Source organism: Loxodonta africana, chromosome 15, assembly GCF_030014295.1.
Source record: "Loxodonta africana isolate mLoxAfr1 chromosome 15, mLoxAfr1.hap2, whole genome shotgun sequence".
In the NCBI taxonomy this organism is placed as follows: domain Eukaryota; kingdom Metazoa; phylum Chordata; class Mammalia; order Proboscidea; family Elephantidae; genus Loxodonta; species Loxodonta africana.
The window spans coordinates 11937627-12009715 of NC_087356.1; the positions used below are offsets into that span (position 1 = coordinate 11937627).

The 72089-nt window shown below is 41.9% G+C and overlaps 1 protein-coding gene and 1 long non-coding RNA gene across 2 annotated transcripts; one reads left to right on the plus strand and one right to left on the minus strand.

The window, feature by feature from the left end:
* Nucleotides 1–1818: 1818 nt before the first annotated feature.
* ST6GAL2 (ST6 beta-galactoside alpha-2,6-sialyltransferase 2) lies at nucleotides 1819–41594 on the minus strand. The gene is made up of 5 exons (XM_010593579.3): nucleotides 40517–41594; nucleotides 31426–31523; nucleotides 28517–28618; nucleotides 25700–25874; nucleotides 1819–8035 (listed from the first exon to the last, which is right to left on the minus strand). Exons 1-5 carry the CDS (start codon nucleotides 41565–41567, stop codon nucleotides 7767–7769), a joined length of 1695 nt encoding a protein of 564 aa, XP_010591881.1. The 5' UTR covers nucleotides 41568–41594; the 3' UTR covers nucleotides 1819–7766.
* Nucleotides 27781–39164, plus strand: LOC135227768 (uncharacterized). The gene is made up of 4 exons (XR_010317905.1): nucleotides 27781–28932; nucleotides 29484–29576; nucleotides 30057–30246; nucleotides 37679–39164. It is a non-coding gene; the product is annotated as an uncharacterized LOC135227768 (long non-coding RNA).
* Nucleotides 41595–72089: the final 30495 nt, after the last annotated feature.

Consider the following 72089-nt stretch of genomic DNA (forward strand, 5'->3'; position numbering starts at 1 on the left):
TTGCACTTGACAGACACATGTAGTTAAGATACATGGTAGTGCTCTTGGGGTTTAGAGAACTGGAAAAGCCTGGATTCTCTGTTAATTTCCATAAATCTCAAAGCTTGGTTTCTTAAAAGACTCAATATATAATTATCCTCCGATGGTGGGTCATTGGAGCATCTTAGGGTATGGGACATCTTAGTAGTAGGGCCCTGTCTCAGGGAGGGGCTGCTTTTAAAAGCCTAACATAACGGTTCTGATATTGGGCTCGAAGTCAGACAAGGATTGTAACCCGGTTCTATCATGAACTGGCTGTGTGGTCACAGGCTGCCAACCTCTCTGACCCCAACTATCTTGGCGCTAACAGAATACCTACTTACAAGCTTGTTTTGTGAGGATTACATACAGTTACACGCACTACCTTTAGCTTGTCGAAATAAGCTCTCGGGAAATTGTATTTCTATCAGGGCAACTCTTTAGACAAAGGGCCAGATAATGCATATTTTAGGCTTTGCAGGCAACTACTCGGCTTTGCCACTGTAGCCTAAAATCAGCCATAGGCAGGAAATACCAAATGACTAAGCATGGCTGTGTTCTAATACCACTTTATTTACAAAAATAGGTAGTCGGCAGTAGTTTGCTAACCTTTGCTACGGACAATCAGGAACTACTAGTGGTTTAAGTGCAGAAGGAGAGGGTCCTCCAGCCAAAGATTTTGAACACCAGGATTTCATAAACACAGCACTTCCCATGGGGATCAGTTGCGTCAATAGGGTGCACCTTTAGTCACATGGTAATTTTATTTCTGAATCAGTGATTTCGATAGGCAAATGGGGTTGAAGATCACTGGCACTTATTTTTTTCATTCCCTTTCTCTACCCTTTTGTTCCCTTTGCTCCTCCTTTGTCTCCCTGAGTGCTACCTAACATCATTTCTTTTCTTTCCCTCTAACCTTAGCAGTCAGTAGCATTCGGATCACAAAAGATGCCGAGTCTCTGGCTGTACACACCTCAGCCTTTCCAGAGTTGCGCACCCCCCGTTGCTATCTGACGAGGGGCAGCATCCTCTGAGCTTCCCTCTTTAGTCCTTCCTAAGCAGGGCCCATGGAGCCGAGCCTGCATTTTAACTATCTGGAAGAAAGCAGTCATCGTGTAGGGGAGGAAAAATGAAGATCATGCAAAGGCGGTAGGAGCCCTCTCCAACTCAGCGCAACTGTCAGAGGTGATTTATGTCTCCCGAAACACCCAGCTGCTCACATCAGTGCTTACACAGAAACCTCTTAAGGCTTCCCTTCAAGGATTCCGTCACAGTCTAACTAGAAATTACAAATGCCTGAGAATTTCTCTCCAGGAGTCTAATTAACTGATTTTCTTCTCACGTGGCTAGTATGAAACACCAAGGTTGATTTGACATTGGAGTGGGTTTTAGGTGATTTGAATGTAGACTTTTCTCTAATAACTTATTTATATTTCCTAAAACTTAAAAGCCCTGAACACTGGGAAGGGTCCCCCTAGGCGGTTCAATTAGCCAAAATGCCACACCGTTAAAGTCAACACCTGGATGTTTTAGCCCGAATGCTGCCATTTTGGCTGGATTTTGCCAGCCAGGCTCTTGCATGTGGCAATGAACCCCCAGAAGATGAAAACACACACACCTCCTCTTGTTTCAGGCCAGGGCCATTTTCATAACCATGGTCTGAAGGCTAGCTGGTGTTGCTTCTTTTCCCACTCAGTTTTCTAATTAGATTTTGGCTCTGAGTTATTTTATTTTTCCCTAGGGATGGCTCATTATTTTGCCACTTGCTCATTTGTATCTGTAACTATGAGAAATTAAAACAGAGAAACTTCTAGACAAATGAAAACATGTTTTATTTACAAGAAAAAGTCTGTACACTGCATATACACAAAAATATACAAAACCAAAATAGAAAATATCAAAGTGTTAAAATGTGTACAAACACTTTTAAAATGTGACTCCTGGAAAACCTCAAGCTTTAATTACTTTGAAGAGCACACATTTCATTTTAAAAATTATCATACAAAAAAATTTCCAAAGCTATTAAAAAATTTCACTGGTTTCTGTCAGACAAATTTAACAACTATTTTATCTAGAGCAAAACACAATGTGTGGTATAATAAATGTGAGGTTTTAACACTACCAAAGGAGTGAATTGGTTTGAAACCTACCTGGTAAGAAGACTATTTCCCATGGAACCAATAAATGTTTCTTCTTGTAATCTTATAAAAGCCTTCAACTATAGATCAACTTTTCTTCAAGTTCAGGGTTAAGTTAGGCATCTGACAAGGGCACAATATTCACGTAGTGATTCTATACTTTATAAACAAACAAACAAAAAAAACCTAACCCACTGCCGTCAAGTCAATTCCAACTCATAGAAACCCTAAAGGACAGAATAGAACTGCCCCCACAGGGTTTCCAAGGAGCACCTGGTAGATTTGAACTGCCAACATTTTGGTTAGCAGCCATAGCTCTTAACCATTAAGCCAACAGGGTTTCCTCTATATTTTATAGTCCCTTTTACATATCTCTCTATGCTTTTTTAGCATAGCAAAGATGTCAAGACTGTGAGTGTGTGGGAAGGGATGGAGATGGAAGAGTTTTTTTTTTTTTAAACAGAAGGACATATAACATTTGCTTCCTTTTTTTCAAAAAAAAAACTGGTGCTTGTATAATGAAAATAAAATTTATTACAAAGATTTCAGACACACAGATTGACGAAAAAAGACAACACAAAACCAACCCTGTATGTAGATATGTGTATATACAATTATATAACTATATCTACATGTACACTTTTTATACTAAAAGAACTACTGAATCAATGCCTTTAATTCTTTAAATTTCATTAGCCCAAGCTTATAGGGGAATATGCTAGATTTTTTTTTTCTTACTAAAATGCTTAATTCATTTCATAAAACAAGAATCAGAACTTACATTTCCTTAAATTGACAGAAAAATACCTTTCATTTACCAATAGCATAAATGATGCTCAAGTGACAAAAACATGCAGAATAATTTCACGATGGAAATATCCAGAGTATAAAAAACAAGTTTGAACTCAGGCGCATTTGACCTAAGCAATTGATTACTAAACGTAGCTGCCTTGATTAGTTGTATAACCACAGGGTAAGAGTTCTAAACTATCAGAAAATGAAAAACTGAAAAGACAATATGATAGACTATAATGAGAGTCTATTTGGCCTATATAATCATTTCTTAATATCTTTTCCTCTCCCCCCTTCCCCTTCTCTTTCCATTAAAAAAAAAAAAAGTTTCCATTGAGTCAATTTCACTCAGGGAGGCCCCATGTGTGCCGCAGTGGAACTGTGCTCTACAGGGTTTTCAATGGCTGATTTTTTGGAAGCCGATCGCCATGGCTTTCTTCTGAAGTGCCTATGGGTGGACTTGAACTGCCAACCTTTGGTTAGCAGATGAGCATGTTAACCATTTGCACCACCCAGGGACTCCTATCTAAGGAGAAACGGGGGCCAGGTGACTTTGACCTCCCGCCTGAAACATGCACTGTGCCTTGATTTATAAGAAAGGCTACAGAGAGAATTTTAATCATGTCATTTATGCATAAAAATGTCTTCCATCACATTCCATTACTCATCTGAGACTGTGTCAACAGGACCTAATTACTTCAGTGGCTATAAATGGCTCCTGCCTGGCAGGGTCAGCCAACGGCAGAAGGTATAATCTGTTTCACCAGAAAGCACTGGCTCATAAACTCATATTAGAGTGACCCTATAGCCGCTTTAAAGAGTTACTTTTATTTCCCAAATTTGGAAATGCTAACAATTGTTTTAGCATTGCTTTCGTCCATCTGATATGGCTATAATAACAGATGACTACTGAAGCGTCCAGGATTGATTGTCTGGGCTGACAGACAGAGGGCACGAGACACCTGGAAACAGGCCCCTTCCCGGGAGCGTTGTTTCTGAAGCAGGTGCTTTCAGCTCTGGGTGCAGACAGACAGCAGAAGACCCAGTAACTCAAAGCTGTGTAAAAGCCCTTCCTTTGGCCCATTTCAATGCATATCTCTGATGTTTATTATATGCAACTTCTAACTGAACACCTTATGGCCCTGTGCAAATGTTCTTAATAAAAGTAGATTTAAAAAAGTGGGGTAGGTCAGACACACAGGACTAGGATCAGTATACCATCGACAGCGAGAATACTACACCTGTTAAAACACACCTTTCTGCCCAGTGTGATAGACACGTTAGGTAGAATCTAGTCCCATGTGACTTGTCCTTCTTGGTCAATGTCTGTTTCTTCATGATAACAAAAAGTGAAATTGTCTTGAAATATAAAACAATGTGATATTAGTCCTGTGAGTGAAAAAAAACGACAACTAATAGCTTCGGTTTGCACCATAGGAATTTTATCAGCTTCCCTTCCCAGGAGAGGGTGGAGGGTTTTAGGAGGGACATAGCTTGTGAGAAATGCAATGGGGTGTTATTTACTGTTAACTACAGAAAGGCCATGTGTGCCCTGCAGATCAGAACATGTGGTATACAGGGATTTAACAATGTCTGGTAAAATATTGCCACTTAGGACCAATTTGGGTAATACTAGAAGTGGTCTTCATGTTAGCCTAACATTTTTGAGAGACTAAACAATTTAAACTTTTAAATAGAAGAATGCCAGCCGACAGTATATTAATATGTGTACTACATTTCCTGAATGTTTAACAGACCCTGGTTCCCATGAGTCTTTAAGGCCATAATAAATTCAATTTTCTAATTAAATTTTCTTTTATGCTCTTCGGTCTTTCTTGGAACCTCAGTGAGACGGAAAGTACTTTTTAAAATTACATGCGTTACAACAAAATGCTATTTAAACAGCTTTGAAGTGTTTTCTGGGGCTTTTGAACTTGCATGTTTACACTAAGCTCAATAAATTATCCTCTAGTCAAGTTCTCATGTCCCCAAGGGGGGTGATCCTAGATAATGATGCCCATCAGCAAATCACCTAGGATGACTATAAAAGGAACTCAAATAGACACGGGCATTTAAAGGCAAAGGCCTGGAAGACCTAGGCAGTTCCGAGGAGGCCTGTTCATCCCAATTTGGAGTTAGCTCATTAACATTCAGTAGTCACGGAACTTAACCCATTGCCATCGAGTTGATTCGGACTCATTGCAGCCCTACAGGACAGAGCAGAACTGCCCATAGAGTTTCCAAGGAGTGCCTGGTGGATTGGAACTGCTGACCTTTTGGTTAGCAGCCATAGCACTTACCCACTACGCCACCAGGGTTTCCAGTCACTGAACTTACTACATGCATAAACATGTGTACAAGATGAAGCTCTTTCAGGAAATTAGAAGGAAAAGGTGGCTTGATGATGTCTACTCAGACTTAAGTTGATGTATAGGACAAAATTATGTATTCCTTCTCGTAGTCTAGAAACAAAGTTCTCAGGATGGGCTCTTACTGGATGTTGTCATGAGTAACCCTCTTGAATTACCCCTACTTTACTATTATAATAAGTTGCAGGAGATCTCTGTTGGTCAACAAGATTTCTGATGGGTAGACTAGCCACACAGAAGCTGTCAGTTTCTGTAAACCACCTTGCTAAAAAAAAAAAAAAGTAGTCTTGATAGCACTCTGGGTCGGGGGGGGCGGGGCGGGAATCCTGAAACAAACCCTTTCACTTAAACTCTGCTAACATTCACACCCTTGCGAGGAAGAACGTACTCAGTTAAGCTGCTATTATTGTCAATGCCAAGAAGTCTTAACTGTACCACTGAGATATATTTTGGTTATATAAGGAAACGGCACGTTTAAATTAAGGTATTCTAAAATGTCACTATACCCACTGCCACTGAGTCAATTCCGACTCATAGCGACCCCATAGGACAGAGTAGAACTGCCCCATAGAGTTTCAAGGAGCACCTGGCGCATTCGAACTGCCAACCTCTTGGTTAGCAGCTGTAGCACTTAACTACTACACCACCAGGGATTCCAAAAAATGTCACTATGTTCTCTGCAAAACATTGTGTTTTTCACTCAAATTTCTATAAAATGCCAGACCTACTAGATCGGTAGACTAGAGGAACCCCCAAGACTATTGTTCTTAGATACCCTTTGAACTTGGAATTGAAGCTATTATTGCAGGTCACACTTCAGCCAAAGAACAGATCAGCTTATAAAAAAAACAACGTCACATGTGAATAATGTGCCCCCTTAAACGATTAACTATATGAGAACAAATAGTCAACAGTTACCCAAAAGCACAAATGAGATGGCAAGGAGGGGAAGAGAAGCTAGACCATGGGAAACAGAACAAAAACAGAATGGAAATAGCTAGAATGCTGACACATTGTAAAAACGGTAACCAATGGAACGGAAGAGTCTGTATAAAAACTGTTAAAGGGGAACCTAATTTGCTGCATAAACTTTCACCTAAAACACATTATTATTTAAAAAATTGTGTTTTTCAATGTAGCAGTGGCAGAAATGTTGAGATTTAAAAAAAGAAAAAGAAAAACAACAACAAAATACCCAACTTTGAGTATATCGAACATACTGGGATGAAAATTACCCCCCTCGCTGCCTTTCCCTCTGAAGCATGTATTTGCCTTGCTGTTAAAGAGCAATGCTTTCACACAATTTTATTTAATTATATGGCTTTGTCATGCTGTTGACATAAAACGTATCTGTGAAAGCAAGGGTTGGATGCCTAAATGTTTGCTGTAGGAAGAAAAATGTAGTTGAAAATCATTGTACATGGCTGTTCCCGATAGCTGACGTTAACCTACAAGACATCTGTAAAAGAGCTAGCTAGGTGGGCATCGCCAGCAGCACAGGGTGACGGCTCTGCAGTCCTTCCTTCAACATTGAAAGCAGCAAGGGGTGGCCCCTGCTCTCCCTCGTTGTGGCGGAATAACTGTCAGTGTGTGTATAACTGAGTGTGAAAGGGCTGTGAGGTGGGCTCGCAGGTGAGGAGGTACAAGGTGGAAAAGCCGGAGCCAAGAACAGTCCAGCTCTTCAGCCTTGAGACTCCCTATTTATGTGCCTCTCAGTCTGTGTGATACTAACTTTCCTTGTCATGGAATGAAGTGTTGCAGAGAAACGAAGTGTCTCCCTAGAGCTGTTCAGGGGCTGGGTTTTTCTTGGACACATTGATGTTTTATGGCATCAGAAACTTGTCCTGCTAAGCAAAGAGCAAAGCCCTCAGTAGGAAGGGGAAGCAGAGATGGTTAATGCAATGGTACAGAACCACGTGCACCCTGTTGGATACCTGGGGTATTTTCACTGTTAAAAACACATCTAAGAGAGAAATCAGACATTCCCCATAAAATCCAGGATATTTAATGACGGACGTATGTGCAAGTGGCGCTCTCGAGACTATAGATACTGGTCCTCAACTTGGATGTTTCGAGGTATAAGCCCTTTCTTAATTTCAGTATATCCCTAGGGCTGTAGTTGAAAACAAGCCTGATAATGTGTACCTGTGGCATAAGAAAAGGTTGGCATTTTTGGAGGTGTCATGCCCATGCTTATACATCTGTTTTCTTTCTGGGTACCCATTTTTTGCAGCTTTTTTGAGCTTTTTTTTTTTTAAATTCCATTTCTATATTCAGAACAGTCATAAATACTCAATGGCTTAGGAAGAGAAGAATTCTTATGGCCACCACTAAATTGCAGTTTAAAGACTCCAGACGACCTTGTCTAAAATACAACTTCAAGTATTCCTTTGTGACACAGAGTATACCAGTAGTACCTTATTGCACATTGCCTCCCCAAAGCCCCTTGTTAAGAGTGTGGAACGGGGTTGGGTACAGGGCAGCTTACGGCCCAGAGCCCGGGCAGGGTCACCTTCCCCTTCCGATGCAGGTCCTCCTGGACCCCCGTGTTCATGCGCTGCACCAGCAGCTTCTCGTACAGCAGCGGGTGGTACGCGCCGAGCGTGCAGGCCGCATCGTAGTACAGCTCATGATAGTGACAAAGTTCCGTCTGCCGGATGGACGGGATATATTCATAGACGTGTACTTCTCTGCACATGGACATCATGATGAGGATTCCTGAAATGAAATGAAAATTAGTCTTTTTGGGGGTGGGGGGAATGGTGGTGAGGAATGGCTGACTGTGGCAGGAGATACTTGTCTTGTATTCACTTTCTCTTTTTTCTTTGCACTTGCAATGTTACAACTTCCACTACGTAATGTGTATGCAGTTCATGGGCAACGGGGCAAATTAGGACGCGACACCATACACAGTCACCCACGAAACTGATTACAGTGGGCAGAGAACCAAAGATGAAGAGCAACATCATTGGCCTTAAAGAGGCCTGGAGGCTATGATCGTGACAGATTTGCCACCCACGTCACAACATATTACATTATACACACGTGTCCTGCCAGACTTGCTGTTCTATTATAAACCAAACCAAACTTGCTGCTGTGAGTCAATTCCGACTCACAGTGACTGTACAGGACAGAGCAGAATTGCCCTGTAGAGTTTCCAAGGAGCAGCTGGTGGATTCGAACTGCTGACCATTTGGTTAGTAGTCGACTTCTTAACCACTGTGCCAGTCGAGTCTGAATGCAAGTACAGTCTAATTTGCAATAGTGAGATTATGTTCCAAAGAGACAAATGTTACGAAAAATGGATGATAAAACAGTTGTTTATTATAAGTTGATTACAAAATAGATGTTTGAGGAGTTGTAAAATTGAACTGTATAATGGAAGAGCTGTAATAAAATGTTTGGTGAAATGGAAAGAAGTGGAGTTTGGTGATCCAGACTTTAAGATTCATATTCACAAAATTATTTTTCTCATTGGAGCTATCATTATTAAAGTTTTTTTTTTTTTTTTTTAAATATATCAGACAGATCATTGTGCTGATCTAATTTTTGATCCAGGCTAAAGGGCTTTGCTTTCCTAGCACTACCAGTCAAAATGTTTTTTTAAAAAATGTTTATCCCTTTTATGAAATCCTTGTTATAAAAAAAATAAAGCCACATAGTTAGATCCTGTTATTACCAATATTTGTCTGCAGAAAACAATCTCATTCCCCAATTAACCAACCATGTTTACATCATGAAAACTCCCACGACCAGAGAAATTCCTGTGTAAGAGGGGCTAGAAGAGAGGAGGTGGCTCATTGTGCCTGAGGGATCCAAAAAGGATTCCTGGAGAAGGAATTCAAAAAACTCATTGCCGTTGAGTCGATTCCGACCCACAGTGACCCTACAAGACAGAGAAGAATTGCCCCATAGAGTTTCCAAGGAGCGCCTGGTGGATTTGAACTGCTGATCTTATTGGTTAGCAGCAGCACCTCTTAACCACTAGGCCATCAGGGTTTTCAAGAGGAGGTACAGCTTATACTTCATGGAGCTGCCTGGTAGACAAGGAGTGGAAGGGAACAGGAGAAGGGATGCTGGCTGTTCCAGAAGATAACAGTAGTTAGTAGATTTTAAAGATGTGAATTTAGAGCCATGACACAGGATTGTGGCTGAGAGTAAAACCATCCCTAACAAAGGGAAATGGATAATTAAGTTCAAATTCTATGAAGTCAAGTTGTTTTTCAGAATTACGCCGAAACTACAAGTTACCTGTTATTTCCTCTCCTTTTCCTACCAGGTCTGCCAGTGCTTCCTTCTCTTCCACCGCTGACCTGCTATAGCCACCGTGGCTCCTCTCTTGGGTTGGTCTAAAGTGACTAGGACATAGGCGGAGCTGAGAAAGAGCAACGAAGGATCAGCACATGCTCCCAGAACCTGCCCCGGAGAAGCTGTGCTTCCTGGACTTTTGGCAGAGTGGGCGCCAGCATGAGATCAGGCAGCACAAATGATGAAGAAAGCTCCTTTTATTCTGATAAACAATTCCTTCCCTATGAAAATTTTCCTCCTCTGCCTAAAATCATCTGTAATCAATCAACATGGTGGCTGAGAAAACCATCTACCCACAGAGAGTTAAATTAAATTTTATTCACAGTTACTTTAAACCTGAAACAAGAAACCCTCCGGTATGTATGTTTTCTCTGCATGGAAGTTTTTGCAGGTGTTGTGGCCTGTGGCGTTGACGATGGCTTCTGTGATTTTTCATGGAAGCACTGAATGTGCTGCGGAGCACATTCCTGAATATCGCCCCTTTGCTGGCTGCTCTTCGTCACCCGGGCCTTGCATATGGCTGTGTGGGCTGGGCAAAGGGAACCACGTCTAAGGAGGCACCGTCAACATCATGGACATCATTGATTCATGTATTTCCATATAACTTCCCTGTAGATGGCAGTGAAGTGACTTCAAAGGTATCTTTTGGACAAAGGCGTCTTATGAACCAGCAGTGGAACTGTACCTGGAAACCACAGGTGTCCACACTTCCTCTAGAGACTATTGCCCGGGAGTTTCCATGACCCAGTAATACAACCTCATCCACAGGGACTGTAATCAATTGTGTCTGAGCTGTCATCTTCACAAGACTGTAGCTATTAAAGAGGATGGCTTGCAAAAGGTTGTTGCTGTTGTTAGGCATTGCTGAATTGATTTCTGACTCATAATGACCCTATGTGACAAAGTAGGATTGCCCCATAGGGCCTTCCTGGTAATTTTTGGGGGAGCAGATCACCAGGTCTTTCTCCCACAGAGTCACTGGATGGATTTGAACTGCCAGCCTTTCAGTTAGGAGCCAAGTGCTCAACTGTTGTGCCACCAAGCCTCCTTGCAAAAGGTTACCCAAGTTCTGTTTAGAGAACTATGTTAGTCATATAGTTGGCTCTTCCCCTAAAGTAGTAGTTCTCAAACTTCAGCATGAAAAAGAGTGACCTGGGTAACTTGTTAGAATGCAGATTCCTGGGACTTGTCCCTGTTCTCAGAGATTGGGATTCTTTTGGGTTTTGTTGGAGTCTAGAATCTGAATTTTTAACAAGCATTCCTAAACTATCTGTAGTGAGGGGCCATTAAAAAAAAAAAGCTAATCCATCACAGGCAAATACTTTTATAAAATATCATAATGACAAATTACTAGAAAAATGATCACATATTTGGATGCCCTAACAATGTCGAATTGCTATAAAAATTTCTAATTATTTTCAGTGTCTATACCACCCTAGTTGTAGACCAATAACAAACGTTCCTGGACCAGTGCTGGTCTGTTGACCATGCTTTGAGGAATGCTGGCCTAGCCCACGTACTCTCTGAAAAACTCTGCTGTACAGGACCCCCAAGGTGTCTCACCTGAGGCTGGCACTTTCCACATTAGGCAGCCAATTTAGAGTTGAACTGCTTCCCACATCCATTTCAAGTGAAACTTAAGTAGATTTCCTAAGTATCCTTGCTGTCACCCTGGTCTCAAAGAACTATTAAACTCTTGAATCTAAACAGTTTTTCTCAAATGTTTTTCAGAGAAAATTTTTACTGTGGGTGCTAGTTAATTTTTACTTTAAAATGAAAGCATGTACTTGCTAGATGCAAGCAGTCCCTAGTTACGAACGTCTGACTTAGGACAAACCGTAGTTATGAACCAACCCCATAAAGCCTATCATATTAAACATTCGAGGTACATAAAATGGTCTGTAATAACAAACAGGCACTACTTTGTTTACTACATGCATCGAAACATTATTATTTTTATTACTGTATTATGTTAAAGATGTTTTAGTGTATCTGGAAGTGTTTAATTTTTTTATGCATAAAAAGGTACACTATATATTATATGGGACGGATGGTGGCACAGTGGTTAAGAGGTACAGCTGCTAGCCAAAAGGTCGGCAGTTCCAATCCATCAGCCACTCCTTGGAAACCATATGGGGCAGTTCTACTCTGTCTTACAGGGTTGCTATGAGTTGGAATCTACTCAACAGCAACTGGCTTTTAACGTACTATATACTAAGGAAAACATTTGACTAACTGATGTTAGATACGAACTGTACCTAACTGTTCCAACTTAAGTACAAATTCGACTTAAAGACAGATTTAGGAATGGAACCCGCTCATAATCCAGGGGCTGCCCGTATACAGTAAGTTTTTTGTGTTAAAGCTAGGCAAAAAATTAAGGTTTCATGGTAATCAAACAAGGACATACTTAGTAGTTTTTTATGTAATGGTTTATTATTTTAATATACTTTCTGGAGCTTCAGAAATAATGGGATTTGTCCATTCAAAAGTGGGTTATGCGTAATTCCTCCTCATTTCTGCCAATCCAGGGGAGATTTAGCAACAACGGTTTCACATCGTTTTGTTCTCTCAATGGAAAGTATGGCTTCTTGTAGCTAAATTTCAAGTAACAGAGGAATGCGCCCTGAATGTTTAAATGGCAGCCAGCTGCAGTACAGGTGTCAGAATTGGTAGGGAGGCACCTTCAAAGTGAAGGGAAAATTTTAATTGTCAACCTGTTGGGTACACATGAAAGGTGGACAAGAGGATTTATAGACTAAATGGAGGAGAATATTTTTTAATATTTTAAGCTTTTTTCAGCCAGTATGGTCAATTTAGTTGGCATATGCATACTTTGATTTTTATTTTTTTAAGGCCATTATTACTCATAAGTTTGAGTTTAGATTCAGACTGTCACATATTGGATTTTGAAATCATTTTCTTAACGTGATCAAGTCTACATTTCAGTTTTCCTAAGAGTTATTAAACCAAAAATCAAACCTGTTGCCATCAACTCAATTCTGACTCATAGCAACCCTACAGGACAGAGTAGAACTGCCCCACAGAGTTTCCAAGGAGCAGGTAGTAGATTCCAACTGCTGACCTTTTGGTTAGCAGCCAAGTTATTAGAAATACATAAAACCTGAAAATGAAATTTCATGTGTCACAAAAAAAAAAAAAAAAATAGGTAGACATCCTTGTTGAGAGGTATGTAATGGTTCTAGCACAGCTCAGGGTATGTGTGTTAGGAAGCAGGGTTGTGTGGGGAGTAGCTACGAAGGAAGGCAAGATGAGGACAGGATTGGGAAGGCCAGAGCCTTAACGTACAACTGGAGCCCCCTCAAATTAAGTTCAACATGCATTAAGCTGGGTGCAATACTAACCAGGAATTTAGAGGAAGCTTCTTTTAAAAAAAAAAAAAAAAAACTAAATTAACTTAAAAAACTCCACCACTAGCCGAATGGTTCCAACTCACCCAGAGGCACCTCAGAAGACAAGCATAGAGATCTGCTTCCAAAAGGTCACAGCCTTGAAAACCCTATGGAGCACCTGTGGGGTTGCTGTGAATAAGAAACATTTCAACAGCAACTAACAACAACAAAGAACTTGATTTTAAATTTGAAAATAGGAGGAAAACGGACCCATAATTGAGCTTTGTGATGTGGAGCCTTGTCACCACAAATGAGGTAGTGACAACATATGGCTCCCAGATGTTACCTGAATTACCACCAATAAGGTACTGAATCAAAAGGGCCTGGTTCAAAGATTCCGAACTAGCAGGACTCACAGGACTCAGCATTATAATTGTACCGATGGCTGATTTAATATGGCAAAAGGATATGAAGCAAAACCAGCAAAGGGAAAAGGTGCATGGAGTGAAGTTCAGGGAAAACCAGGCACCAGCTTCAGAGTCCTCTCCCAGGGGACTTATACAAGATGAGCAACAAGTGTGACAACACGTGTGAAATGTTGACAATCAGGGACGCTCGCTAAAGAACAGGAACCCAGGGTTTTTAATGGAGGTTGGTCACACAGGCAGCCTTTGCCTGGCAGATACCAAAATTCAAGACTCCCAGGAGGAAAGCAGGTGTTCAGTATGACGCATGTTATTAAGTCAACACTGAGCCATGCTTATCAGTTAGAGGTGTAGGTGAAACAAACAAACAAAAAAACCCACTGCTGTGTAGTCAATTCCAACTCATGGCGACCCTATAGGACAGAGTGTAACTGCTCCATAGAGTTTCCAAGGAGCGCCTGGTGGATTCGAACTGCCAACCTTTTGGTTAGCAGCCAAACTCTTAACCACTACGCCACCAGGGTTTCCTAAAAGGGTAGGGACAGCCCAAAATCCAAGCTCCCAGACACCAGCCAAGGTGCAACCTTGCAATAGGCCGAAGCATAAGCAGGCAGGCTGCTATGCTACTTCTTTCCTGCACAGGTACCATATATATATACATTCAAAGTATCATGTTATCTTGTCATCATTTCCTCATGCCAGGCCAACATGGGGAATTCACATCTGTTTATGCTAAAAAAAAATTTATTTCTTTTTTTTCATTTTCTCTCTTATGTCTGCTCAGGGTTACCTAAAAGGCAAGAAGAATATAAATCTTCTAATACTCTGCTATTCAGTATGGAATTTTTAAAAAATCACTTCTGGGACTTTCATGTTAAGTTAGTTTGTTTATGGGCGATCAAAACTTAACTGCTTTCATCATGAAGAAAAGTTCTACTGTTTTCAACATGGAACATGACTTTTTGATAGGCAGATGAAAGTTCAGAAGTTTTTAAATGTATTTTTCCAAACCAGTCAAACGGGCATCCAGCCATCTGTTTAAAATCTTCAAACAGAATTCAATTAATGTTAAGTTTCTTACTTGGCCAGTTTTTACAAATGAGTTCATACTAGGGATTCATGTGAAGGAAAAAAAAAAAGTATTAATATTTTCCAGGCATTTTTAATGACTCTCCAGGGGCATTCCTTTGCCAAAATACATGTTTTTAAATACTGTGTAATGCAATAAAATTATCAAACCAATTAAAAAGCATGCTTACTGGTCTTAATTAAATGTCATTTTATGTAACTCAGCATAAAGCAGTATGGACACCTATTTGCTCCAAAACCTGGATAAAAGGCAGGCTTTAACTCATGTTAAGATTACTATAGATTCTCAATGAATTAGGTTTCCCCCATAAGCATTCATTCTAACAACTCTACTGAGAACGTTGGTCATTCTCAGAAATTCATAATTTATTTCGCATATAGTTTACGTGTGTGTGTTTATTAGAAATGATTTAAGATGGTATTTTTTCCTGTTACTTGCACTGTTCTGTTTTATATCTGGACCTTTTTTTTTTTTTCCATTTAATGAAAGAATATTTTCATCAAGGAGAATATTTTATTATTCCGAATGATCTGGGGTGTTACTTTAAATTTTATTATGACCAACACGTGACAATCTTGCAAATATTTTACTAAATGAGTGGTGAGGGGGGAAGGCTAAGTTTACTGAATGTTAACAGAAATCTAGCAAGTATATTCTGTTTTCTCTATAAAGTCAAACATAAAATGAAAAACTAAGATACCTGTACTTAAGATTTCTTAAAGAGCAAAACTGACTTTTTAAGTGACATTTCCAGAAAATATTTTTAACTAAAAGGTGGTTTTGGAAATTGGAGCTTGATGTGATAATATAAAAATTTAAGAGCCATTTACCAAATTAAATGCAATCATATAATACAAGAATAATATTAGAAGGACAGTGGTTAGTTTATATTGTATTATTTGATTATTGCACACATACAAGATACATCCTTTACAGGAAATATGGATATTAAGTAGCTTATTATTTTGTGTTAATGTTCTGAGTTTGGATGATATATTGGAACATTAAAATCCAAACTGCAACAGAAAATGGAAAGGAAAGGTATGATTTGTTTTAAAGCCTATTACACTGGTGCATGTATTAAAAAACATGAAATTAGTGTTTGCATCTACAAATTTCAGAAATATTACTTATAACATTATCATAAAGATGCCTGCCTTTAAAAAAAAAGGGGAAGTGGTGTGGTTTGTACGACAAAAAAAATTGTCAATTTTGCATTATAAACGAGTTCCATCTTTATACTGATGTTGGACTGAACCCATGGCTACAAGGATGTTTGCCTGATAGTCTTCAGGCGACGCAAATCTAGTGCCTCCTGGTTTTGTCTTAATACCCTACTGCATGTTAGTGGCACTGATTCAGCCATGCTCTAGGACCTCAGCTGAGTTTGTTCACCTTTTATAAAAATATTTGTCATGATGAGAGCAAACATAAGCCATGGATTCCAAGTAAATTATTCTTTATCTTCAGCCAGGCTATGGTACAATCAAAACGATTTCATAGCATCAAGCTCGGGATAATACCCAACGAGGGATGAAAGAGAGAAATGCTCTTCATCTGTGAACAGGAAGCTCCCCAATAGGCTAAGGCTTGTTGTTGTTAGGTGCTGTCATGTCGGTTCTGACTCATAGCACCCCTACCCACAACAGAACAAAACACTGCCCAGTCCTGTGCCATCCTTACAACTGCTGTTATGCTTGAGATCATTGTTATAGCCATGGTGTCAATCCAACTTGTTGAGGGTCTTCCTCTTTTCCACTGACCCTGTACTTTGCCAAGCATGATGTCCTTCTCCAGGGACTGATCCCTCCTGACAACATGTCCAAAGTATGTAAGATGCAGCCTTGCCATCCTTGCTTCTAAGGAACATTCTGGTTGTACTTCCTCCAAGACAGATTTGTTTGTTCTTTTGGTAGTCCATGATATATTGAATATTCTTTGCCAACACCATAATTCAAAGGGGTCAATTCTTCTTTGGTCTTCCTTATTCACTGTCCAGCTTTCACATGCATATATGTGATTAAAAATACCATGGCCTGGGTCAGGTGCACCTTAGTCTTCAAGGTGGTATCTTTGCTTTTCAACACTTTAAAGAGGTCCTTTGCAGCAGATTTACCCGATGCAATGCGTCATTTGATTTCTTGACTGCCGCTTCCAAAGCCTTCATTCAGTGCAGCCTGGACCTCTTCCTTCGGTACCGTCAGTTCTTGATCATATGCTACCTCCTGAAATGGTTGAATGTCCACCAATTCTTTTTGGTACCAAAAAAAACAAACCCAGTGCCATCGAGTCGATTCCGACTATAGTGACCCTATACGACAGAGTAGAACTGCCCCATAGAGTTTCCAAGGAGTGCCTGGCTGATTTGAACTGCCGACCCTTTGGTTAGCAGCCACAGCACTTAACCGCTACGCCACCAGGGTTTCCCTCTTTTTGGTACAGTGACTGCATATTCCTTCCATCATGCTTCCTGCGTCATTCAGTATTTTGCCCATGGAATCCTTCAACATTGCAAATCGAGGCTTGAATTTTTTCTTCAGTTCTTTCAGCTTAAGAAATACCGAACATGTTCTTCCCTTTTTGGTTTTCTAACTTCAGGTCTTTGCACATGTCATTAATACTTTGCTTTGTCTTCTCCAGCCACCCTTTGAAATCTTCTCTTCATCTCTTTTACTTCATCATTTCTTCCTTTTGCTTTAGCTACTCTATGTTTAAGTGCAACTTTCAGAGTCTCTTCTGACATCCATTTTGGTCTTTTCTTTCTTTCTTTCCTGTTTTTTTAATGACCTTTTGTTTTCTTCATATACGATGTCCTTGATATCATTTCACAACTTGTCTGGTCTTCGGTCATTAGTGTTAAATATGTCAAATCTATTCTTGACATGGTCTGTAAATTCAGATGGGATATGCTCAAGGTCATACTTTGGGTCTCGTAGACTTGTTCTAATTTCCTTCAACTTCAACTTGCATATGAGCAATTGATGGTCTGTTCCACAGTCAGCCCCTGGCCTTGTTCTGACTCATGATATTGAGCTTTTCCATCGTCTGTTTCCATAAAAAAATAGATGTAGTTAATTTCATTCCTGTGTATTCCACCTGGCAAGGTCCACGTGTATAGTCGCTGTTTATGTTGTTGAAAAAAGGTATTTGCAATGAAGAAGTCCGTGGTCTTGGAAAATTCTTTCGATCGCCAGCATCGTTTCTATCACCAAGGCCATATTTCCCAACTATGGATCATTCTTCTTCATTTTCAGTTTTCACATTCCAATCACCAGTAATTATCAATGCATCTTGATTGCATGTTTGATCAACTTCAGATTGCGGATGTTGGTAAGAATCTTGAATTTCTTCATCTTTGGCCTTAGTAGCACAGTTTAATTCATTTAATATTAAAATGCATTTAGCGTCAATTATTATAGCTGTTCACATATGCACTCTAATTCAGTTTTACTATAAAGAAAGCGTAGGAAATTATTAGCTTTGATAAATTATACATGTGAATTGCGAACTTCTGAAATAAGATGTTTTTCCAACAATAAAATGAGTTTTGGTGAAGAGGTTCTTAGATCTTGCTTTCTTCACTATACTAGGTCAATGTGTTCCCCACATTCTACAACTTAACACTCTTTCTCTTTAAGCAGAAAAAGAAGCCTTATTTTTTCCAAATTAAAAAAAAAATGTATTTAGTTACAAACTAATTATTTCTGTCCAAATATGATTTCATAAAGATAACTTGTCCAGGAGGGAAATTTCTCCATGGGAAGTGTGAATACATAGATACTATAGAACTGAAGAGAAAACACAGCCCTAGCTACAGGGGCATTTCTGAACAAAGACAATTATGACACAGAAATATCTCCAGGTCTTCTCTTACTAAGGAACTCTCAGGCTGATACACTTTACAGAACTTGCTTCTAGACTCTTCTTCCCTTCAACATTTATTGCTTCCCTTTCCCAGCTGAACACACATGCATGTGTACATGCACAAACTCACACACACGCAAGCCTACCATTGCTTCCAATCCAACAAGGTAAGATAACATTATTGGTGTGCCATCACGAGGACTACTCTTGCTAAGAGTGGCTAATAAAGGTGCAAAAAAGATGTTATGGTTCCTGAATGGAAGATGTTGGCTGAACCATCTAATGTTACTACTGAGAGGTACGTTTCCTGAAATCAGTAATAGCTGGGTGCGTATAGTTAGTTCCCAACCATTATCTTACGAAGCAGTACATCCAAGAATCTGATAGAACATGAAACAGAAAATCCATTTTTCATAAGGACATTTACAGTCAGCTTCACCTTAAATTTTAAGGACATGGAAATGAATCCATTAGTAATAATGGGAGTAAATTTTACAGCTATGTCTTTAAAATAAAAGGAATAATTTGTAGTTGAAAATCTAATAATGCTGGAATATAGGACTTAATACTACACAATTCTGAAAGACAAAAACAAATAAGTCATTTGTAATAAGTTATATTATTTTAACTAAACAGAAATAAAAATAATGACTCCACCTATATTTAAGTATTGCAAGAAATGAGAGATTGGGGGAAAGTGAGGTCTTAATAATGATTCTAAAATCCCCTTTTTCTCCCACTAAGCCAAATGCATGTCTATCCCCTTGATGGTAGACTAGATTCCTTAAGTGCCCTCCAACTTCAGGATTCTAAAAAGCTTGAAGAGTGCTTCTTAAGTGTGGTTTCAGGACCCGAAGCATTAACCTCACTTGGGAATTTGTTAGAAATGCAAATTCTCACCACTTCCTCTTACTCAGAAAATCTAGGAGTAGGCCTGGCAATCTGTGTCTTACGAAGTTGTTGTAGGCAGCCTTCGAGATGGCTGCCTGTAATCCCCGCCTGGTGTTCATGCCTTTCTGACACGGAATGGGACTGACACAACTGCAGGTACCAAATGTGATAGTATACGACATCACAAAATGCATCGTGGCTTCCTTCTTGCCCTCTCCATTAGATCGCTTGCTTTGGAGGGAGCCAGCTGTCACACAGTGAGGACGTGCAAAGAGCCCCTTAGAAAGGTCCGCACGGTGAAAAACTGAGGCCTCCTGCCAAAAGCCAGGTAAACAAGTCGTCTTGGAATCATGGAAGGAGGACCTCCAGCCCCAGTCTACACAGCTTGACTGCAACCTCATGAGCTAGAATCACCCAGCTGATCCGCTCCCAGAATACTGACTCACAGAAACTGTGTGAGATGCTAAATGTCCTTTTCAGTGTCTACGTTTGGGAGTCATTTGCTTTGCAGAAAAGGATAACTAATACAAAAGCCCTCTGGGATATCATTTCTGAGGCATGCTCAACTGTGAGAACCACTGAGCTAGAACACTCATTGATTCACCAAATAAGTATTTATTTGCATTTACTGTATTTCTGGCTAAGAGCAGGAACACAATGACGGGCAGAACAGACACTTCCTTGCCCTCAATGCATTTCATTCTTTAATTACACTTCATCTCTGCGAACACACAGTTGTAATGTCCGTCCTCCACTGCACTGGCTTCTTCACCATCACACTCTTGGGGCCCAGCCCTGTGCCTGGCACACAGGCAGTGCTCAACCAGTGTCCACTTGATGAATGACTTCCCTTTCATCTTCTCTGCTTCCCTCCTATACAATGAATTCAGTCCCAGTCACAAAACCTCTGGATAACACTAAATAACGCTACATTAAATGGGTTTAGGTGTGTTTCCCTGGGAATCTCACTGTCATTGGATACATTTTCATAAGAAGAAATGTCTCTTGTGTTCAAAATAGTTAACTTTTAGAACAACAGAGCAGAGTCCCTCTAATTTACACATGCAGATCCATAAAAGCATATGCAGAGGATTTAAAAATAGTAAGTAACTAAACGTGAAAGTTTTTTCACATACGGGTAAGAAGTCATCAATAAAGAGCCATTGCTTCACCTCCAGGGGGAGGTATACGCTAATGAGGAAAGCCTCACAGCAAGGAAACTCCCAGGATGCGCTTCTCTAAGGAGAAGCATCCTGTTTACCCAATGACTTGGAGCAGAAAGCTTTCCTGTACAAACTGAAACATTCTTTCTAATCCATCTCAACAACTCTACAATGGATTCTTTAGTTCACTAACGGGTGTTGGAGGTTAGAGTGTTTGGAAAAGAGGTGGTGAGACAAAAAGTCAATACCTTTGGAACATGACCTCAGAACCCAGAAGGGGCATTTGGAAAACTTTTTTTTTTTTCTATTACACGAAAAAAAAATACTCATTGATTTTTTTGAACATTTTTATGGCAGACAGATTGATATATGGGTGACATTATTTTACCGGTATTTAAGAACATCAGATAAATTATAAAATAGACACTGTCTGTCAGCATATTTCTGAGAAAGGTCAAAGAGGAAGTGTAAAGGATTGAAATAGCATCAGAAGGGGATTCAGGGGGTGGACTGTGCTCTGCTGGGCAGAGCTATCTCAGGCGCAATCTACCAGTGATCCTTAGTGAGAGGGTTCGTGCACTTAAATATGACAAGGGACAATAGCAGCAAAATCCATCTAACGAGGCCAGGCCATGTCTTTTACTGCATCTGTATCTGCACTCACAGAGCGCAGCCTACTGAGCAGGAACCTAATGCCTGCTTATTCACTTGCTCTTTTTCATTTTCTTTGGGCATTAGCAAAATTTACAGTGCTGTCCCATACAACTTTCTGTGATGAAGGAAATGTTCTATACCTGTCCTGTCCAATATGGTAGCCACTAGGCACATGTGGGGAAACCCCGCTGGCATAGTGATTAAGAGTTTGGCAGTCTGAATCCAACAGACGTTCCTTGGAAGCCCTATGGGGCAGGTCTACTCTTTCCTATAGGGTGGGGCAGTTCTACTCTTTCCTGTAGAGTGGCTATGCGTCAGAACTGACTTCACAGCAACAGGTTTGGTTTGGTTTAGGCATGTGTGGGAGCTGTGGTGGTGCACTGGTTAAGGACTCAGCTGCTAATCAAAAAGGTCAGCAGTTCGAATCCACCAGCCACTCCTTGAAAGCCTTATGTGGCAGTTCTACTCTGTCCTATAGGGTCACTATGAGTTGGAACCAATTCGACAGCAACAGGTAAGAAGTAGGCGCATACGACTCCTGAAAGCTTGATTTGGGATTAGCATGACAGAGGAACTGAAGTTTTACTGTGATTTAATTCCAATTCATTTAAGTAGCCATATGTGGCTAACAGCTACTATATGAGACAGCAGCGTGCTACAAAATAGTAACAAAAACTAGCAACTACCTCATCCTTAGGTTTTACTATTATTCCCATTTCTCATATGAAGATACTGAGGCTCAGAGGACTAAACTATTTGCCCAAGGTCAGAAAGGTGGTAAGTGACAACAGAATTCATCTTAAACCTATCTGGCCCCAACACACACCCCTGATGTCACATGAAGATACAATTCTCCTCTTTTATGTAAATGAAGAGTTAAAAGCAAGCATCAGGCTCTGAAAATTCCAAATTCTCAATAAACAGTTCTGAAAGGAAGCTGGCCATATGTAGTATGATTTCTTTCAGCAAAATCACATGGGAAATCCATTCAATGGGGGAAGAATTCATCTTCAGTAAATGGTGCTGGGACAACTGGATCTGCACATGCAGAAGAATAAACCTGGACCCAAATCTCACACCATATACGGAAATTAACTCAAAATGGATCAACAACATAAATGTAAGAACTAAAACTATAAAACTCTTAGTAGAAAACAGGGATAATTCTTCAGACCCAGTTTTGGCAATGGGTTTTTAGATATGACACCAAAAGCATGAGCAACAAAAAACAAAACAGATAAAGTGGACTTCATCAAAATTAGAAAACTTTTCTGTATCAAAGGACTTTACCAAGAAAGTGAAGAGGCAACCTGCAGAATGGGAGAAATTATTTAGGAACCATATGTCCGATAAGAATTTAGTGTCCACAATATATAAAGAGTTTTGACAACTCAACAACAAAAAGATAAACAGCCCAATGAAAAAACGGGCAAAGGACATGAATAGACATTTCACCAAAGATGATATATGAATGGCCAATAATCATGTGAAAGATGTTCACCATCATGAGTCTTTAGGGAAATGCAAATCAAAACCACAATGAGATACCACTTCACAACCATTAAATTGGTTGCTGTTGAGTCATCCCTGACTCATGGTGACCCCATGTGTATCAGAATAGAACTCTACTCCATAGGGTTTTCAATGCCAGATTGTTTCCGGAAGTAGATCTCTAAGACTTTCCTAAGAGGAATGTTTGGGTGGACTCAAACTTCCCGCCTTTCAGCTAGCAGTCAAGCACGTTAACCGTTTATACCACTCAGGCTCCTCATACTAGGATTGCTATTATTAAGAAAAATGGAAAACAACTATTGGTGAGGATGTGGAGAAACTGGAACCCTTTTCCATTGCTGGAGGGACTGTAAAATGGTGCAGCCACTGCGGAAAACGGTTTGGCACTTCCTTAAAAAGTTAAACACTGGATTACCATATGACCCAGCAATCCCAATCCAAGGTTTATAGCCAAAAGACTTGAAAGCGGAGATGCAAATGATACTTGCACACCAATGCTCATCGCAGCAGTACTCACGACAGCCGAAAGGCAGAAACAACACAAACGTCCATCAACAGATGAAGGGATAAACAAAATGTGGTATATACATACAGTAAATACAGTAGAATATATTATTCAGCCATTAAGAGAAATATAGTTCTGATACATGCTAAGACATGGATGAACCTAGAAAACATTATGCTGAGTGAAACAAGTCATACATAAAAGGATAAATATTATCATGCCACTTACATGAAATATCTAGCATCGGCAAATGGATAGAGACAAAAGTTTATTAGTGGTCACCAGGGGCAGGTGGGAGGGGAACGGGGGAGTCCTTGTTTCCAGGGCACTGAGTTTCTGTCAGGGGTGATGAAAAAAACTGGAAATGGAGAGTCGTTATGGTTTCGTAATATGGTGAATGCAATTGTGTACTGAACTGTGCGAGTGAAAATGTAAAACCGTACCCACAAAAATGGTTGAAATTGCAAATGTTTCGTTATATATATTTTACCACAATTACAAAAAAAAAGCATACACATGGGAAAGTATTTTTCATAGCTATGACTATATAAGTTGAATTTTTCAAACTATATGTAGATGATCAGTGTATTTGACAGCCCACCTCGTTTTATTTTAAAGCCTTTGTCCTAATCAAATATTAGCCACATGAACTCATGAGAAGGCAACAAAATGAAAAAGACTTTATTAAACTTCTGCCACAGTCTATTATGTTCTCTAAGCATTATCCTATCCTGTTTATCCTTTGCTGACAAACCAGATTACACTTTCTTTCCTAAATCAACAGGGTCCTTCTAAATTGCACAAAAGATAAAGAATTTAGGATTTCAAAAGAGTGATTTGGAAACAAAGAGCGTCAAAGGCATGACTTTAAAGGAGGTGGCGGGGAAAGAAGCTGTGCTCAGGAAAATAATAAGCAGATTCATATTCTAAATCCTCTCTTGGATTTTACCTAGAACATTTCACACTGTCACAATACTGAAAATTCACTCCCAAATCTGCAAGCCTCAATTCAGGCAACTTGCGGGCCCTGTACCCATAACCAAACCACTGTAATCTCTATCAATCTCTCGCTTATCCAGTGGGACCCACTATATGGCCCGGGTAAGTGCAGGGTTGTAAATCAACTGAAATCGGGGTAGAGAACATGACAACTTTTTACACACAAAATTAATATCCTCTGGTCTTTTTAAAGCCTTTCATATTGCCATGGACATCTAAGGTATACTGTCCTACATGGGGAAACCCTGGTGGTGTAGTGGTTAAGTGCTAGGGCTGCAAACCAAGAGGTCAGCAGTTCAAATCCGCCAGGCGCTAGTTGAAAACTATGGGGCAGTTCTACCTTGTCCTATAGAGTCGCTATGAGTCAGAACCGACTCGATGGCAGTGGGTTTGGTTTGGCTTGGTCCTACATGGGTAAAATCAAGGTAGGCATGGCTCGGGTAAAGTCAAAGTAAGTAGGAAATAATGAGGTAAGACAAAACATAAAGAAAATGGGGTAAAACCACAAACTTTGAGGATCAAAGCATGGTTGCAAAAAATTATAATAACCCATGTTTGATTATCTTGTCATATAAAAGTCATCTTTGGATTAGAGCCAGTGGGTTCTCTGGTTGAGAGAGCTGTACAAGTTTCTAGAACTGGTAGCATCAAAGCCCCAAACCACCAGTAATCTTAAATATTTACGGCACAATCCTGTGGTCACAAATTTCGCTCATCAGCCTGGCATCATACAACCAGTGTGATGGGGTATGTGAATTAAACAAGGCTGCAGTGAAAGGGACAGGAGCAGGGTGAACGAACATGGGAAACCCGGGGCGGAATGGAGGACTAGACGGTCACATCACAGAATAGCAACTAGGGTCACATAACAATGTGTGTATAAATTTGTGTATGAAAACTAGAGCTGTAAACTTGCACCTTTCACCTAAAAAAAAAGTGTGTATGTGTACACACAAAGGCTGCAATTTTCCCGACATTGCTCCCATGCTCATCATCCGAAGGTGGAATCTGCTTCCTCCCCTTGAATCTGCTGGGCTCGGGGACCGCTGTGGCCAACAGAATAAAGCACGAGTGAGGCTACTGGATGAGTTTCCAAGCTCAGGCCTTAAGAAATAGGGGACTTCCATTTCCAGTCATTTGGAATACTCCAGGAGCCTTGAGCTGGCATTTAAGAAGTTCAAGTACCTTTGAGACCACCACGCAGGAGAGACCACCTGCAGGCACATGGTCAACAGTCCCAGCTGCGCCTGGCCTTCCAGCCACTCCTGCCATCTTCACAGGAGAGTGAAGCCACCCCACGAACTAGCTGAACACCACTGAGTGGACTCCATTGAAGCCATGTGGAACAAGAGAATTGCCCACCAAGCCTGTGCTAACCCAGAAAATTATGAGAGAAATAAAACAGTTCCTCCCTTTACACGTCTAAAGTTTAGGGTAGTCTGTTCCCCAGCAATAGATAACTGGAACAGGGCGTTTCTCTTTTCTTACTCAATCAATTTGCCCTACAAAATCACCTATGAATTGTCCCTACTATGTAACATGACTGTATATATTTGTTAAATATCAAGCCTGGCCCTGCCCTCCTACACAATCATTCCAATTTTTAATATTTACCTACCAATGAAACCAGAAGATGGTGGGTTGGGCTGGATCTTCTCCTTAGTATTCTCCTGGATAATGTCCCAAAGCTGCCATATAAATTTAGGATGAAGAATGTAAAATGGCTGATTTGGGTTTCTTTGACGATGTTGAATATATGGCGTGAACAGGTTGTAGTCTGGCTTCTTATACCACTAAAAGGAAAAAAATCAACACCATCAAGTACAGAGGATACATAGCACAATGAAAGCAGGGCAGCAGCCAGGAGGGTGGATTCAGAGGCTGGGAGAAGAGGCTGGGGTGGGAGGGAGATGGGAAAGAAGATGATCCATTACTTCTATAGGCCCTTTCTCACTAGCATGAGGGAAAGAGTACAGAGACCAGGATTTGAGCCCCAGCAGGGGCTAACGCTTTATTCTTTAGTAAATTGAAGGAAATGGGCTGGATCAGCAGTCTGCAGACTATTTCCATCAAGGGCCAAATAGTCAACATTTTAGGTTTTGGCATCGTACAGTATCTCTCCTAACTATTCACTCCTGCCATTATAGCATGAGAGCAGCCTAGACAATACGCAATGGATGGACATGTCTCTGTTTCAATAAAACTTTATTTACCAAAACAGGTGGCAACCAGATTTGTCCCATGGCTATAGTTTTATTTTAAAAGTAAGTTTTCCAATTCTAATCTGTAGTAACAGAAAAATGTAGTTGCCAGGTGCAGAGTCGAGGATGGGGACACTGACGGGAGTGGGGCACAGAAGAACTTTCTGGGGTGATGGAAACATTCTATGTCTTGTATGTGGTGGTGGTTGCATGAGTGTACAGATTTGGTAATACTCACCAAAATGTACTCTTAGATTTATTGTATGTAAATTACAGCACAATAAGATTGATTTAAAAAAAAAAAAGTCTTCAGTAGTATCTCAGGCGCCACCATGAAATAGGATTTGGAGAAGGTATGTGTGGGAGAGGCTCAACTCATGCTCCCTTCAAAGAGGTACCATGGGTTGCACATACTGTATTAAGATCCCAAGTAATATTCCATTGATCTGTGGCCTTACTATTTTTGAACATGACTAGACCAGATTACTTTGTGGCCCCCAAGCTACATGCCCCTTGGAAGGAAGCAGTGGAAGTGTGGGACCAGAGAAGGAATTGTTCCTTTCACTCTTCTCACCCAGATCCTCACATAGCATTATCACAGCACAGGCCCCCACAGCAATAGGCCATGACACTTGGATTTCAGCTCAGTTGCTGCCCATATCCTTTAAGTTGAATGGCACTGTGCCCTGGGCTTGGATGCTTCCAACAGAGGGAGAAACAAGCTCAAACAGCTAGAAGCTCTCTGTCTGTTCCCAAAAAGCAAGAAAGTTGTCAGAGCTTAAAATCTGAAAACCTCAGGCTGGGAAGGAAGGTGAAAAGTACATACACTCATTTGATGCATGATTCTCAATAGAGGTGTTCTCAAAAAACACACAGAAAGCCTGTGTCCCACATTTCTGCAAACAGGGCCATGACAGACGTGGTTTGGAAAATACCCTCCAGGGGATTCGCATCCCTGGTTAAGAACCAGTTAGCAATCATTCTAGGTAAATATCTAGCCTCAGCCTCAAGACGCATAGTGCCCAAACCTCTTTCTCCCAAGGGACCCATTCTACTGTGGGCAGCTTTCTTAGAAAGTTCCTTCTTATCTACAGCCAATGTGAGGCATCTCACATTTATCTTAAGAAAGTTGCATTTGCTTGAGGCCAACACAAAAGACATTCATTTACACAGCTGATGGCATCTTTCGCTGGGTTAACTTTCATCCATCATTCCTACCCTTCATCAAAAAACAAGTACACCAGCTTTCCTCGCAAGGTTTCCCCAAAAGTAGCTAGCTGCATGTTCTCCTACAGACAGGTTTCTGTTCACTGCAATTTCACTAATATAACTTGCTTGTATTTTGGTGGCTGGTAATGATCTTGTTTGAGCTGTATCACATAAGGTTAAAAAGGCTTAGAGGTGGACACCAAAGAGAGGCACACTCAACAAATGCCTGTAACAGGTTTCATTGGAATAATAATGAGCTCTTGATTCACAAAGTTTAGATTCTCTTGCCAAGTACTTCCAATTTATTCCAAAAGGTCTCGTAACTGCTTGGAAGGTGATGTAACCCTACTGCAATTTAAAAACTCTGAGTTTAATTAGCCCAACTTCCAGTGTACCTAGGAAGTTCTAAACGTTTAGACATTCTACATTTTTTTTCTCAAATCCTCCAGAACAAATGCACTTGAACATGAGATGGATAATGGCCCACCAAATACGCTCCTGTAACCAGGGAGGGAAAATGGCGTTAACACGTATGTGTGTAATTGGTATCCATGATCAGTTTCAGTGTGTCTGTCGAGGCTTAATCCTTTACTTGCTCTGCTGCTGGGGAAGGACTCAGTTGCATTCCCTCAAAATATGTGTTGGAATCCTAACCCTTACACCTGTAGATGTGATCCCATTTGGGAACAGGGTTGTCTCTGTTATGGTAATGAGGCCTTATGGGTGTAGGGTGTGTCCTAAACCCAATCATTTCTGAGTTATAAGGAGCAGCACAGGCACAGAGACAAGGAAGCCCAAACGGGGGACGACAGATGCCCCATGAAGATGGACAAGAAACCAAAGAGCTCCAGGGTTACAGAGCTGGCAGAGAGCGAGCCTTCCCTTACAGCCGGTGCCCTAAATTTGGACTTCTAGCCTCCTAAACTTTGAGAAAATAAATTTCTGTTTTGTAAAGGCACCCACTTGTGGTATTTCTGTGACAGCAGCCCTTGGAAACTAGGACAGCCACTAAAGGAAACACTTACGAGGTTGAGATTTGCGGAGTAAGGAGCAGGGTCCCAGGCCACCAAAACGACGTCTTTATACAACGAACTGTCGATGAAGTGGTGGTTGGGGTTGGTCAGAATCTGCAAATGTACAGAAAAGTATTTCAAAACAAGTGTTTGCTTCTTCAAAGATTATATTTTTAACACGCATTAAAAAAAAGTTAAAAAGAGGAATCGAAGCAAGCGAAAATGCTCCTCAGACTTCCTATTTTCCAGTGGGGTCTGAAGAAGGGCAGGCATAGCATGCTGAAGCACTTCGAGAATGTTCGGGGAAATGGGCTTAAATGTTCCCCAGCACTTTACCCAGCTCTAGCAGCATCCAGTCAGCTCTGTAGAGATGCAATTCTTGGGCTAATTCAGGCCCCCAACCTCTTCTTCTACGATTGCTTTGACAGGTAATTTGGAGAGAGAGGTGGGCATGGGTAAATGGGGCTTTTAAGGCACCTCCAGAGTGCCAGCCACAGGACAAACACAGAAAGAGTCAATATGCTTGAATCAGCCGCAGGGTGTGACAGTCCTCCCTCTGCGGCTGTATCTGGTTCTGGATGAGTTCTTCAATCTCATCTGCCAATCATCTTTGTTTACTACACTTTTGGAAAAAAGTAGTGTTTCTCCTCAGTTTCAAGAGGCATTTTTTTCCCCCTGCACATTTTATTGTTTCCAAAGGTAGGCTGTATCTTACAGGTGACACGTATTGTAATTTGGTGGGGTTTATCTCCCCTTCTCTCAGAAAAGCTGGTGGATCTTACCATCCACGACATCTGTGAATTAAGAAAATACGGTAATTGTTTCTTTACTTGCTGCACGACATCTGTGAATTAAGAAAATACGGTAATTGTTTCTCAGCTTGCTGCAGGCTGCCTGGCTTCGTGAACTACGCAGAAAGCTAATCTTCTGTTCTGCAAACTCCTAATAAATCACTCATCACCTCATTTCTTTTCCACAGAGTTTTGAAACTTTAGAAATTGTCGTGGTTTGTTCTGAGAATAACTTGGCTATAAATTTGGAGCACTTTCATAAAAGAACATGAAGAAAAGAGGTACTTCACTTTCAACAGTACAATCAATTTTCATTTTTTTTTTCATTTTCAAATTATGGACTTAAGTTCAAAGCTACCGTCCCAAAACCAAAAAAACCCGCTGCCGTTGAGTCAATTCTGACTCATAGTAACCCTACAGGACAGAGTAGAACTGCCTCATAGGGTTTCCAAGGAGCACCTGGGGGATTCGAACTGCTAACCTTTTGGTTAGCAGCCATAGTACTTAAGCACTAGGCCACCAGGGTGTCCAGCTACCCTGCAGGCCCTCAGATTTCACTTAGTAAATTCCTGACAGGGCATCTACTAGGTCAGAACATATCCAGTGACTAAAATGCACCTGCAAACTTTAATAGTCTGAAAAACACTACACACATCTGTGGGTTCTCAATAAACTGTGATAAAGCTGGAAAACGTTCAGAAATCTATCACATATTTTATACCAAACGGGTGTCTAAAAGGATTGCTTGTATCTTCATAAAGGCCCAGTGACTGCGGAAGCGTATGCTGCAACTCAAAATCCAGGGAATGTGCAAGGAGACCTTTCTGTTGTTTGTTCTTAAGGAGTTGGGGGCTTTTTCCAGAATTTCTCTTTGGATGCCACCAAGTAGCAGTCGTGTGTGAACAGCCTGGGCTTGGATCTCGCTTCTCCACTTTTGCTGGATGACCATGGGTAAGTACTTGATCTCTCTCGCTCGGCTTCCTCTTCATAAAATGGGAGTCATTCAGGATTACTACGTAAGTGAGGAATTGCACAGAAGGCCTAGCAGGACCCCAGCACAAAGGAATCATTTCACACCTGCTGGACACCTCACTTTTGTACCTTTGCTGGTCTTCTCACTGCAATTGTTTTTTTCTGAGTTGAACTGGCTGTTTCTCAGTTCACAGAATGCACTATCTTAAGTCTATGACTATTGAATATATATAATGTATATCTACTCCAATTTTTCCTTTGGGTCTCATTTTTTTCGTTCACGTCACGCTTAAATCCCTATTTCTCTGCACCCCCCCACGCCCTTTAATTCTTTGTAATTATAAGACCCCTAGATAGAACCAGGAGCCCTGTCGGCACCGTGGTTAAGAGCTCAGGCTGCTAACCAAAAGGTTGGCAGTTCGAATCCGCCAGCTGCTCCTTGGAAACCCTATGGGGCAGTTCTACTCTCTTCTACATGGTCGCTATGAGGTGGAATCAACTCGATGGCAATGGGTTTGATTTTTTGGTTTAGTTTAGAAATAACCAAATGTCATGGTTATGGATGACCAGTTAATTTCTCTTCACTCATCCAGTTAAACTATTTACATACAAAATGTATGTCTTAGTTATCTAGTGCTGCTATAACAGAAATACCACAAGTGGATGGCTTTAACAAAGAGAAATTTATTTTCTCACAGTCTGGTAGGCTAGAAGTCCAAACTCAGGGCGTCAGCTCCAGGGAAAGGCTTTCTCTCTCTGTCGGTTCTAGAGAAAGGTCCTTCTCATCAATCTTCCCCTGGACTATGAGCTTCTCTGCGCAGTAACCCCTGGTCTAAACTACACACTTAGCTTCCGGTGCTTCTTTCTTGTTGGTATGAGGTCCTCCCTCTCTGCTGGCTTTGTTTTCATCTCTTCAGAGATAAAAGTGGTGCAGGCCACACCCCAAGGAAACTCCCTTTACATTGGATCAGGGAGGTGACCTGACTAAGGGTGGTGTTTCAGTCCCACCCTAATCCTCTCAACATAAAATTACAATTGCAAAATGGAGGACAGCCACACAGTACTGGGAATCGTGGCCTAACAAGCTGATACATTTTGTGGGGGACATAATTCAATCCATGACAATGTACATCTGCCAAAACACCACACCCATCTTACCTGGGAATTAATGATGCGCATGGTGGTTTTATTTCCAACATCTTTCTCATAACCACGCGTGGGAGCTGAGTTAAATCTCAGAACTGCGTCATGAGAATCTAAGGGCACACAAGTGACAAGCTTACTTTTTTTCCCTGTAGAATCACATAATCTAGGAAAAAATGTTAAAGTAAATCTTTCAATGCCTGAAGCTAATTAGACAGCAGCAATAAAGTTAAGATATCCACACATATTTTTCAGATACTTTATTATTTAGAACAAGATCCCGGGTGGATAGTTTGTATATAGTTCCCAGCATGGAACTATATACAAATCCATGCAATTATAAGCAATCTTATATCATTTAAGTTCTGCTTAGATGTTTGTTATACTTCCACATTCTTTACATGTGACGTGCTTTATGCAGCCATTCTTCCAAAGACTCCAAAATGTTGGAGGATGGAATCTGGGGGACCATGTAAAGAGGCCAGAAAACAGGGGCAGCTACTTTGAGGATTCTTGTTGCTTCTAGACCACAGGAGCTGGTCACGAGAAATACGAATCGTGTCTACTGCTCCTGCCTTCACAAAGGTCAAGTGGCTCCCTCACAGAGAAGACCCACAGCCTTGAATTTCACCTTACTGCTATTTGGTGCAAGAACCCTGGTGGCACAGTGGTTAAGAGCTTGGCTGCTAGCCAAAAGGTTGGCAGTTCAAATCCACCAGCCTCGGAAACCCTATGGGGCAGTTCTACTCTGTCCTATAGGGTCACTGAGTCGGAACCAACCCAATGGCACCCAACAACAACAAAGACTATTTGGTGCTAATTTGTACTGAAAAACAACCCTGATTTCTGTGCAGCCTTACAGGGTGGTGATGATGCCAGTAAGACATGAGCGAGAGCAATATTAAAGCACGCTGTATTCCTAGGAGAAGGAGCCCTGTTGGCACAGTGGTTAAGTGCTTAAGTACTTGGCTGCTAAACAAAAGGCTGGCAGTTTGAACCCACCAGCCGATCCAAGGGAGAAAGATGTGGCAGTCTGCTTCCGTAAAGATTTCCAGCCTTGGAAACCCTATGGGGCAGTTCTACTCTGTCCTACAGGGTCACTATGGGTTGAAAAGGACTCAACGGCAGTGAGTTTGGTTTGGGTGGGTATTCCCAAGGAAGGCCTGTTTACCATGGCAGCACTGGAGGGTGCGAGAGACCACCAATATCACTGACTACCAAGCCTCTCTATACTCCGAAGTGGTACACCTGGTTCACCAAGCTTGAACTACAACATAAATTTACACCTTGCTTCATTCTACTCGACATCAAGACTTCCCCATAGTCTCTGAATGTTGGGCTGAGAGGTCTCGGGTGAAAATCAGGCCTGAATGTCAGCTCGCATGTAACAGAGGCTGACAAGGAGACGAAGTAGAACTGCCGACCTTTTGGTCAGCAGCTGGAGCTCTTAACCACTATGTCATCAGGGTCTCCAAAGAAGAGGTAGAGGGGGAAAAAAAAACCCAACCCATTGCTGTCAAGTTGATGCCAGTTCCTAGCGGCCCTATAAAACAGAGCAGAGCTGCCCCATAGGGTATCCAAGGTTGTAATCTTTAAGGAAATGGATTGCCGCATCTTTTTCCCTGGGAGCGTCTGGTGGGTTCAAACCAGTGACCTTTCAGTTAGCAGCTGAGTGCTTAAACTGTGCTACCAGGGCTCCTTCTTGAGGAAAGTAGGCTCACCTAATTAAGGGATGGGGGCCCTATAGTGCAAATGGTCAAAGCACTCGATAGCCAAAATTAATGAACTTTTGGAACACAATGAACATATAAAGGATACCTGGCTATATCACCAAAAAAAATCTTGTAATGTTGTTTTAGAGGAAATTTGGTAGGAGTCAGCAAACTATGGCCTACTGGCCAAATCTGGCCTGCCACCTGCTTTAGTAAAGAAGGTGTTATTGCAACACAGACAGGCTCCTTCATTTACATTTTTGTCTACATGGCAGCGCTGAGTTGCTGCACACAGTCCACAAAGCCTAAAATACTTACTATCTGGCACTTTGAAGAAAATGTTTCTGGATCTCTCGATTTTAGGGGACCTAGGGTTTTTTAAGGCTTTGTATAAATGATGTCCAATAACCTAAAACTTCCATTAGAGAACGAGCTCTTTACTTCAATTTAACAACCCGTTTTGTTTTGGTAATGAACTGCCTGGTGGTTTATTTGTATTGACTCATGTTTTGCCATAAAAATTCAAGTTATATTAAAAATTCAAGCTAGGAATTAAATTATTGGAGGGAGCAGTTCTCCCTCTTTGGTCTCAGGACAACCCCCTTTACACTCTTCAAAAGTACTAACAACCCAAAGAACTTCTGCGTATGTGGATTATACTTAACTGATATTTACCACATTAGAAAGTAAAACAGAAACATTTAAATTATTTACTGATTAGTTTAACAGAACGGTGGGCTCTATTTTCTAAAACGACAACAAAACACTAGTGAGAGGAGTGTCACTAGTTTTACATGTTTGCAAATCTCTAACGTCTGGCCTCCTGACAGACATATCTGCTTCTGCATTCAATCTGTTGCAACATGCTGTTTTAGATGAATATATGAAAGCACAGACATGTCGCTGAAAAGTCCTGAATATTTTAAGAATCTTCCCAGATAACTGTGGATATTCTCCTTTGATATTTCATCAAAACTCGACAAGTGGTACTGTCTTGAAGTTCAGTCGCAACGTGGTGTCTGAAGCCACATCAATGACCATTTACGCTCTGTTATATTAAAATCCACTAGTCTATCTTGCTCTTAAAAGGTCCCCGGGTGGTGCAAACAATTAAGCCCTGGACAACTAACCCAAAGGTTGGCAGTTCGAACCCACCCAGCAACACCATGGAAGAAAGGCCTAGCGATCGGCTTCCATAAGGATTACAGCCAAAAAAACCCTGTGGAGCAGTTCTGCAGTTCTACTCTGTAGCACAAGGGGTCGCCATGAGTCAGAATCAACTTGACACCAATGGGATTCGTTTCAGGGGGTTATCTTGTTCTTAAAACAGATCTTTTATCCATGGATAATTTTGTAACATCACACACTGATCATCTGGGAATATCGGTTCAATGAGTTATATTTAGATCTTCTAAATATTAGTGCATTTATTATAAAGTACAACAAAAAAATCACATTCACTAATATCACCGTGAATCTTATCAGTTTTTAAGTATGGGAAGCTTTGAGGCTCCTGGTTGAAAGCTTGAATTTTATCATTGGCAACAAATATTATCAGGTGCCCTTCTAAAAAGTGACAGTCTCAATTCATTTTGGCGAAAATGCTTGCCAAATCCCTCAGCTGGAATAATCAAAGTATGATTGTCAGTCTTGTTTTTAAGTAAACATGATCTTTTACAAAAAACTAAAAAGTGGCTGGTTCAACTCCCCCCTCCGTAGTACCAGTCCTTCTCGCTGTGTGCTGGTACGCAGGTGTGTTTTTTGCGTATTTCCAATTTTGTCACAGTGCCTTAAAAGCATGTGTACTCAAGAGTCGATATTTAATAAAAACTAACAACTTTCACTGCTTCATCAAGTACATCCGCAAATAAAACGGGCATTTTTTTTCTTTTACTGAGGATGCTTGGCGGTGAGCTTGGTGCCATTGCTTGACTGTCACTGAGAAGGTGGCAGTCCGACCCACCGCTGCATCTGCACCATCACTTGATAAGGAAAACAACTTCTTGGTATTATTACAAAAGTAGTTTTCACCTTGTGGACCCCCGAAAAGGTCTTAGGGACCCCCCTCAAGGGCATGTGGACCACGCTATGTGAACTGCTGACCTAGGGGAGCCCTCTCACAGGCAGAGAGTAAGATGGGACTCAAAACAGGTGATTGCCAGGTAGTCGGAGGCAATAGCGACAACACTGGGCAAGAAGTGTGATGCCATCAATCCTAAACCACATTACCCTTGTCCTCAAGTTGATGCTAACTGATGGCAACCCCACAAAACCATGCTGCCACCTTAGTCACAGCTTCTGGCTCAAGGTAATAGGAACGAGCCAAGGGTCCCAAGCAGTGGGTGCATTTCAAATGAATTAAACAGTAATTCCAAATTCATAACAGCCCTGAAAATTGCCCAGCATTTAAATCTATAAGCACTCGGCCGCTAATGGAAAGGTTGGCCCCCCACCCAGTAGTGCCTCAGAAGAAAGGGCTGGCGATTTGCTTCTGAAAGGTCACAGCCATGAAAACCCTATGGAGCACAGTTTTACTCTGAAACACATGGGGCCGCCATGAGTCAGAAGGGACTCGACAACAATGCATGTTTGTTTGACGCTGAGCTCAGTTTTAAGCCTTCCGACAACTTCACAAGGCACAGGGTGTAGGAATGCAGTTTAGCTAAACTCCTCTGGAAGTGGTATTAGTATGAAGAGTTAAAACGCCAAACTCCTGTAGGAGGAACAAAGGTAAAGAGAAAAAGCTGTTCTGGAGGGGACTTGTGTTGTATGCAGTTAGAGCTGTCAGCGAGGAGAATCGGCTCAAGATGGGGAAGGAGAGGGAGTCCGTGTGGGAGGAAGAGCTAAAAGAGTGTATCTATCACGTAGGCATGTTTTGTAAATGTATCCCTGGCTGCGAATCTCCTTGATAACGTGCCTTACAAATCTTGAGCTGTCCACTCATATTTAGAAAATAAAGAACATTCAGACAGCAAGCACAAGGAGGAATAAAGCGTCATTTCTGGAGAAGGCATTTCCAGGCTAGAGCCATTATGTGTTGACCTTGAGGGCAGAGCTGGGGCTAAGCGTGTCCACTGAAGGAAGACACAAACCCTCCAAGGAGCTGCCAGCCAGGAGGCACACTGGCAGCGCTAAGCCACTGCCCTGCCTGTGGACTGCTCCAGCTCACACCCTCCTCCTGGATGCACAGAACCAAAACTGAAGTGGCACAAGAGAGAAAGCTTCAATGTCCTTAGCGAAAGACCTGCACAGGATTTAGACAAAGCAATGATTCCTCTCTCTCCCACTCCTGGTCTCTGGCTCGGGTCTGTCTTACTTCTCACAGGGGGTCCAGCAGCAACCTCCTCACTGACTCCCCTCACACCCTCAAGTCCAGACTCTGGAGTGATCTCTCTACGATGAAAATCTGACCAGTCACTCCCCTGCTTAAAAGACTTTAGTGTCTCGGCATTACGTGCACTGTGGTTAGAACCAGAGTTCCCAAGATCCAGGACCAGAGTTTGAACCCAGGCTCAGCCCACTGTAACTCTAAACCAAACCAAAAAAACCCACTGCCATCGAGTCAATTCTGACTCATAGCGACCCTATAGGACAGAGCAGTACTGCTCCATAGAGTTTCCAAGGAGTGCCTCGTAGATTTGAACTGCCAACCTTTTGATTAGCAGCCATAGCTCTTAACCACTACACCACCAGGGTTTCCACTGTAACTCTAGGTGCCTCTATTTCCTCGTCAATATAATGGGAATAATCATATTTACCACTGTAATGGGAATAATCATATTTATCACTTAGGGTTGCAAGGCTTACAATAGTTAACACATATGAATTATTTGGAACAGTACCCTGGCTGCAGAAAACATAAACAGTACCTAGCAAATGGTTAATAAGCTCAGCTGCTAATCAAAAACTGGAGGTGCCTCAACCCCAGAGGTGCCTGGGAAGAAAGGCCTGGCAATCTACTTCTGAAAAACCAACCAGTGAAAAGCACAGTTCTACTGTGACACACATGGGGTCACCATGAGTCAGAACTGACTCCACAGCTACCGGTTATTGTTACAATTATTAAATTAAGTCTAATTTTTTTTTTTTTTAATTTCTGTAGAATGGCGTGCGAGACCACCACGAGCTGACCGGCCTCTCTCTGCTCTCCGCACCAGGCATCCTTGCGCTTTCTGCAGCTCTTATCACCCACCCACCACGCCGTTTCTTACCACCTGTTTATGCTGGGTCTTCAGCCTGGATTCCACTCTCTTTCCCCGGTCTCTTCCTACCTTCCTCTCTCTGCCCAGCCTTCAGCTTTCAGGGTGGGCTTTGTCATTTTCTACCATGTCTGTCTGTAAACATCCCCATCACTGCCCTAACCACACGACATGGAATTGTGTGTTTGACAGTCCATCCTCCCCCCTGGACTGTGGGCTGTCTGAAGTGTGGATCAGTGCCTTATTCTTCTCTGTGTCACCAGTGGCCCACACAGTGTCTGGAAGAGTTGGTGATAATGTTTGTTGAATGACTATATAATCTACTTTGTCTTTTTTTTCTTTTTCTTTTGTTTTAAGGTAACTGGACATTTCAAATCCTAAACTTTCAGATGGAAACCAATGTCTCAGAGAAGAAACTAGTCTACAGAGCTGACAGTCTACACAAGCCACGGCCTCATCTACCCTCAGACCAGAAGAACTAGATGGTGCCAGTCTACCACTACCGACCATGATGGAACCTAACAGAATGGGAGAAGAATGCAGAACATAACCCAAATTTTTCAAATTCTTAAAAAGTCCAGACTTACTGGACCAGTTGAGACTAGAGGATGCCCTGAGATTATTGCCCCGGGATACTCTTTAAACCTTGAACTGAAACTATCCTGAGGCCACCTTTTAGCGAAATAACGGATCGGCACACAAAATAATGGATGTTATCCATGAGTAAGGTGCTCCATGAAAAGACCATCTATATGAGACCAAAAGGTCAACAATTAAAACAAAGCTGAGACAATAAGGGGATAGGGAAACTAGAGTATTAGAAATGGAATAACCAGATTGCAATTAAGAGAATGTTGACACATTATGAAAAATGTAACTAATGTCACTGAACAGTTTGTGTAGAAATTGTCAAATGGGAGCCTAATTGGCTGTGTAAACTTTCACTGAAAACAAAGTAAAATATTATTTTAAAAAAATCCCAAGTTCTCTAACAGCAAATACTATATGCCCTCATATACACACCTTTCTCCTACCTCCCATTTCCCAACCTTTCTCCTACCTCGCATTTCCCATACACTTCCCAGAATTTAAGTTTCATTTAAGTGAAGTACACAGACTCTTATTTTCCATTTCAAGGCTATTACTGTTAGCTAAGAGCAGACATTTTCCTTCTCGGTAGCGTGTTTGCACAGGACTGCTAGTAGACACTCTGATGACCTAATTATTATTGTTCATCTGTATGGGTGAAAAACATTATCTCGTGATTCTAGAAAAGAACTTTCCATGTTTCCAAAATAACTCAATTTGCTTTTCAATAACATATTCAAAGTGGAGGTGTTTACAACTGCTACACTCTTCTCAAAAACAATTACAAGGTCTGACTCAGTCTAACAGCAGAGGAGGTGAGGGGATTGTATCACCAATGGAGGAAAAGCAGAAGAGGGAGCTAGAGGGCAGCCGACAATCACGCCTGAGTAACTGGTCTCTCTTTCAGAGTCCGGGGAGTCACTGAGTACTCAGGGATGTTCAGCCTGGAGGAGGCCTCCAGGCAGAGCTGAGGTGGTGCGAATAAGCACAAAGCCTTCTGGTATTTTCTAGCTCTGTCCCCAATTTTAAGATCAAGATCTTTGGTGGAGTCTTTTGGTCCTTACTTAGCCAATTTCACACGTAGATATTTTGGACCAAGATGAGTTTATCTAAGATAGTACAGCATGCCCCAGAAATCCATGTTTCCAGAATTCCAAGTTTCCTGAGGAAATACGCCACATAAACTTGTTTTTAGGAAATGAGCTGTTACTAACTTGGTGAGCATGCACACATATGTGTAGAAGACGGGGGGAGGGGGGAGACTTCAGCTCTTGGCACGCACAACACTGGTGCTCAGAGACGCCAGCTTGTAAAAATGGAAGACGTGTACTGTGTTCAACAACCTGAATTACGCTACCATTAGATATTCTTAAAAGGTAGGTACCTGATTTAAAGACACCCAGACAAAACATTAAAGGGAATTTAAAAACAAAAAGACTTCTGGACATGTTCTTCAGTGACAATTCTACAATTCTCATCATGAAGCCTGAAATAAACGCATATAATGTAAATTAAATGTGGATGCTGGAAACCAACAAAGATATAATCTGAAGCTCACATTCCAGGAAACATGCAAGCCCCACTGTCACACTCTCTTCCAAATTCTGAACAGAGTAGACTTTACAAGACTCTGGCCAACGATATTCACGCATGAATAAAGAGCAAGGGAATTCTCCCTGAAATGCAAGAGCCATCCAAATATGCAACTAGAATACAGAGGTATTTAAAACAAAACCAGAAGCAAGTCACTGCCTGCTTCAAAGCAGAATACTCACATTTCTCCTCTACATTATTAATATTGGTCCTCGGCAATGAGGAAGACCCGTGGTGTTATTTCACCCCAGGGGCCTCTAAACCACTGCTATTTCTTAATAAATCGAGGGCTGCTCTGCTCTGGATTTGCTACAAGTTTATCTGAGACATGAGCTGTTATTATGAGTCCCCTGTAATGTCAGTACAGGGACACGGGAACTCCAGACCTCAAGCCCAGGTTTCTGTCATGTTTTAACTTTAAAAAAAAAGAAAAAGAAAAATTACATTCAGTCTCATTCCCAAAAAGTGTCTCAGGTGAGACCTGGGTTGTGGAGCCAGCCTACCATGGCACCACCTCCGTTCCAAGACTGCTCTGGGTACATGAGCCACCCTTCAAGGACACACAACAACTAACGGATCCACTGAAGGAGAAGCCATGAAGCAATGGTTTCTCCTTTGTAACAAGTGAGCAATGCCCACTGAATGTCAGTTCCAGGTTCATTACGACCTAATACTGCTGCTAACGAGAATCTACTATTTGTGATTGTTTTTACAACTAGACTGGAGGGTGAGGCTGTGTCTGACTCACGTGCATATTCTCAGCATCTAGTACAGAACCTGGCACCTACAGAGTAAAACTGTGCTCCACGGTGTTCTCAATGGCTGGTTTTTTGGAACCATTGCCAGGCCTTTCTTCCAAGGGGCCTCTGGGTGAACTTGAACCTCCAACCTTTCAGTTAACATTCGAGCTCATTAGCCTTTTGCACCACTCAGGACTCCAATCATGGAAAGCACCAGCCCCTCTTTGCTACCTACCCCCACGGGGTATCCAGAGTCCAAATGACCAGAACCCACCTATTTCTTTACCCAAGGAGGAGTTCAGGATTGCGCCGGCAGACATGACGACCGCACAGCTCCGGAGGCCGCGGGGGTACAGCCGGCTCAGGGGCACAGCGGGGACGTGCTTGTCCCACCCCAGCGCGGAGAAGGGCGCCTCCTTCCCGTCCAGCGTCTGCACGCGCACCCGCCTCCGCAGCTCGCACAGCAGCTCCTGCCGGCTCAGCCGGGCCTCCCGCTTGCCCGGGAAGCGCACCCCGTGCTTGTTGGTGTTGAGGTAATCTTTCATCGCCTTCTGGAGGCGCGGGTTCAGCATTTTGGAGGAGACGTTTCCTTTCCAGAGCCGGTAGAGAAAGGCCCTGGACATGGTGGAATACAGTCTGTCCCAGCCATCGGTGTCCTCGAACACGTGGCTCGTCTTCTGGTTCACGTGGCTCGTCTTCTGGTTCACGTGGCTCGTCTTCTGGTTCACGTGGCTCGTCTTCTGGTTCACGTGCATCGTCTTCTCGTTCACGTGCATCGTCTTCTCGTTCACGTGCCTCGCCTTCGTCCGCCTTCTCTGCACCTGATGGGCCGGCGAAAGGCCCTCCCTCTGGTCTCGCTCCCCGCGGGAAACCAATGGCAACATCTCCTGAGTGTGGCTGGGGGGCCCTGGCTGACCAGGAGCAAGAAAGTAGTTGTCGTTCCCCTGGTAGAAAGCACTTTGGGATTTTCTCCGAATCTGGGATGAAAAAAGCTCATCTTCGTTTTCAAACCCATCTTTCACTTGGGCCCATCTCTGCAGGTGACTGGGCCCCGAGTTCAAAGGGTCTGACAGGGCTCGGTCAGGCGGCACCTTGTTCCCGTCCAGGCCTTCAGCAAAGGAGGGCTCCTGCATGGCTCCCATGATGGCCCTCTGCCTCCCCTGCATGGGCAGCAGCCTTCTGGTCTCCAGAAAGGAGAAGGAACTCGGGGCCGGTTCAGAAGGGTTGCTGTCGGTGAAGCAGATGAAAATCACCAAAAAGAGGAGCCCCCATGCAAATATTCCAAAGAGCATGAGTTGTTTCCATTGTTTCAAGTTCGGTTTCATGGCAGGTCACCAGGCAGCACGGTTGTGTCCTGAAGCAGTGGAAGGTGAAACAAACCTGAAAAATACCCAGGAGCTGCAATTAGCAAACATGTAACAACGGCTCAGAGACATTGTTTGGGGACCATATATCTGAAGCAAGGTCTCTTTGGTGGTGGTGGGGGGGGGGGTGGGAGAGGGTACTACAAGGGACTCAGCAACCAGAAAACCAGAATCGTCTGTGGAGCTGTGGCTGGATTCAGATGTCATATCCTGCCCCTGCCCCCCACCTCTGCAAGACAAAAGTGGTCTCGCCATCTCACCCAAGAGTCTGCAGAGGCAGCAGGTGTGGATGGGCATGTTTTTGGATAAAACTTGCCCAGCTGATTCAGTTAGGTGTCTCCCTCCCCATCTGGACACCCATGTAGTCAGGGCCCAGCCCACCCATCTCTCCCGGCATCTGCGTTTACAGAGCAGCAATGGGCAAAGCAAAGCCGGGGAGGTAAGCATCATTTGCTCTCTCCTACATGCCTATCAGGCCAGCAAAGGCCCAGTGTTCGTATATGGTGTATCAGCACTGCTGTGTGCTGAGATGGGCAGCAACCACCTCTGATTCTTCATGGTCTCCTCCAAGCCCAGCAGACTGCCTGGAACACACCAGAAGCTCACACAGAGTGTCGGCTGAAGCAACACTTCAGTGGCTCTGGCTGCTGGAGGAAAGTTATGCCAGGGTGCTTGCTAACTTCAATGCCCCCACAGAATGCCCCAACGTCACCCTTACCATGAATCACAGGGACTATGAGGGAAGTGTGCTAAATTTTTAAATAAGAGGGAGATGAGGAGAGAGACTAAATGAGACTACAACAAAGAAAGGCTGACAAAGGAGGAAGAGATGAAAAGTGTGAGATGCAGTAAAAGAACAAACCTCTTCTCTGTGGAGCACTGCACCGGATGGATGTTTATTGGTGCGTAGGCAGCACAGTGCTTGGTACTAAGGAAACACAAAACATTAACAAAAAAGGCTCCTAACCTTCAAGGGTAGGCAACGCCCCAGGAAGGGAAAAACAGAAGGTATGTTTATAGAATAATAATTGAGCTGCTGGAACTCAAAGCTGACAGTAAATATCTGTTGAATAAATGTGTGTGTGTGTGTGTGTGTTGGGGGCTGGGTTGTGTGTCTGAGGCATGCGTGGGTGTGTGTTTGGGTAGTGGTGTTGGAGATGGGAGGACATTTGGGGAAAACTTAACTGGAAAGGCGTTCCCTTCCAACCGGGAAGGCCTTGACCATGTGGGTGCGTTGGCCCCAGACTGTATGAGGATCGGGGAGGGAGTGAAGTTACTTGCTGGGCTTTTGAGAGATGACTTTGCAGCAGGTAAGGCGGGGGCAGGGAGGAGTGTAGAGAGGCAAGGAGGAGGATTAGGAGCCATGGACAGAATTCAGACACTCAGGAAGCTGAGGCAGTCTAAGCAGGAGGAGGAGCTCACGGGGAAACCGTCACTCACTCATCCCAGTCCTTCCCTAGCGCAGGTTGACTACAGCGCACACCCAGAGGCACCATGTCTATGCCGTGGAATATTACTCAGCCAGGAAGAGCACTGAGTCCTGATGCACGCTCTGACCTGGGTGAACCATAACAACATGAGGCTGAGTGACGTCAGGCAGACACAGAAGGACAAACGTTGTGTGATCCCGCTTACACGAAACATGGAGAATAGGCAAATTCATAGAGACCAAAATTTATTAGCGGTGACCAGATGAGACGGAGGGGGAGAAAGGGGATAACTGATGAGGGGGCACTGAGTTTCTGTTAAGGGTGGCAAAAAAAATTGCAAACAGACAGTGGTGAGGGTTGCAGGACGTGGTGAACTTAACTAATGGAGCTTAATTGTAAAAAGCTGAAGTGGCACCTGTTTTGTGTGTCTGTATATATGTACATATACACACGTATATATCCATTTAAGAAAAAACTCCACAAAGGGATGTCACTTATAACCCAAAATTCAGATTCTATGGGATCTTACCAATAAGGGTAAATTAAAAAATTTTTTTAAATTAAAAAAAAAAAAATCTCCATCGAGTTGATTCTGACTCAGCAGCCCTACAGGACAAAGTAGAACTGCCCCATGTGGTTTCTAAGGAGTGGCTGGTGGATTCAAACTGTGCACCTTTTGGTTAACAGCTATAGCATTTAACCAGTGCGCCACCAGGGCTCCATTTTCTAAATTAGGCTTCTTAAACTATCTATATGGTGGAGGATCATTTTTTTCCCCAGAATTTTCACAGATACTTTTACATTTTGTCCTGTTTGAATGTCTTGACAATGTCCCATTGCTGTAACAGCTTCTAAATGCATCTTCTCAAATTCTGTACGTATCTCATTGGGAATTGGAACTAAACAGTCTGAGGACATGCACAGGCTGGAGACCACATTTTGAGTTGTTGTTTTTAGCTGCCATGCAGTCTGCCCTCAACTCTTTGCGAGACACTGCCCAGCCCTGCACCTTCCCCTTGATTGGTTACAGACGGCACCATTGTGATCCATCAGGTTTTCATTTGCTGATTTTCAGAAGTCTGTCACCAGGCTTTTCTTCCTAGGCCGTCTCAGCTGAAACCTGCTTAGCATCACAGCAACACACAAGCCTCCAATGATAAGACAGGTGGTAGCTGCATGTAAGATGTATTGGCTGGGGATCGAACCCAGGTCTCCCATATGCAAGACAAGAATTTTACCCCTGAGCCCCCAGTGTTCCCATACACTTTGAACAGCACCTTTTAAATGATTTGTCTAAGTCTGCCCACTCATGAGATAGTGCTTTGAGTTGCAATCTCCAACCAGAATGTCTAAAATTGATTGCAGTTATCATTTCAAACTGAAAGCAGAGAATTACCAGTAATTATGCTGCAGTAGCTAATTTAAAAGGCAGCCTTTCTGCCTCTGGCTGGAAGTCAACAGAACCTGGCTCCCTGCACTAAGGAAACCTTGGTGGGCTTACTCTTGTGGGTTACCAAAGAATGCAAAACAGAGCATTCCTTATTTGCAGGCATTTGTTTGAAAGAATTTTTTCAAAACAGAATCAAAGGGCGGGGTGTGTGCAGAGAGGGGCAGTGGGTGAAACGAGGACAAGGAAGCCTTGATCTGGTGGGCAGAACTAGACCCCGACTGGCCTCGGAGCTCAGAGCCCAGGGCCAGATCCCACCATGCCAGATGAACTAACATTCCTTTACAGCAGTGAAGTCAAGAAGCCACAGGCACTCAAGCTGAGAAGGTGAACCTGGCTTCATTTCAAGCCCTACTAAATTTCACGGCAGGATTCGGAATACCAGACATAAAGACCTCGTCATACAAAAACACCTAGTTCCACACTGAAGAAGACAGGAAGACTTTTTTTTCACGGAGAGTTGATAGACATCAAAGGGAGGAGGAATAATGAGAGAAGCTCTGGGGACACAAAGAAAGGGAAGGAAAAGCCTGGCAGGATAGAGGTGGCTGCCTGGGGCCAGGACCCCAGTGACAGATTTTGTTCTCTCTGCCTGGTGTGCTGGGAGGTAGAAAGAGGTGGTATTTGTGAAGCCCTCTGAGCACCGCGGAAGGAACACGTATCACAATGCAAAGAATTATGATATTTCATGAGGTGAGAATTATGTGGTTTCTCACACACGGTAATAATAGAAAGAAGTGGGATCGCTGCCTCAGCTCATGATGAGGCTTCAACTTTTCAATAATCCAAAAGCCCTCACTGCAAACCTTCTGTTGCCAATTAAGGGAGCAGTCTCCCAAATGAGGACATCTCACGGCAATGGCAGATCCTCTGCTAGCTAAACGCTACAGAATTTACTGTAAATATCCTGGGTCTCGGTCATCAGCCTATTTCTAAAAATGTAGGTTAGAGAGAGGTAGAGACATCAGAAACAGGCATGGATCATCCTTTTTCTTGAAAGGACCATATCGCCTAATAGAAAGAAATGTTTGGCTAAGCAATAGAGAAAACCTATTTTTCCCCTAATGTTGTACATGTGAGATATTTGAGTGATATAGCTTAAACGAAGTAGTCTGTAATACTCACTGCTATATCCCGTCATTAGCTGCTGGGATATAAATGACAACAGGGAGATATAAGGGCCTCACCAGGCAGATCATCTGTCCCCAGGTACCAATGACAAAGTGTCCCCTAATCATACATTCAAGGAGCCCTGGTGGCATAGTGATTATTAAGCACTTGGCTGCTAACAGAAAGGTTGGTGGTTCGAACCCACCAGCTGCTGGGCAGGAGAAAGATGTGGCAGTCTCCTTCCGTAAAAGATTTACAGCTTTGGGGCAGTTCTAGTCTGTCCTTCGGGGTCACTATCAGTTGGAATCAAATTGACTGGATGGCAGTGGGTTTCGGTGAGTGGAATCATACGTTCACGTGTTCACGTTCACATGTGCTTTGTGGAGCAGGGTTTAAGTGACTGGAGCCGTTGAGTTCTTGCTGGTTTCCCCCTGGGAACAGCGCTGTGAGATCATATGCAGTCAATGCGCTGTGGCTTTCTCTTCTTTTCCACAGCAATTCTGACATTGTTACCTAGCAGTGCTAAGCCTTACATTCCTGAGTGGATGGTCTCCACCGGTTTACACGACTTCTTCCATTCCCACCTTTCTTCCACCTTTTCTGTTTCTCTCCTAGCTAAGCCTTTATCTAGGAGGACACCTACAGTAACACACAGGTTCCAACTGCACTCAAAATCAAAAGCACCCCATTGCTACAAAGTATTTTGACTGTTCTACTCCCTCCGGAAGTTCAGTGCCCATATCTTAGATACTAATTCCTAAACAAAGAAATGAGTCACATTGTCCTGGCAGATTTTCAAAACAGTACAAAAGTGTGTTTCAATTTGCCAAATTGTTCTGAAAGAAATCATATTTTCCAGAAGGGCCAATTTATTACAAGTTGTCAGATGAAATTATGAAATGCAAACACCAGCACAGATGAACACGACAATGCAGCCCTGGGACTAACGCAGCTAGTTTCTTATTTTCTTCAAGTTTCAAGTTAATTCTGGGATTTGCTTTTTTAATGATGTCCCTCTTATTATACCCTGTGGTTAACAAACTTGACTGTCAGTTTTCTTGAATAGAGAGTATTTCTTAAAAAACATATTTGATTGATATCTCTGCCCCAGTTGCCATCTGCCCAGGTTTTCTGTGGATTTGAAAAACACTCACCTCCTGTCAGGGATTGAATTATGTGCCCGCCCCCCGCCAGCCAAAAAATGTATCAACTTGGTTAGGCCATGATTCCCAGTATTCTGTGGTTGTCCTCCATTTTGTGATTGTAATTTTATGTTAAGAGGATTAGGGTGGGATTGTAACACCACCCTTACTCAAGTCACCTCCCTGATCCAATGTAAAGGGAGTTTCCCTGGGGTGTGGCCTGCACCACCTTTTATGTCTTAAGAGATGAAAGGGAAGCATGCAGAGAGCTGGGGACCTCACACCACCAAGAAAGCAGCACCAGGAGCTGAGCGTCTTTGGACCTGAGGTTCCTGTGCTGAGATGCTCCCAGACCAGGGGAAGACTGATGCATCACGAGGACCTTCCTCAAGAGCCGACAGAGAGAGAAAGCCTCCCCCTGGAGCTGATGCCCTGAATTTGGACTTCTAGCCTACGGGACTGTGAGAAAAAAAACTTCTCTTTGTTAAAGCCATCCACTTGTGGTGTTTCTGTTATAGAAGCACTAGATGACTAAGACACCTCCTTTTTGTGTGTGTGTAGAAGAGTTGTCTGAACTGATCTGAAGTCTACGCATTTATTTTAATGCTGAAATAATAAAGATTTAGTATGTGGGCTATGTCTTAACAGCCTGCAGAAGTCATTTTCTTTCAAGAATCATTTTTCTAAAATTAACTCTTGTCATTTATCCAAGAAAAATCTCACTTGGCAGGAAAGAGGAAGGGTCCCTCCCCCATTAGGAATTCTTATCTCTCTTCACAACCTCATCTTCTCCTTTTATAAATGACCCCTTTTCTTCTTTTCTTTTATAAATGTAGTAAAGCCTCCAGACTGTCAAATGCAGACTGCTAAGGGACTACTCCCAAATTCATTCTCTCTCTAGTCCCAGCCCATTCTTAAGCTAATTTCCAGGAGAGCATAAAGTAAAAAGGTCAGCTAGGTCAAGCTGTGAGCTGTGTCAGCTTTGTTGGGCTGGCTTTGTGGTGGAAGCAAAGGCAGCCCCTCTTTCTAACGGGGAATGAATGGTCTTGACTGAGGGCAGGATTGTCAATTCATCCTGGGAAGGGCAGTCCCACCACAGGGGACCAGCTCAGCAACTCCTGCCTCGGTCAAGGTCTCCTCCTTGGGGCCTCTAAGATCGTTGATTCCGGAATGGATGTGGCAATCCTGTATGTTAGGACCAAAACTACCAAACCATGCTGGCTGACTAGACTCTGGCTGATGGTGACCCCGTGTGTGTCAGAAAACTGCGCTCCACAGGGTTTTCTATGAGCTGATTCTTTGGAAGTCGATCACCCAGGCTTTTTTCTGAGGTGCCCTCTGGGTAGACTCAACCTCCAATCTTTGGTTAGCAGCCGAGCCTTTAACCATTTGTGCTATGTGTGTTAGCAAGAACCTTGCTAAGGCTGGCAAACTCAAATGATCTTGCTTGGCAAAGGCATAAGATTAAAAGTTTTTAAATTAATATTAAAATATGGCCTGTCTGAAAACTGTACGAGAAAGACTGCATTACTTGAAGGCAGAGACCACATCTTATTCAGTCTTGTACTGCCAGCAGACAAAGGGGGTTGGTATGTAGAGAGTACTCAATAAATATTTCTGAAATAAACGAAATGAGTGTCTGGAATTAATAAAAGACCTGGGAGAATCTGCAGTGGGGGCTCTCGGTTGGTTTAGGAAGGAGAGTTTTCCAGGCCTACAGGAGTGCTGGGTGGCTCCCAGAACACACCTGTTGCTGTGAAGTCAATCCCTACTCATGGCCACCTCCTGTGTTACAGAGTAGAACTGCTCCACAGGATTTTCTTGGCTATAACTTTTACAGAAGAAGGTTGCCAGGCCTTTCTTCCACGGTGCCACTGTGTGGCTTCTAGCAATGTAATTCATTTGTTGTATAGTTAATATAATTAACAGTAGTGATAGCTGTAGTCATGGTGCTAACAGAGCGGACCCAGCAGCAATGGTAACTGACGCTGCCATTTATCAAACGCCTACCATGTGCCAGGCACTGTACCCCATGCCTGCCATATATTGTCACGTTTTAATTCCTCATCTCTGTTTAATCTTAACAATAAACTCCTTAGAAAATGTTATTGCTCTCCTTTTGCATATAAAGAAACCAAAGCTCCCAGAGATTAAAACCAGTTGCCAAAGGCGACCCCATGTGTGTTGAGTAAAACTGTGCTCCATGGGGTTTTCAATGGCTGATTTTTTATTTTGGAAGTAGATCGCCAGGCCTTTCTTCCCAGGCACCTCCGGGTGGACTCAAACTGGCAACCTTTGGGTTTGCGGCCTAGCACGTCAACCATTTTCACCACCCAGGGAATCCTTCTGAGAGGTTAAAAAAAAAAAAATTCTGAGAGGTTACCTTCTGGTAAATCGTCCCAAAGCCCCTGCCTTTTTCACTCTATCATGAAGCCAGAAAAAGTTCCTGAGTGGTCTCAAGTACCATATTTCTAATATTAAGGAGACTTTTTTTTTAGTTCTGCCACCAAGTATTATGCTCAATTTCCAGTCAGTTCCCTAAGTTAGCTAGATCAGGTGACCCCCTATGATCCCTGGTTTTGTTCGCTGTAGTAACTGATCACCCTAGTTAGGCTCAGAAACCACAACTCTACATGCTCAGCATTCCCTGGGAGACAGCTCAGCTCCGGGACACCAACCGAGTGAATGTTGCTTAGTCGGCCTGGGATGCCAGTGACTAATAGTTCCAGAGAGGCTAAAGATGTTCACCATCCTAAAGGCAGTCCATGCCCTCAAGGAGCTTGCTGCCCAGTGAAGAAGACAGAACAATTCAGACTGCTTCGTTCTCAGTCACAGGACCGGTGCATGTGCAGGAGTTTAGGAGCCATACGGATTAAAGAGACCCGGAACAAGTCCCTGGGTGGTGCAAACGGTGAAGCTGCTCAGTTGCTAACCAAGAGGTTGGAGGCTCGAATCTACCCAGAGGTGCCTCAGAAGAAAGGCCTGCTGATCTCCTTCCCCCAAATCAGCCACTGAAAACCCCATGGAGCACAATTCTACTCTGACACACACGGGGTTGCCATGAGTCAGAGTCAATTCCACTGCAACTGGTTTGGGTTTGGAATGCTTCACAGCGGAGGGGGGACTAGAGTTGAACACTGAAGGATGCGTTGATGTAAGAGAGAGCTAGTCATTTTAAGCCAGGTGGAGTGCCTGAGCCAAGCCTGGGATGAGAATATGTACGGTGGACAGAGTGGCGACCAGGCTGACCAGAGTAGCAGGCTTAGGTTGGACAAGACGATAAAATGATGGAATTATCATTCTGTGTCAAATAACACCAGCAGTACAGGGATTCTGCTCAAGAGACAGGCAGATGGCAACTAGTTTAAAAGGCAGAGACTCGCATATGTGAGCCACTCTGGGTGGCTTTTAGCTTTGCAGAACTTTCACAACGAGGTGGCAGGTGCTTTTGGGGCAGGGGGAGGTGGACATCATTCCAGGCATCTGGTTGTGCAGAGACAATATAAGCTGCCTACCAGCCAGGGTCTGCTGGTTTCCTAAAGAAGCATTCATCCGCTTTGGACACCGTGGCCTGTTTGTTTTGCAATAACTGGTATTCAAATATTTACACTTTCTACCAATAATGTGCCAAGGCTCATCACTGGAGCTGCAAATTAGGTTCAGCACTGATGTTTTATAGTCAAGAAAATTGAAGGTTTCATACTTGCCACGGAAACCTCAAAGTCTTACGTGAATTCCTAAAATATAAGTGGGCTGCTGATTTTAAAAGTGTAGGTGGTCAACAGTTGGCCACTTCAAAGGAGACCTCCTAACCTTTTTTAGGAGAAACACACCTCCCTGTTCCTAGACTAAGAAGGACCCACAGCATCATTATGGGCTGGCACTGGCTGGGGGCAGAGGAGGGAAGAGATGGCAGGGAGGTGCTGGTACTACTTGGGTTGGAAGTCAGGGCTACCATCCCTGGTCTAGGCACCTGGTGTAAAACGAGACAGGTGATATTACCTATATAAGCAGTAAAGGCAATGAATGCTGGACAACAAAGGCGCTGTGGTCAGACTGTTCTAATCCTTACTCAAAACAAAACCCGTTGCCATCAAGTCGATTCCGACTCACAGCGACCCTGTGTACAAAAGAATGGAACATTGATCAGTCCTGCACCATCCTCACAATCATTGTTATGTTTGAGCCCATTGTTGCAGCCACTGTGTCAGTCCATCTCAACGAGGGTCTTCCTCTTTTTCACTGACCTTCTACTTTATCAAGCATGATGTCCTCCTCTAGGGACTGGTCCCTCCTGATAACATGTGCACAGTACATAAGACTAAGTCTCACCATCCTTGCTTCCAGGAAGCATTCTAGCTGTACTTCTTCCAAGACAAATTTGTTTGTTGTTCTGGCAGCCCATGGTATATTCAATATTCTTCACCAACACCATAATTCAAAGGCATCAATTCTTCTTTGGTCCTCCTTATTCATTGTCCAGCTTTCACATGCATATGAGGCAATTGAAAATACCATGGCTTGGGTCAGGCCTGAAAGGGGTATTTTTGCTTTTTAACACTTTAAAAGTGTCTTTTGCAGCAGATTTGCCCAGTACAATACATCATTTGATTTTCTGACTGCTGCTTCCAATGGCTGCTGATTGTAGATCCAAGTAAAACGAAATCCTTGACAATTTCAATCTTTTCTCCGTTTATCACGATGATGTTGCTTATTGGATGCTTATTGGCTCAAAGTATTAAGTACTAAAAAAACCTTGCTTAAATAAAGACCTCTAGCATTTCAAAGTTATAAAAAGTAAAACTGTCATGGATTGAATGCCTGATAAGTATCTTCTAATGGGTTCACTGTGTTAACCAGCTTTATTATAATTTATGCTGCAAATATTTAATAAGCCTAATGTAAGGCTGGGTACATAACACATGATGTTTTCCCTTTGGGGGACTGGCTTAGTTCTTGGGGAAACTAAGGTTTAAATTTCTGACTTCCAAACAGAGAACAAAAGGGAGGCTGTTGATTCAAACTCCAAAATGTCTCTTCAGTCTAGACAATAAGGCTTAGGAACCCTTTTCAAAAAACTTCAAAGGCCCCATATGGCACTTGTTTCTCCCATCTGAAAGGGTATTTTATGTGCCAGAGCCACAGCTTTAAAAAAAAAAGCTCTAAATGCCTTACCGCGACGGCCATAGATCAACATGGGTAAATCTCTAGGACAATACTGAAGGAAAAATGGAAGCTACAAAGCAAACACACAAGACTACAGTACTTAAAATACACAATACAAACCTCTAGGAGGGAAGAAAGAGATTTGGATCGAGAGGGAGGATGCGTGTGTCATTGCTAAAATATTTCCTTTCTTCTGAAGAAAAAATCTGAAGTAAATATGGTAAAATATTAATATTTACTAAATCTGGGTACATAAAACCCAAACCCAAACCCACTGCTGTCGAGTCGATTCTGACTCATAGCGACCCTACAGGACAGAGTAGAACTGCCCCATACGGCTTCCAAGGAGCGCCTGGTGGATTTGAACTGCCGACCTTTTGGTTAGCAGCTGTAGCTCTTAACCACGATGCTACCAGGGTTTCCAACATACAATCCCCTATTATGTTATTTTTTTCTATTTTACCACAGATTTACAGTATGTATTAATTTTAAACAATAATAAAAAGTTGTAAACATAAGAAAGAGAAGTCATTCATTGTGTTCATATTTACATTTCTATCTCCAAATCTCTTTGGGTAATAATTCCTGCTAATATATTAGCCCAAAATATAAATCTAACATTTTACCTTGGGCCCCAGATTTGGTTAAAATTTTCATGTCATAACATTATCAGTCAAGAAAAAAAGAATAACTTAAAACTATAGTTATTTATGAAAGAGCAGATGTGCACTGAGCTTACGGTGAAACAAGGATTCCAGCTCTAACTCTTACTATGCAAACTTGGACAAGTTACTTCTCTGAGCCTGATTTATCTTCTTTGAAATGAAGGCAATCCCCATCTCATAAGGTTGCTACACGGGAACTTATTTTAAATAAGAAAATGTACATAAAGTATCTATTGTTACTACCATAAGTAATAAGTATCTTAAAATATTAGCCATTCTACTGAAAGTGGGAACAGAAATAGATACTTGTACACCAATGTTTGTTGCAACACTATACACAGTGGCCAAAAAGTGGAAACAGCCTAAATGTCCATCAACAGATGAGTGGACGAACTAAATGGGGTGTACACATACAATGGACTAGTTAGTACTCAGCCAAAAAGAGAAATGAAGTGCTGGTACGTGCTGCAATATGGATGCAACTTGAAAACATTATGGTGAGTGAAATAAATCAGTGACAAAAGGGCAATTTGTATGATTCCACTTACATGTTATCTAGAACGGGCAAGTGTATAGAGACCAAAGCTTATTAGAACTCCCTCCAATCTTAGACAATGGTTATTAGACAAGGAACTTCTGTTAAGGGTGACGGTATAATCTGGGAACGGATAATGGCACTGGTTGAATTACATGATGAACATAATTAATGTCAAGAATGTCTATGTGAAGATTGTTGAAATGTCAAATATTTTGTCACATATATATTAACCAAAATAAAAAAAGAACATTTGAGAGTAAACTGCGTACATGATGCCTCTTTCCCCTTAAATACTTCAGTGTATATGCCCTTAAAATAGGAAAGTCTCTTATATAACCACAGTATAATTACAAAAATCTGAAAATTAAATATTCATAAATACTACTAACTAACCGGAGTCCCTGGGCGATGCAGTTAAGTGCCTGACTACTAGCCAAAAGACTGGTGGTTTGAACCCACCCAGAGGTACCTCAGAGGACAGGCCTGGCAATCTGCTTCCAAAAGGTCACAGCCTTGAAAACCCTAAGAAGCAATTCTACTCTGCACACATGAGGTCGCCACGAGTCAGAATCAACTTGATGGCAACTAACAACAACTATGTAACTATAAACTTTATTCATATTTTGCCAATTGTCTCAATAATGTCTTTTATGGCCACACACACACACACACAAATTCCAGGGTTATGCATTGCATGCAGATGACCTCTTTAGTTTTCATTTTTCCTTTGTCTTTCATGATACTGACATTTTTTAAAAGTACACACCAGCGATTTTGTAGACTGTGTCTCAGTCTGGGTTTATCTGATGTTTTCTCATGACTGGGTTCCAGTTATGCACTTTGGTAGGATAGCAGAGAAGTGATGATGCTGTGTGCTTCTCAGTGCACTGCACCGGGAGCTCATGGTACTGATTGGTTCCATTACTTCAACATTAACTTTGATCACTTCATTAAGGTGGTGTCTACTAGATTTCTCCTTCTGTTGTCGCTGTTTTCCTCCTTGTAATTAAGTATCACATGCAGAGATATCTAGAGATGATATAAATATCATTCACTCCTCAAAATTTTATCCACAAGTTTTAACATCTATCAATGATTTTTGTCCGAATAAATTATTACAGTGGGGATTGGAATGCATCCCTTACACTGGGAAACATCCACAGAAGTCATGGAATAACCCAACCATGTTTTCCTGGGGTGGTAATTTTTATAGAAGACTTGCGATGGGAAAAACACACTAGTTTTTTATATTAAACCACACATATTATGGAGTTAAATATAAAATCAACTTGAATATTGAATATGAACGATGAGACATCAGAAAAATTTCTCAGCGTGATGTTTTCAATTCTGACCTCTGATCCTCCAAAGCTGAATACTCTTCTCTGTCCTTAGAATTCCCTTCTGGAAGAGTCTGAAGAGCAATAACTTAGTATATAGTTGGAAACCCTGGTAGCATAGTGGTTAAGAGTTATGGCTGCTAACCAAAAGGTCAGCAGTTCAAATCCACCAGGCACTCCTTGGAAACCCTATGGGGCCGTTCTACTCTGTCCTATAGGGTCACTATGAGTCGAAATGGACTTGAAGGCACTGGGTAATGGGGTTTAGGATACAGCTGGGGCACAACTCTCAAGAATCAGGGCCCCCACAGCAGACTTAAGACTACCCTAGGCTTACTTCATATGCTTCCTCTCTTGCATGCTTCTTTACTGCTTATTTTTCAAAGCCAGTAAAAAGTTGTCTGATTCTGAACTAATTTCCAGGTCTCTAAGTTCTGGCCTTTATAATAGCGTCTAATTTCCAACAAGCCCTGTGCATTGGTCATCCAGTGCTGCTGTAAGAGAAATACCACAAATGGATGGCTTTAACAAAGAGAAATGTATTTCCTCACAGTAAAGAAGGCTGAAAGCCCAAATTCAGGGTGTCAGCTCCAGGGGAAGGCTTTCTCTCTCTGTCGGCTCTGGAGGAAGATGCCTTGTCCTCATACTTCCACTAGTCAAGGAGCTTCTCAGGCACAAAGACCCCGGGTCCAAAGGACATGCTCTGCTCCCAGTGCTGCTTTCTTGGTGGTATGAGGTCCCCCTGTCTCTCTACTTGCTTCTCTCTTTTATATCTCAAGAGATTACCTCAAAACACAATCCAATCCTGTAGGCTGAGTCCTGCCTCACTAACACAACTGCCACCCACCCGTCCTTCCTCATTAACATCATAGAGGCAGGATTTACAACATACAGGAAAATCACACAATACCGGGAATCACGGCCCAGCCCAATTGATACACACATTTTTGGGGGGACAAAATTCAATCCATGACACCCTGGTCATGGCGAGTCACCGAGTAACAGTCCCCAGGTGAAGAGCAGCACGACATTTTCTTTGTGCCCATGTGCCTATGTACACACAACACGGTGCTGACCTTCCATTACACACTCACCCATTACTTATTCATGCATTCTACAGATACTTGTTGGATTCTAGGTATGCAATACTGAACAAGTCAAGTATGCCTTCTCCTCTGAGCATACAGTGATGTGGGAAAAACAGACATTAAGTACACAAACTGTGCAGGATATTGCAGTTTGTTTTTTTTTTTTACCACATTCCCTTATACCATATAACCTTCTTCCAATCTCCAATGCCACAAATGATAAATGTCACAGAGGAACTACAGAACAGTTATGTCAATTCTTGGCTTTTAAGTTCAAAAGCTATGTTTCAAGCAGTGAAGGAGAAGGAAGAAACAAAAACTTGGGAAGAATACTTACTGAGCCAGTTTTCTCTGGCCCAAGAGGACTATAAACTACTGCCGGGATGATGGAAAAAAAAAAAAAGAATGGCAGTTGAAACAAAAGAACTAAATGCTGGCAAGGATTTCTAAAGAGGGGTCTTATACCCTGCCACCCCCAAGCCGAATGGAGTTAGCACTAAGAGAAAGAGGACATTAGCCCAAGGTAAATTTGGGGACTGAAGGTAGAAGGGATCTTTCCCACCCTACACCTGGGACCTTAGGAAGTGAAAGTCTTGCAGGAATTTCTTACCCCCTGGGAATGGTAGCTGTGTGAGACAGACTTCTGTCCTCAGAATGCATGGGAGAGCAGCCAAAAGCAGCCCCCAAAGGAAAGAGAACTCACAGACCTAAAGGGTATTTGTAGGCATGAGCATAGAGACAGGTGAGTGGGCCATGGTAGAAGGGCACAGCATGTATTGTACTACAAGGCAGAAGACCAGCCGGGGAAGCCAACACTTAGATGGTACAACATACATATCAGTGGCTGCCCACTAGACAGATGCAGACTAAGGACTAGACAATTGCCCCTGATGTCACAAGGCTATCTAAGCTCTTAGGATTCTATGAAATATACTAACAAAACTTTTCAGAAATATCATAAAAAACAAACAAAAAAAGTTGCTGTTCAGTTCATTCTGACTCACGGTGATCCCACGTATGTCAGAGAATTGTGCTCCTTAGGGTTTTCCATGGCTGCTTTTTTGGAAGTAGATCTCTAGGTCTTTCTTCTAAGATGGCTCTGGGTGAACTCAAACCTAGAGCCTTTTGGTTAGCAACTGAGCAGGTTAACCATTTGCACTCCCCTGGGGGGAAAAAAGTTGTCTTTGAGTCAATTCTGACTCATAGTAACTCTATAGGACAGAGAACTGCCCCATAGAGTTTCCAAGGAGTGGCTGGTAAATTCAAACCACCAACCTTTTGGCTAGCAGCTGAGCTCTTAACCACTGTGCTACCAGGGCTCCCAGGGACTCCAGAAATACTATAGTGCCATTTTATCCAATGGCATAAACAAAATGCAATCAGTTTTGGCATCTCCATCAAAGCTCAATAAAGACTTTCCCTCATACACGGTTTTAGCTGAAACTCAACCATTTGTTAAGATTTGGGAACTTAAAAGCAAGATTTCTGGAAGTTTGTGTTGTGACATACACAACTAGGAAGAAAAAACTGAAAATGATAATATATCCACATTCACCTAACTTTGCACAAAATTTTGTTGGGCCTCAACAGGACCAAACATTTTACTGACTTAACACATTTAGGCAGCATTAGCACTGAGGGCTGGAAACCCCAGTTTTCTCAGGAGGCTGGGCCAGCCCACTTCTTGAAATGTCAGTGACAGAAATTCAGGGAGGAATAGAAAAGTGAGACCATCGTCCTAACTGAATCAGCGGAATTTGAATTTAAAACTAACCAGGATGACATAGGAAAATAATGCAGCAAAGAAGACCAAAGTTAATGTCTGAAAATTGTGTCTGTGATACGACACCATGAAGCATAAAATCTTCTAATGAATTCTGCTTCGATATCTATGCTAAATAAGGAATCTGGCTATCTCCTCACCAACCCACCCCTTTCCTATTTCCTTTTTGCAGTAATCACTGGTTGGCCTGTGGAAATATGTTTCTTCCAATTTGTAAATAACTCATGGCAATTTAAACCCACCCTTGCTGAGAATATTCATTCATATATAACATACATACTCATACCTGTTGCCGTCGAGTTGGTTCTGACTCATAGCAACCCTAAAGGACAGAGTAGAACTGCCCATTAGGGTTTCCCTAAGGAGCACCTGGTGGATTCGAACTGCAAACCTTTTAGTTAACAGCCAAACTCTTAACCACTATGCCACCAGGGTTTCCTTTCATAAACACATACATGTATTCATATATACATACAGCATTTTCTTATATGGCCAGGCACTGTGCTAGATGGTATAGTGCCTGCCCATATAATAATTATTAAATAATAATAATAATAATACAATGCTGTCTCTATCTTCCAGGATCTTAAGTTATAGTGAAAATAACTGGTAAAGTTGTCTTTATGATACCTGTGTTGGCTAAGAATGCAAGTTTTCATTTATTCTTATTTCTTACTCTTGTGCAATTATACAGACGTCATCTGTATCTAATTTCCATAGTGAGTAAACGACAGTTCTGTAGCAGACCAGAAATCACTTACCCAACATTTACTCACTCAGCAAACATCTCTTATAAGCCACACACTCAGACATAAGATGATTAGCGATCCTACAATATTTTACCCGCAGCTTAAATGAGACGTTAACACTACCACACCACTATAACAAAGCATTACCAGTCTTTACGTTGCCTCTCACTCCACTGTGCGCTTGGTCATTTTACTTCTGTCTTGGCAAGGTTTTGCTGTACAAATGCTTGCAGCTGCTATATTACACTGACTTAACACGGCATCAACTACAGTACAAATATACACGCCCCCAATTGCTTTTCAAAAATGGAAAATGTTTATGATCTCTACCACAGAAACACTGCATTCATCAGTCTAAATTTTATTTAACATGTCAGATAAGTTTGATAAATCTATATCTGGATTCCTTTCTGAACAGCATAGAGTTATTGCTCTGAAGTGAAAGAAAAAACTGTACCTTAAGAATGTTCTGACTTGCTTAGAATTTAAAGGTCAAGTTTACCAGGAATGGCTACTGTGGGTTTACACTGCATTATGTGCTTAAAAAAAAAAGAACTTCTGACTTGCTTGCCCTTGTGGATTAGTAAAGTTTTCTCGTCCCAATTCTACAATAAAACAAAATATCAGCTGTGAGAGGAAGCAAAGGGGACGCCTGGGCTGAGATGAATGTAATTTTACTTTGCTTTATGACCCAGGCCTTAAGCAGAGGCATGGTAACATTGGGGAACCATGCTCCTAGGCTGAGGCGGGGCAGTGCAGAGCAGGAAAGTGACTAAACACCAGAGAAAACAAATAATTGAACTATTTTAAATCGCATTAATTTCATGGATAAAATATGAAGCTCCTGTTTCGCCCAACTCCCCAAGCAAATGAACACAATAATAGAATCATGAATTCATCGCTTACAATCTAAACGTTCTATTTGTCTTGGACAAGCCAGAGCGTGACAACTGTGCTCATATTTTCTCCTTCCATCCTGGGGGCTCAGGAGTTTACCATCTGTGTGCTAAGCTGGGGTAGACTTTACAGGATAGCCAACTTTCTCTTTTTCAAGTAGCAAGGAGCCCGTAGTCCAGAGAACTGACCCGAGTTACCTATGGTTACACAGCTAGCTGGTGACAGACACAGAATGAGAATACAGGTTTTCCGGCTCAAGCTCGCGCTCTCGTTCCTTCTCTCTATCTTGTTCACTGTTATGAACTGACAGAAAGAGACTGAAGTAGTTAAAAACTACAGAAATCTATTCTACTCGCAATATGTTCCTTGTCATCTAATGATACTGAATAGATCAAGATCAGGATCATGGATCCTACTTCTAGAGTATTTGAAAGTTCTGTAATTAAACAGAATTCTGCAGAAATTGAGACTGAGGAAATTTAAGAGTAAAATGATGATACGTAATGTCTGTAGAATCATTCCAATGGAGCTCAAAATATCTTCCGGAAGGACTCGTGCCCCCTCCTTCATGCACACTGTTTATCAATTGGTCCCTGTGGGGTTTCTGTTAACTTTAACTGTTGCCGTGGAGTTGACTTCAACTCATGATGAACCTATCAACATTACCTAATATTTCAACCCACTGCCGTTGAGTCGACTCCGACTCATAGCAACCCCATAGGACAGAGTAGAACGGCCCCGTAGAGTTTCCAAGGAGCGCCTGGTGGATTCAAACTGCCGACCTTTTGGTGAGCAGCCGTAGCACTTAATCACTACACCACCAGTAATATTACCATCATCTAAAGTAATTTGGTCTTTGTTTCTTGAGAGATAACTCTAAACCCTTGGAAGTTAGAGAGTAATTGAGAAATTGATTCCTGGGGGCTGCTAACTGAAAGGTTGGAGGTTCAAGTCTACCTGGACACACCTCGGAAGAAAATTCTGGTGATCTACTTCCCCAAAATCAGCCATTAAAATCCCTGTGGAGCGTAGCTCTACTCTGACACACACAGGACTGCCATGAGTCAGAACTGGCTCCATAGCAACGGGTGTTATCTTCAGGCCTCCGGACCACACCTGAGAATTTAAGCAAATGAGGTGACCACCAGAAAGATCACCTGTGATATCAGCTGACCTCAGGGGAGGTAGGCTATTCAGTCAATCATGGTTACATAATAAATGCTCTGAACAGAGGGCTCCATGGACCTCCTGGTTGGTGAAAGACATCCACACGCGAGGAAGCATAGCACACCCCTTTTTGGGACATGGAAGCTCTGCCCTATCTGTCTCTTTAGTTTTACCTTTTTTCCTATAATAAAACTGTAATCTTAGATACAGTATTTTATCCAGAAGTTCTGTGAGTCATTCTAACAAATTATGGAACCCTGGGGAGTAGTGGGAACCAGCAGGTCAGAAGTGAGGTTGTCGTGAGGACCCCCAAGTTTAAGGCTGGCATCTTAAATGTAAGGCAGACTTGGCAGTCTGAAGGACTGTGCCCTTTAACTTGTGAGGTATGACCTTGCTCCAGTTGGTTAGGGTCAGAGCAGGGAGGGATTACCCAATAAGCAACATATGCATGGGCTTACCATGCTTACCGGAAACCCTGGTGGCATAGTGGTTAAGTGCTACAGCTGCTAACCGAAGGGCCGGCAGTTCGAATCTGCCAGGCGCACCTTGGAAATTCGACAGCACTGAGTTTACCATGCTTACCAATCTGTAGCACACAATTTCACCTGTTTTTCACCACATCGAAGATATGGTGAAACCCCTGTAAATCGTGCACTAGGAATTGGTAAGTAAACGTGATTAGTAAGTAACAAAATACCTTGCTTATTATAAATCCACGCAACCTTGCTTTCTGGTTAATCCACTCTGGGTCCGAGGATGAAGTATTGCCTGTGCAGTGGGTGTCAAAACAGAAATGAAAAGTGGGCATTCGGTATACCCTGGTAGTCCCCAAGCAGCCCAGCATGCAGTAGCATCCTGAAAAATCCATGTGCAGTACCCACCTCGGGGCACTTTACTCCAGAGGAAAACACACTGGCAAAATCATAAACCCAGGTCTGCCATTTGCTAACAGCAGGACCCGGTGCAACTTAATTAACCTCTGCCATCCTCCGTTCTCTCAACTGTAAAATAAGGAGACCCATTCACTGCTCCCAGCACCTCATGGGGTAACTGTGAGGATCGACAGAGACTGGGTAGAAAAGCAATGCGAAGCTAGGAAGTGTTATTATTATGGCCTGCGTGTCCTTGCCTTTTATTGGTGAAGACAGCACAGAAACCACAGAACAGGATTTCTCAACGTGAGATGCCTGCTCCTGCCTCAGCAGCTCTAAGGACGAGTGTTAAAAATGCCACTTCCTGGGTTCTACCCTAGGTTTGCTGAACCAAAGTCTGAGGGACAGGGCCCAGGAACCTGCACTGTAAAAGTTTCCCAGTCGTTCCTTTGCCCCTAGGAATGCTGCCGTTAAATGCGACTGAAAGCCAGAAATGGCTAGTAAGCATGAGCAACTGCATTTCACATGAGCCTCAGGTGGCTGCTTGACACTCTGAACAGATTGTCCGCAGAAGCAATGTTGAACGTACTAGTTAAGATCCCGCACAACACACGACTGCCTGTCTGACCACAGTGTTTTATTTCCTGGTTTACTTTCCCTCTGCCAAAACAAACCTCCACCCACACTCTAAACCCCAGAGACTACAGGCTATGCCAGACACACACCTGTATGCCTTAGCAAGGGCTGCTTTCTCTGCGTGGAAAACTGGAGCTCTCATCTTTTAAGAACAGCTTACCTGGTTCTGATACTCCTTGGACTTCTCTTGTGCTATCACACAGCACTTCATACTTAACTATTTCTCTCTCAGACAGAAGTTTTAAATGACTAATGGTTGGTGCATATCTGACTTTTGATGTATGATGTACAGATACATGAATGAAAATGAATATAGCAGTATTAAGTACACTACCAAAATCTTAATGCTTATTTCCTTTGCAAAATGTACTCAAATTTCCATCCGATAAGGAAAGGGTAATACGCACCTGGGATACAAACACTTGGATTCAAATACTTTCCCAACATAGATTTCTTATGAGCAGTATCAACTTAGGCAAGTCATTAAACCATAGATCAGCTTCTTCAACTACAAGATAGGATAACATCACACAGCTCAGCCAACCTTTAAGAAGATTTTAATGGAGCAATATATGAAAGGCAATTAATGTACTGCCAGGTACAGGTACTCAAAGAATGTTCATTCCTTTCTTTTCCTTTTCACACTGCCTAATTGGTTCCATAATGGTCTACAATAGCCACTGCCTATAACAAAATCTCCCAAAAGGAAATTTTATAACAAATCTGATTCTTACCCAGTGGTGTGCTGATAAATGTCTTACCTACTTGCTCTCTGGAGTGAAAGTTCTGATTTTTAGCACTTGCCCATTTCTTTGGTGTAAACACTTCTACCATGGTCAATTTCAAACTACCAATGTGATGTCACTGAACACAGATTTGGGAAGAGATGCACAGAGCTGCATCATTATATGGTGTTTTCCACCACACAGATACAATAGATTTACAAGAGCATAAATAATAGTAGAATGTAATAAAATGAGTAGGAAGTAACAAGTTCTGAGTATCTACTACCTTTGATTAAATATAATTTATTTAATTTTAAGTTTATATAATTTTTAATATTGATTGTGCTAAAAGAAAAACAGGAAACCTGGTGGCACAATGGTTAAGAGCTCAGGTGCTAACCAAAAGGTTGGCAGTTAGAATCCACCAGCCGATCCTTAGAAATCCATGGGGCAGTTCTACTCTGTCCTACATGGTCACTATGAGTCAAAGTCAACTCAATGGCAACAGGTTAAAAGAAAAATAAAATAATAAATATATATTGCAAAATGGTACAACTATTTTGGAAAACAATATGGCACTTCCTTAAAAAGCTAGAAATAGAAATACCATATGATACAGCAATCCCACTCCTAGGAATATATCCTAGAGAAATAAGAGCCATCACGTGAACAGACACATGCTCACTCATGTTCACTGCAGCACTGTTCAGAATAGCAAAAAGATGGAAACAACCCAGATGCCCATCAACAGATGAATAAACTATGGTACACAACAATAAGGAACAATGATGCATCTGCTAAGCATCTCACAACATGGATGAATCTAGAGGGCATCATGCTGAGTGAAATAAGTCAATCACAAAAGGGCAAATATTGCATGAGCCTACTACTATAAAAACTCATAAAAAGGTTTACACACAAAAGGAAACAATCTTTGATGATTTCGAAGGAGGGGAAGGGTGGGGATGGAAAAACAAGTAGACAATAGATGAGCGATAACTCTGGTGAAGGGTAAGACAGCACACAATACTGGGGAAACCAAAACAACTTGTACAAGGCAAGGTCATGGAAGCTCCGCAGACACGTCCAAACTCCTTGAGGGACCAAATTATTGGGCTGAGGGCTGTGGGGACCATGGTCTCGGGGAACATCTAGCTCAATTGGCATGACATAGTTTATAAAGAAAATGTTCTACATTCTACTTTGATGAGTAGCATCTGGGGTCTTAAAAGCTTGTGAGCGGCCAAGTAAGATACTCACCACTGATCTCACCCCGTAAGGAGCAAAGGAGAATGAAGAAAGCCAAAGACACAATGGAAAGATTAGTCCAAATGACTAATGGGCCACAACTACCACAGCCTCCACCAGACTAAGTCTAGCACAACTAGATGGTGACCGGCTACCACCACTGACAACTCTGACAGGGATCACAATAGAGGGTCCCAGACAGAGCTGGAGAAAAATGTAGAACAAAATTCGAACTCACAAAAGAAGGCTAGCCTTACTGGCCTGACAGTGATCAGAGAAACCTTTAGAATATGGCCCCTAGACACTCGTTTAGCTCAGTAATGAAGTCACTCCTGAAATTCACCCTTCAGCCAAAGATTAGACAGGCCCATAGAACAAAAGGAGACTAAAAGGGCACACCAGCCCCAGGGCAAGGACTAAAAGGCAGGAAGGAACAAGAAAGCTGTTAATAGGGAATCCATGGTCGAGAAGGGAGAGTGGTGACATGTCGTGGGGTTGGTAACCAATGTCACAAAACAATATAGGTACTAATTGTTTAATGAGAAGCTAGTTTGTTCTATAAGCCTTCATCTAAGGTACAATTAAAAAAAGATTAATATATATATATGTATATATATATATATATATATATATATATACAGTTTTTAATAATTAGCTTGTAAAATTCCTGAAAAGGTCCAAGCCAGCTCCAGCACACAGCTCACCCAGGGCCGGATTAAGGCATGTGAAGGCTCTAAACATTGATAATCTGTGATGTCTTCTCCTCTGCTTACTCATGCATTTGAATGAGATATATGAGTTGTATATATATATATGTGTGTGTCTTAGTTATCCATGATGTAACTTCTTTTTAAATGGGACTATATCAGCTATGGAATGCAAAAGTGGCGTATGCCATTTTAGCAGAATGAGACAAGCTGGATTATAAAATTTTTAGTGGATGCAGGGTACTAAGATTTTTACTACAGACCACAGTTTCTACAAAATGAATATTCCACATATTCTACAACAAAGAAAATGAGTCAGCAAACTTCGTTGTTTTAACGATCAATGTAAAAAATCCTGTTGATCTCCCACAACAAAAAGCTGACTCACCAATTTTGCTTTCAACATGTCATTCTTCAATTTTGATGCTTATTTCATAATAAGTGGTATAATTATAAATAAACAAATGAAAAGATGTCATAAAAGAAAATTTAAAGATTGGAAAACAGATATTACAAAAAAATACTGTATTTTATTTTTAGATAGATCTTTCATCTCTTAACATGTTATCGTTAAAAACATTTCTATCCTTTGCTCTTACAAATTCTTCAATGATTTTATCACAGTTAAGCTGCTGAACAGTATCTACTTCCATACGTAATAATAACACTGGATTGAGTCTTTCTTGAATCATTGTTGTATGTTGAGGGTTTTTTAGTCCCTTTATCAATAAAATGAGCATTGCGTTGTGCGGTTTGTGATCACTGAAGTTAGGAATATGCATAAAGCAATACCAACACTGGGAAATACGCACTGCATTTTATCTTCTATTATGGAATCATACATGCCTACATGAGTAAAATTTGTCTTTCCTGAATCTGTAAACTTAGTTCTCACGTAAGAATTAAATTGTCACGCTTCTCCATAAAGGTCTGTATTTAAGCCATGGGGAGAAGCCAGCACTAATTTCTCAGATGCCTCCGTGCATTCCTCATCTGGTATATCCACGTTGGTTAAGAAGGAAAATCTATCTGAAGGATCTTCAGACACTTTCATCCTTCTTTTCACGTGGATTCAATTGTGTCAATGATGGTGTAGCATGTGGTGAAGTGAAATTGATCTCTGGCGCTCAACGTTACTTCTAGCACACTCCCATCATTTACTTGTTTCTTCCTAATGTTTCTGTGATGGTGAACTGCTTGATAATATTTGGTAAATATTTGGCGATATTTGTTTTGCTGTGTTTTCAATTTTTTCAAGATCTCTTAAAATATGTAAATACCCTGTGCATGTCTTTAAATTTACTTCTGAATCTTGGAGATCTTGACTTGTCCAATGAAAATGCTACAATATATTATTCCACATAAACAACATAAATACATACCCCAGTGTTTGCATTCTATTGGCAATGTTTTCAGCTTCTCTTTTGGTATCTCCTTTTTATGTCTGGTCTTCAGCAATATATTCTAAGGCACCTAGAATCTGAGTGTACGATTCTAGGACTGTACACAATCGTTGCCTAAGTATGTTTTAAGAACTGTTCATCAGTGAGTAGAGGGGCAAAAACTGTGCAGAGTAACTGAACAGTAGGAAAAAAATCAACTGCTTCCAGACAACAATCTACTGTGCTATGTTCTACAAGATTAAGTGAATGTGCAGCACATGGTAGGAAAATGGCGTAGTCATTATATTATAAATGTTATGTCTCGTGCCTTCACAATGCCCTGAGATATTGGCAGCATTGTCACAGCACTGACCCCTGCACTTCAAAAAATCAATTCTGCAAACTCTTCACTTAAGTAGTGAAGTACCTGATTTGCAGTTTCTTCACTGGTATGACTTCCGAAGCTAGTGAATGTGATAAATCGCTCGAAAGGTTTTCCATTTGTTGGAGATACTTAAAACAACATTCAAAACAATCTTAAAATAATACTTAGGTGGCCTGGATGAGAAAGATTAGCAGTGGAACCTAGAGACAAACTGAAATATCTAACTATACTTATTTCACTGAAAATAGTTGATCAAACTTTTTTGTCACTTCTTAAGTTTATTAATTCTTCACATAGTGTTTTAGTAACTATATTTTGAGATGTGACCTGCTAAAAATGGATCAAAATGAGCAACAAGTTCAAGTAAACCTCCCAAATTTCCATTTTGAGGGTACTCAAACACTTCATTTCTTCCTCAAAAAGATACTCCACATTCAGCGATTGTTAGAATGACAGCAACAACTCATTACAAAACTGCTTTCCAACACTGAGGTTCTTCATCAGTATTTCCAGTTCATGAGTTAAGCCAAAACCATGTCTTTGGTTTAAACATGACAACATACCATCTCTGTGAATTGAACTGTTTTCATGTTTATCAATCATATCCGAATTGTACCAATCACTAAATCCATCCATAGCAAACTGCAAATTAGATGATTTAGGACTGAATAGTTCACAAACAAAACAATATACAGAGCCCACTGATGGAGAATACAGTAGGCACTCCCTCTTATAAATTTCACCATTAGCTTTGCACCCTACAAATATATTCTGGCTACAGAACCTTGTTTGTTCGCCATCCAGAAATTTTCCACCTGAACTTTCAAATGGTCCACTGTGATGTTGACAATCACTTGGCCCTCTTTCAATCCAATAATTTATATCATTAGACGAAAAATTATTCCACAAAGCTTAAAGATCTATATTTCTGTTATTTACGGGGTCTGTAGATGTGACAATTTCAGGTTCTAAAGTAATTTCACTTTCTACACCATTATTAATTTTTTTACTACAGCAAGGAATGGGTGCAGAATTTGGAACACAGTATGTTTTGTTCTAATGGCTATTAGTAATGTCAACACTAGCAGTACTAGTACGATGATTTGCACCCACTAAATTCAAACGTTCAACAGAAGAAGTCTCTTCTAATTCATTACATTTTAAAGTGACAGCTAATTTTGGAATTGTCTTTAGGAGTTCACAAACCTTTTTCTTTTTATCTTCTGCAAGCTTTTGCTTTTGCGCTTCACTCAGCTGTTCTCATGTCGTTTTACCTGGATATAAGATTATATTACTTTTTAAATTTAGTTCTACTATAGCAATAAATTTGAATAATTGAAAATAAATAAAATTTATAAAACAAATAAAATTTACATTTGAATTTGGACTTTTACACAAAAATCTATATTTGAAAATTAGTAAGTAAAAACAATGGATTTGAAACAGGTATGAGTCGAAATTGACTCAATGGCAATAGGTTTGTTTTTTTGGTTTTTGAAACATGTAATTTTGTTCTCCAGGTGTGAGATAGCCAAGAGATAATAGTTACAAGGCATCCGGAAATACTTTCATTCATTTGTTGTGCAATGTTTGTTGGTGGGCCCTTCGCAGATCTCCACGAGTGTTTTTCATCTTGAAATAATAAACCAAAAACTACTAATTCACACTCTGAAAGACTTGCACACTCACTTTCTGTCCTTTGAGGCTGCGTCTTTACAGTTCATTGGACTACTGCTGATTACCCAAGAGGTGAGAGCAATCACAAATAGCATGATACTAATATAAGGGTATGCTCAATCTAAAGATGTGTCTCGGTTAGGTTTGTGCTGGAAACCCTGGTGGTGTAGTGGTTAAATGTTTCGGCCACTAACCAAAAAGGTCAGCAGTTCAAATCCAGCAGGCGCTCCTTGGAAATTCTGTGGGGCAGTTCTACTCTGTCCTATGGGGTCGCTATGAGTCAGAATCAACTTGATGGCAACGGGTTTTGTATTTTTTGGTTTTGTGCAGGACCAGATACGTCACGAGTCATGTGATTATAGTGCCACTGGTGTGTTCTTGTGTGATCAACGAGAGAACTGAATGTGAGGTTATACCTGACAGGTCCAAAATGAAATGGAAAATACAATTGTTATTGTATACAAAATTTATAAAATGGTATCAATTTCATCTAGTGCCCTGCCAGTTCACTTCCACTGTGATGCTCGCTTTTCCTTGTGTCCTGTCTGCTTGGCATCTACGGGCCTTTGCTTTGGACAACTAGTGCCCCTGTTTCATTGATGCCCTAGGCACATGCTTACCTTGCTTATTGGGTAATCCGTTCCTGATCCCACCCCATCCAGAAAACTGATTATACAAGTATTAATTAATTCCAGGGTATTAGGTTTTTCTGCCTAAATAGAGAGCGTTATCTCTGCAGGACCCTTTAAACAGACACAGAAAGTACACTCTTAAGAGTTGTCTACAAGGGTGAAATGTAGCTACTAAACAGTACATGCCTGGTTACACGGATATGCTGCTTATGTGCGTTAGTTCTGCTAGGGCAAAAGTCTTGACTGTGGAGAAAGGAAGCTGTATAGTGTGTGAGCACCCAGTCAATATGAATGGTGATCATAAAACAACTGATTTATTGCACCTCTTCTCTCCATCATGGCTCAGTGGTTAAACGCTTGGCTGCTGTGGTTAAGACTGTGTGTCATCTTGGCTGAGCCATGATTCTCAGTGTTTTGGCAGTTGTATAATGTTGCGATCACCTCCTGGTATATGATCTCCTCCATGATGGAATCTGCTGAGTAGTACCGGCAGGGGTGGGCCTACGGCAGCTCAACGCCCCCTCAGCCATCATCTTTCTGCCTTCCGCAGCCTATTTCCTTCCTGCTCACCTTGCCAAGGTTTTTGGCTTGTTCTGGATCCAGCAACTGCCATTTGTCTGACCTCCGGCTCTTGGGACTTGAGGTAGCAGCTTACCTGTCCATCTTGAGATTTGTTGATCTTCACAGCCTCCAAGCAAGAGTCCTGCTCCCCAACCTGCCAATCTTGGGTTCACCAGCCCCTGCAGCTACGTGAATCGGGAGAAACCTTGCAATCTTGCCTGCCGACCTCGGGATTCCTCCACCTTCACAGCCCATGAGCAGGAGCCCTGCTCTCCGACCTGCCGATCTTGGGTTCACCAGCTTCTGTGGCTCCATGAATTGGGAAAGGCCTCTATCCTGATCCATGGACTTGGGACAATCCAAACTTTACAATCTCATGAGCTGTTTCCTTGATATAAATCCCCCCCCCCCATGTATTTATATGCTTTGCTGGTTTTGCTTCTCTAGGGAACCCAGCCTAAGGTCAGAGGTTCCAACTCATCAGCTGGTCCACGGAAGCAACCTAAGATAAAAATACCCTGTTGCCGTTCAGTTGATTCCCACTCACGGGGACCCTATAGGACACAGCAGAACTGCCCCATGGGCTTCCAAGGCTGGAAACCTTTATGGAAGCAGACTGCCACATCTTTCTCCCTCAGAGCAGCTGGTGGGCTCAAACTGCCAATCTTCTGGTTAACAGCCAAGTGCTTAACTCCTGCACCACCAAAGCACCTCCGTAAAGACTACAGCCTAGGAAACTCTATGGGAGCAGCTCTATTCTGTTCTATAGTGTCCCTGTGAGTTGGAATTGACTTGATGGCAATGAGTTATTTGTATCTTAGTTCTGTCCTAGCAGTAAGGTACTCTGGCAGGATGCTACAAGTTTTAGTATCCATGTCAGAAAACTGACACTTAATTTTCCCCAAGAGGAAACTGAGGCAAGAAATGAAGAAAGCAAGTTGCCCATAGTTACAAAGCTCTCTAGTAGGAGATGTGGAACTAGAAGCTATGCCATGTTTATAAAGTGACTTCACTCCTTGATGCCCTTAAGGCAATATATTTTATTCATTTGTATTTCATTCATTCTATTCTTTTGTAATCCTGGTAGCAGAGTGGTTAAGAGCTACGGCTGATAACCAAAAAAAGGTCAGCAGTTCGAATCCACCAGACTCTCCTTGGAAACCATATGCGGCAGTTCTACTCTGTCGTATAGGGTCAACACGAGTAGGAATCGACTCGATGGCAATGAGGTTTTTTTTTTTTTTTTATTCTTTTGTAAAGACACTGACTTTACAAAAGGGATAATAAAATATATTTGTGACTTGTAAATTTTTTTTACAGCCTGCTGAATTCTGGGAATGATGAGCACTCTGATTAGCATTACGTTGTCTTTATAGCAATAGAAACATTCTGTTTAAACAATTGCTTAGTAGCTGAAGTGAAAGCAATTAACTTTTATTAAAGGCTTACTACATATTTTTTTTTTTTACATAACAGGTGTGGGATTATGTGGGACAGGGCTTCATTTAGGACATCCTGGTGGCATAGTGATTAAGAGCTCCAGCTGCTAATCAAAAGGTCAGCAGGTCGAATCCACCAGATGCTCCTTGGAAACTCTATGGGGTGGTTCTACTCTGTCCTATAGGGTCGCTATGAGTTGGACTTGACTCAATGGCAACGGGTTTGGGATTATGGGATTATGTGGGACATGGCTTGGTTTAAACAAAACAATAGCCTATGAGTTAGGTAATATTATTGCCTCAGTTTTATAACGAGGTACAGGTCTAGGAGATGTAACTAGAGCTGGCTTTGCGCGCTGGGACCTCACACAGTGGGACAGTGCTTGGTTTAAAGCTCTGCTGTGGCTGTCTTGAAATTCTTAATAATTTTAACTTTGAAATGGTGTTTTGTAAGTAAGGACTAACAGAAGGAGGGACGATGAAGCATGCATGTGAACCAAGGAGATACGTACAATATATGCGTCCCCTCTTCCTTGCCACTCCATCAGCATACAGCATTTATGATGCCACTGAACACAGAATTTTGAAGGACTCACATGCGTGGCAGTTCATCAGAACTCGAAGTATCTACCCAGGTAAATGTGTGACCTCTGTGATTAAGTGGGGGAGCTGACAGCCCCAAAAGGCCTTGCTTTCCACTGGAACCAGAAAGTGCTTCAAAAGCAAAAAGAAATCAATGGTGTTTTAAGCAACACTAACGACTAAGGAGCCCTATCACATTCTTTCTTTATTTCCTGGTATTAGCCAAGCACTTATGCTGAAAACGATGACACAGAGGGCAGGTCTTCCTTACTCATCAGTAGGCTGAAGGTAGTTGGGGTACAACGGACATATACTAAGAAAAATAAATAAATAAAAAGTTGTTAACTTCGTACAGGGCTTCCATTACCCTGCTAAGTATGAAACACATATACATGTCCCAGCTACTAAACAAAACTTGTGTAATTCTGGTGATTCCACAAACCAGTTAAATGCTCTTAATAAGTTTTCTATAAGTAGAACAACATTAAAAACACCATGACGAGTCAAGAAATAGAAGAAAGGGAAGGAAAGGACAAAGCTTTTTATCTTAATACCTTTGTTGCTGTTGTGAGCTGCCGCCGAGTTGGACCCTGGCTCCTGGTGACCCATGTACAACAGGATTGGACTGTTGTGATCTATAGGGTTTTTACTAATCAATTTTCAGCAGTAGATTGCCAGGACTTTCTTAGTATTAATACCTTCAAAGGCGCTATTTTCCTGTTTTTTGAACAAGGAACCTCACGTTTATTTTTGCACAGGATCCCACAAATTATATAGCTGGCCCTGGATGTCACACATCTTGTGAGAGGGCCAGGGCTTGAACCCAGGCGGACTCTGAAGCTCCTATGCATTGTTCCCATCGTATTCAACCTCCCATGAAAAGCACCTGGGTCCTTTAGTTTCAGGAAACAGAAAGCGTTTGGCATTATTCTCCTGTTAACAGTCTGGAAAGCTGAAAACTGACTGTTTATTCCCTTTGGATTTTTCTTGTCATTGTTTCTTTCTCTGAATCATTAAAGGTGTATTTTCATTCATTCGGCAAGCATTTACTGTGTGCCAGGGACATAAAGCTCTGTTGCTCAGCAGGGTACCTACCACCAAAACCTGTGCTTTCA

What these genes read in the sequence shown, in the direction of transcription:
- ST6GAL2 (XM_010593579.3), bottom strand. Translation starts at nt 41,567, where the DNA reads ATGAAACCGAACTTGAAACAATGGAAACAACTCATGCTCTTTGGAATA. An exon ending in CTCCTTGGGTAAAGAAATAG is followed by an intron (nt 31,524 to 40,516) that starts GTGGGTTCTGGT and finishes GTGTGCCCTTAG; the next exon opens with ATTCTCATGACGCAGTTCTG. An exon ending in ACTCCGCAAATCTCAACCTC is followed by an intron (nt 25,875 to 28,516) that starts GTAAGTGTTTCC and finishes TTTTCCTTTTAG; the next exon opens with TGGTATAAGAAGCCAGACTA.